The sequence below is a fragment of the Lottia gigantea genome (assembly GCF_000327385.1).
Source record: "Lottia gigantea unplaced genomic scaffold LOTGIsca_1, whole genome shotgun sequence".
Lineage (NCBI taxonomy): Eukaryota > Metazoa > Mollusca > Gastropoda > Lottiidae > Lottia > Lottia gigantea.
This window is the reverse complement of record NW_008706746.1, coordinates 8,244,374-8,316,462: the sequence shown is the minus strand read 5'-3', so window position 1 is coordinate 8,316,462 and position 72,089 is coordinate 8,244,374. Positions and strand designations below refer to the sequence as shown.

The 72,089-nt window shown below is 34.3% G+C and overlaps 2 protein-coding genes across 2 annotated transcripts in view; one reads left to right on the top strand and one right to left on the bottom strand.

Annotated features, from left to right (window-relative positions):
• LOTGIDRAFT_102397 (hypothetical protein) overlaps positions 1-176 on the bottom strand; it is a gene marked incomplete at both ends in the record, with an annotated part of 2,799 nt that extends 2,623 nt beyond the window's left edge. The window contains one exon of the mRNA XM_009045919.1: positions 1-176. This exon is cut by the window's left edge and continues 11 nt beyond it. Within this exon, the coding sequence (XP_009044167.1) occupies positions 1-176 (176 nt within the window).
• A 26,294-nt stretch (positions 177-26,470) lies between these two features.
• Positions 26,471-62,276, top strand: LOTGIDRAFT_103088 (hypothetical protein; the record flags this gene model as incomplete). Its single annotated transcript, XM_009045918.1, has 3 exons — positions 26,471-26,974; positions 31,599-31,800; positions 61,885-62,276. 3 exons carry the CDS (start codon positions 26,471-26,473, stop codon positions 62,274-62,276), a joined length of 1,098 nt encoding a protein of 365 aa, XP_009044166.1.
• Positions 62,277-72,089: the final 9,813 nt, after the last annotated feature.

Below are 72,089 nucleotides of genomic sequence, written 5' to 3'. Positions count from 1 at the left end.
AAGAGTTCATCTTTCATGGCCTGAATCCATCCACTCTTACCATTATCGCTGAAGCCATGGATCAGAAACAAGGTTTTGGCACCTTTGACAAATCCACTGTCGTCTATCGTTGAAAGATCTTCAGGGTCAAGTATCTCCTCTGCAGAACTGTCCTTGACGTACAACAAAAACTCCGTCGCTGGTTTAGACCAACTGCTAAAAAATCCTACGGATAAAGTGAAACGGATTGAAATTTCCAATTATAGGCCTAAATTGTTCACTTCAATTCATCAACTCAAAACATTGGAGGAGCCATTTAGTCAGCCCCGAAAGCATTATTTTCGGGCAAAAACTAGGTTCGAAATTCTGGCAAACTCAAGATATTTCGCCTCCCCCTCCCCTCAGACGTAAAACTTGCTCTGCCACCGAGTCGAATATTTTTTTGAGTTCTTTGAGTTGATATTTAACATATTGATTGAGCAAAAGTTTCCATCAATGCAAATGAAGGGACAGATTCTATTATTTCATTTCAAAGGCAACCCCCAAGTCACTTAGCATTTAGCACAAGATCATTTCTGCCTTGTTTGTTGGTAAGTTGTACATTAGCAAATTCGCAAATCTTTATGTCCACATATGTTTAACTTGAACTTTTTTCCAATATTCCATGATTTAGGATAATAAATAGGTACAAAATATATACAATGTACACAATTACCTTCCGATTTCTGAATACAGACCAATAAGACTACACCTATAAGACATTTCGCGGATACCATCTTCTCTTTATTACAAGACAACAGCACAGCTTACTAACTTCACCCGTGATACCGAGTATTAGCGAAATCTGACTTTTATAGTCTCTTATCATCCGGGGAAGTAGGGTGTATTCGATTGATGTTCTTGAATAAAGATACCATTGGGAGATTGGTAGAGGGGTTATATTGGCGAAAAACTGTTTCCAAACTGTCTTTATATTTCAGGAGGATAAAATTTTGTACTTATATAAACTACCAGTTTGTTTCACTGTTTCATAGTTATTTTTTTGCACATAAATGACATAAGCTTCAAACGCATCCAAAAGAGAAATAAGACGAGATGCACGTGCCATTGGTTAAATATGTTATGAGCTTTAGGTCATAAACGAATTGTTTAGGAAGTTGTATATTTTCGCTTTTACCATCCAAATCGGGGAAGATTATTGAATAAGAAAATGAACTGAAAACTTGCGACACTGATGCAAAAAAAAAACCGTTGGATTATCTTACTGAACAGTGCAATGTGGAATTAATACCAATACAAAATCGTGTTATTTCCCTTTGACTAATATTTCTTTAATATAATAATGCCTTTCGGCACAATCTCCAAATCCAGCAATATCTACAGTCTGACCACTATAATTTCATTATCCAATTTTTATAAGAGTTAAATTAAACAATGACTTTAATAAAACAGTACAGTATTGAAAGTCTTTAATTTGTTTTTGGTTACTGCCACTAATGAAAAACTCAACACAGAAAGTTTGAAAATGTGGATACATTTTTCGTGCAATTGTTGAGAGAGAAGTGACTTTCAATTAACTAAAGTTTTTCCAAAGTCATACATTTCGATGAACCTCATACTTTGGCAAAAGATTTTCAACTCAGAAATTGTAGTGTCCAAAGTGCCCGGGCGTAGCCGGTTAGACCAATGTCAATGTCTCTGACAGAATGATACAAAAATATAAGATATCGCCTAATGAGGCGACACACATGAGATGAATTATATATTATATAAGACAGGTGTTGCACTGACCTAGTCTATTTTTTATGTGTCATTGTCATGTCACATAAACATAATATCTAATTGACAGATCCATCATTATCAATAACCTGATTATTAATATATGAGTTTTATCCTTTTTACCTGTCACCACCTACTGGTAATTATTTTACATACACTCATGTAATAAACTTAAAAAAACAAAGATCATATTATATTATAGTAAACAAGAATTATAAGGGACGATGATGATTAATGATGATGGTGATGGTTGTGATGATGATGATGATGTTGGTGACTTATGATGATGATGATTATGAATATAATTACTTAAAAGACTCGTACCTAGTCTCTCGTTGCTAATCTGAGCTTGAAGGGCGACAATCGGCATTTGCGATCCTGGATATACATATAAATTGTCTTCAGAAGAGCTCAAACTTTACGAACATCTTACAATTCCTTCATTTAATTGTAATCGAGATGCGTCACAGTGGAAATGGAAATTCTGGAATTTAAGAATCGGATATCTGTTTCGTAGATTTTGCAGACATTATGAATTTATCTGTTATTAGGTCAATCTGAAACTTGATTTGGGATGATCACAAATTAGTTGGTGGATGTAATGTACGGAGGGTTGAGGACACATCTGGTTCCGTTTTGAGAGGTGTCTCATGCACAAGTGGATAAAATGTGTTTCATGTATAAGTGGTTGCCAGCTTGGTTATGAACCAGTTGTTGAGAACCAATTCCACATTTTAAAATTTTGCCGAACTCAGTATAGGCTTTATCTATTGCACAACTATTCCTAGCCCTAAAAACAAAGATTCCGAGAAAATGTATTGACTAGTCTTATTCGGATTGCGGTACAATAGGCCAAAAATCTGCAATAATTTTCTCACTTCCTGTAAAACTAAATGAACCCGAGCAAAATATTGCTACGAGGATTCGACAGCATGACATTAACCCGTATAGATCATTAACGTAAAGTTTCATTTCAATTCATTTTATATTCGCAATATACAGAATACCCAAATATAGCGCAGAATTTTATTTTGTTATTGCATCTATTTATGGCGATGTCCAATAACGTGCAGACGTACACATTTGTTACATTTCATTTCCATTGTGGGTCATTTACCGTTATTTTCTGATTTGTCTGCCAGTCTATTTAGATAACAAGAACTTCTCAATTGAAGGCTATTGAAGGTAATTTAGTAGATATTTAAGAGTATACGATAACATAGTAAGTAAATATATAGTCACTTGTCACGCAATGAATACATATTGGTGGTTATAGTCCGAAACTATTCTCTTATATTTGATTTATTTAAATTTATTGCAATTGTCTTTGCACTGACTGCCATCTAGTCTTCAAAAGCTATTTTCGCCAAGTAGCTTACAATGTCGCTAATAGCTATTCTTAACAGTCTTTGAAAATCGTCTGAAATTACCATGTATTGATATCTATTTCAACTGGAAGTTGTATTTGTAATTTGTAACATCTTACCACGTCTCTGATAGCTATTTTGCATAAAATATCTTATGAGCCGTCTGTTTAGAGAATCATCTGAAAGTGATTTTGCCAGAAGCAATATCTACAAATTGATAGACTTTAGGAAATAGAGAAGTATATCTTATAACTCATATTGTATACTCATGAATGGAGTGTTAACGGAAATTAAAAAAATACAGTAAGTTATATTATGACAACCTCGGGAACCTTCCAAGACATACTTTTTTTTATTTCATATTTAATTTCCTCACTTTGCTATTGATCTAGGCTACATGTATGATATCGATTACCATTTACTAGCTACATCCAGATTAAAAAACCTTCACCTTTATGAAAACTACAGGTAATACTGCCAGGTTAGTAAGCGTTTGCTTCGCAGGCGTATCAACCCACAGGAATAAATCTAACTTTTTTAATTTTAAGTTGAATTGACCATCACATATCGTATTTCCTATTAGGATCAGAGTATTCCAACAACATAAGTTATAGTAATTAATAGCATCGGAATCAGACGTTGGTAGACAGACAAATGTGCAACACATGCATTATACTCTTAAAGATAGAAAAAGTATAACACAGGAAAGACAAATGTATATTTATAACATTGAAAGACACCATATGTATATGATATTGAAAGACACATGTACAACACATGTATCAGGCATTGATAGACAAATGTACAACACATGTATCAGACATTGATAGACAAATGTACAACACATGTATCAGACATTTATGGACAAATGTACAACACATGTATCAGACATTTATAGACAAATGTACAACACATGTATCAGACATTGATAGACAAATGTACAACACATGTATCAGACATTGATAGACATATGTACGACACATGTATCAGACATTGATAGACAAATGTACAACACATGTATTAGACATTGATAAACAAATGTACGACACATGTATCAGACATTGATAGACAAATGTACTACACATGTATCAGACATTGATAGACAAATGTACGACACATGTATCAGACATTGATAGACAAATGTACAACACATGAATCAGACATTGATAGACAAATGTACACCACATGTATCAGACATTGATAGACAAATGTACACCACATGTATCAGATATTTATAGACAAATGTACAACATCAAATCATTTCTAGTTTAGCAGGTATATCAATTAAAAAATTCCATCTCTCTGAGACAATTCACCTCGGATCACATTCAAAAGAAATAATAATATTATAAAATGAGCAATACAGAATTAATGCTAAATAAATAAATAATTCGTTCTTAATGTGAAATATTGTATTATATAATATGATTAATAAACGTGTAATTATTATGAATAAAACATTCGTTTACCATTTAACTTCCGCTATATATATCATTATGAGTAGAAAACACGACAGTGGGAAAAAGTTATACACACGACTTACAGATTTCCTCATTAAAGCCTACAGAAGTTTCAATATTTAAAATAGGTTATGTTCTGTCAACATGAAATATAAGTCGAAAATCAAAATATCAAAACTTGCTCTTGGAATTACAAAAGTTTCACAGTGGCAGTCATCATATCTTTTTCAATAACAATCATGGCTAATCCTCGGAGAAAGGCCGAAATTGAGAAAGCCAACGGATTTCAGATGGTGTGAGATGAACTTTGAGCATTTTTGTTGTCTTTGGCTTAATTTTCACTTCAAACACTTCAAGGCAATTCCTTTCGGATGGGACAATAGACCAAGGAACCGATGACCCGTGCACTACTGGACTTGTTATACACGTTATAGATCCCTTGGCAGACACCTTGTGAAAATATATAATAATGGTGACATTGTCCTGGCAAAATTGAAAAAACGTAGGCGGTAAAACTCAATTCATTTACATGGTCCATCTTCAGGTGATTGAAATAGATAGATAGATATTTATTGTATTGTTCGCCCTTTTTGGGCAGCATACATCATGAATACAAGATAATACATAATAATAAGTGATACAAATATGACATACTGACATCAATTAATAGTTATACAAAAAAATATAGTGTATTCATAAACAAGTTTGAAAAAAAAATAAGAAACCCAATAAGACAAAGGTTAACAATATAGTGATATAGAAATATCAGACAGTCACCTTTTTTATTTCAATCTGTAGATAGTGTAGATTTGATTCAATTTCCACTGACCCTTAAGCTAGGGTGTTTGTTCGACTTTCGACTATCTACTATTGATTGTATCACATAAGGTAAGACTTAAGTTCAATGTCCGGGGCAGGGGTTTCAACCTTTTTCTTTCTATCACCCCTTTCAGGATTCTTGATCGATGGCATCCTCCTAAAATCCTTACTATTTTGTGATTTTCTCTTTGGTTTTCCCTGCAACTTTTGTATGTCAAAAATCCGGACTGAATTGATCAGCTTAAATTATAATTGTAAAAAAATGTGCCAGTCTAAACAGGGCCACATTACAGGTTCAAGGCTTAGCTACTGATGAAAAAAGAACTATGTCTAGGCTAGGGACTCGATAATGAACTAAAGAAGGGTTGAGATACCAATGTTAGCCAGAGCCTTTCTTAGAATGTGGGTTTATATTCAAACGTATATGGAGGAAAGTTGTATTTTACAAATCTTTTATAACATAACTATTGGAATTCTAGCAAAGAACTTTTTGAAGTGGAAATTAAGCTTAATGCTAAAAATATTGACAGTTCAACTGAAATCCGTTGGCATCAAGGGCTTTGAGGTCTCTCCTCAGTTACGCCTCTGGTTATAAACAGTTATTATTGAAAGTAATAATGCTGGGTTATTAACAAAAACAATGTCTCAATAAAATGTTTAGTACCAATACATGTGAGCATATCAGTGACTGTTACGGTCGGAACTTCTGAAACCACTACCTGTACATTTTGTTTAATATAAGACAACAGCTTTTCATACTACCAATAGATACAGAGCTTAGATATTGGTCTCAGTTGTAAAATGAATTGTAAAAGTGGGCTTATAGTACTTGATTTAAGAACGAAAGAAAAATTTTAAATTGGGAGGGAGGGGGTCTGGGATAGCATTGATACAGATTGGACTTTGGGAAAGAAAATATTTAGATGACTATATCCGTTTAATAAATCGTTCTCGGTATTTACAAAGTTGTCCGATCTCGAGAACCTGCCTTTTATAATTAAAAGTAAAGAAGACGTATTCAAATATTAATTGCCTGCAGCAAATTTCACAGTTTGTCCAGTGATAGACACCTATACATTTGTGATAAATCTATTATACTTCATTATAGTCGGCCAATGATCATCAATAACAACAATCAAAAGGTTTCACGTTCAGGTGCGAACTCCACCCCCATTAAACAATCATTGTTATCCAGCCGAGTTCAAGGATACTGTGTCAAATGGACATTGTTTTTTAATTCCATTTATATTGATTCTGTACTTATGTAAATTATAAAAAACTACATTTAGCACTGTTTTATTAGTGAAAATATTTTATTATTAGGTAGATATTCATAAAAATGTTTCACGAAAACAATTGAAAAGGAAGCTATAATTCGGTGAAAAGGGTTTTGTGTGTCATACTGTGAGTTCAGTCTAGAATATCTAGAGAGTCGCCAAATAAGAATAAGTTATAGTATCGCATAACGGTATGAGTGTTCGAGGGTGATGTTCATATATGTAAGTTAAAATTTTTATTTATCAGAATCGGAATTTTTACGTTATTTTTCACGAAGTATGTAATTCACAACAGTAGGCGTTTTTTGCAAAATCATCACATGCATTATAACAACAACCTCAACAAAGTTTGTGACCACAATAAGGGTTTTTGAGCTAATGTAATACATAATAACATGTACCACAATCGTAGTTGTGAGCTAATGTAATACATAATTACATGTACCACAATAGTAGTTGTGAGCTAATGTAATACATAATTACATGTACCACAATAGTAGTTGTGAGCCAATGTAATACATAATTACATGTACCATAATATTAATTGTGAGCTAATGTAATGCATAATTACATCTACCAGCAGGGCTAATGAGCGAGCTAATGTACGTATAACATGTATTAAATTTATGACACTTACCAAAATTGTGTTTTGAGCTAATTACATTTATTGCTTAGCCATAATAGGAGTTGTGAGCTACCTCTTACCTCAAAAGGGTTTGTGAGCTATAGTATTGCATTTAGAACATTTACTGCAATTGAGTTGTGAATTAAAGAATTACAATTATTACACTTACCTCAATTGAGTTGTGAGCTAATGTATTGCATTTATTACACTTATCGCAATTGAGCTGTGAACTACGATATTACAATTATTATACTTACCGCAATTGAGTTTTGAGCTAAAGTATAACAATATTATACTTAGCGAAATTGAGTTGTGAGGTAAAGTATAACAATATTATACTTAGCGAAATTGAGTTTTGAGCTAAAGTATAACAATATTATACTTAGCGAAATTGAGTTGTGAGGTAAAGTTACACTTACCGCATTTGAGTTGTGAGTTAAAGTATTGTATTTATTACATTAGGAGTTGTGATCTCAATAGGGGTTGTGAGGTGATGTATTATAATTACCTCAACGGGGGTTGCTTTTTAATTTATTATACTTTAAGTACATTTACCATTGTGGAATGAAACAATTGAATTGCTAATTTCAACTTTGGTGAAGTTGTTTTCGTCCATGTCAAAATGACAATGTTAATCTTGGTATAAATCTAACAAACTATCAAAGTTCAGTGTTTATATCAATCTAGAGGGGGTGTAACAATGTACATTGAATTTTATAGTGTTGACTGTCAACCTCCAGGCATATTGCTATGTCACCTCTGCATCGCATTCTTGCACTGAAAAATATTTTTGGCTCAGGAACTCATAACCTTCAATCCTAGATGAACTGAATATATTTTACACGGATGTCAACTTATTTTATCGGGGATTAAATTAGGACTTTAATAAGGTGTGAAATGTATCCAGATCATGTACGCAAACCATTATTCCAGTAAATCTGCCCCTATCCGTTTTCGGACGTGGTATACAGATGTATACGGTGTCACGGTAGAGTACGACTGGCGGGAAAAGATACCTGCTAATGCTAATTTGAATGACTGCTGACATTCCTACAGATAAAAAAGGTTTGTAACAATTTTCATCTAATATGGAGTGTGTGTCGTTTCGAGTGTTTCAATTTTATTCGAAAAACAATATTTATATCTGGTTTCCAGACATTAGGGTCCTTGAGACGTTTCAGTCTCACTTTTATATTATTTCTCGTTTACCTGTTTACAACATAATTATGACTTTGTGGCATGCTTTTCGTAAAAGAAGAAAGATGTAAAATGTTTAAAAAATGTTATGGCTGTAGGGTTTTGTCGCCTTCATATTATCATCGGGTCGAGACGCATAATTATTTTCATGGTCAAAATAAGTTAAATAGTGGCTTTTGAAGATAATCATTTACCTATCTAATCTAGCATGGTAATTCTATTTATCAAGATCGAAGATATACTTTATTGACTTCTGACGAAGTGATTGAATTTCATGTACAATTCAACATAATTTCCATTCTTATTTTCTCCGAAATCGAGTTCTCAGGGGTTGCGTATTCCCCCCCCCCCCCCCCATGTTACCCTATCACGTCCGAGCAACGCGCAGGGTCAGATCGGCCTAGAAGATCATCAAACAGAAGCGATTTAAATGAGGAAGTATGCCATAAAACATATGGATATACTGGCCTCGTTTGAGCCTTCAAATGTGTCCATAATTATTCACGTTTGAATGTACGACTCGTCATTTAAGATACTCTGTGATATCTAGAAAATACATATATAGAAATAGAACGCTAAAGTCCTAGTTTGAGGTATTTTGAAAGAATTTGAAAGATTTTCCGCGCAACCCCTGTAAATGGCGCTACCACCCTTTTAAGATGTCCTAGGATGTTGACTTCTAACACCGTTTCTATGATATACGACTTTCTAAATCGTTCTAAGATCTTGCGAGAATAAGTGGTATTTATTAACAACTTGATGTGTGATATTTCACATCCTCAAGCTGACAGCGTTGTCAAGAGAAATAAACAATAAAGGAAACAGGATGCTACAAACTTCCCGTGCCTACTTCTACATGGATTCAAAGAGTATCATAAAGATAAACTTTATGGTGCTCAATTTAATGATACTATCATGTTAATACCATTTTTTGATGACTTATCAGTACAGCAGTACCTAAATTTGAAGTGCAAGAGTTTCTAATACATGAGAAACAGAACTGTAAATACACTTGACTGTATAAATAAACAGCAACTGGTTAATATCGCTGTCACTCGACCTGAATGCTAAACAGTAATTGCTATTTTGATATGCAATACAGAAGATAAAACTGATTTCAAATTTGATAATTATTATGGTAATGCATTCTGATTGACAACCCAAAAACACAAACCCTGTCCAGAACGAATTGGCAAGATTAAATCTGTATGGTTAATCATAAAAGTCAGCATGGATGCGGAGCTCCAATAATTTATAATTATTTAGACGTTTGAGGAGTGAAGCAACTGGCTGAACAGTAATATCTAAGAGATGCACATAATGAATGAAGCTTCATCAATCGACCATCCTACACAAACGAGGCTTAATTCAGACTCAAACACTACCATTTCAGTCCGACAACGACGTTTCGAAGACGTATCAGTGTTCTTATTCATAGAATAACCATCAGATAATACCCTACAATGGTCTGACAATGGGTGAAAGCACAATTTATACCATGCACAGATGTTACAAAGTAGTATATATCAACAAATTCCGTCAATGCAATGGACATAATCGCAGACAACTCGGTACACGGATGTCTTGTAGAATGCGGAACAAATGGAAAGTCAACTGAACGTCAATATAGGTTGAAGTTTAAATAAAAATTGTACAAGCAAGGCAATTCCGTTGATCAAAATCTCGTCCAATGTTATTATAGTTATTGTTTTATTCAGCAAAGCAACTACTTGCTATAGCCTAAAGTATGGCGTAATCGAGTCTTAAAGTTGTATAGTAGTGCACTCCGCCAAACTTTCCTTGCAAGCTCAGCGTTTATGGTACGATGACAGTCTTCTGTGGTCATAGCATTTATCGCACATACAAGCTCATAAACATGCGGCTGAACATGATTTTAATTACTGTTTTGATGCAATGGTTTCACTGTTGAAAACACGCTCTAAGTTACTCTAACATGATAGGCCATTACAGCTCTAGAGGTGTAACATCGTCTCTCTTAAATAATCCGTGACCACAAGCCGACATGCCTTTGTAACAACTTGCTGACAATACGATATTAAGAACAAAATCATTTCAGTAATCCATTTCAGAATACATAGCTCTGTTACTTAATTTCTTTTGTTAAGGTAAACACATAATGTTTCAGTGGATTAAAATTAAATTAGTCACTGTCTCTCTTAAATTGATCGAATGTCTCTTTGATATGCATACTATTTACATGCACTTTTTAAAAATAATATTTTGAGTAGTTATTTAGTGGTATATTTGAACTAATTTGACGTTTTTGATAGATGTTATGCCACTGATAATAAAAATGCAAATGTTACAAAACGTTTTCATTGCCCTTATCTATTTCTCGCATTCAAGTCAAATTTTTAAACTCGCTTTCAAGTCAAATATTTAAACTTTACTGAATAATGAAAATATTTCCAAAATCAGAGAATAGGCCTACATTCTTGTAAAGATATTCTGTTCTCGGAAACTACATGACTATCATTTGTGGCAAATATGTCTAAATGAGGGTTTCATTACTGAGCCTTCCGAGAAGGGATTGGTCACTTCCGCAACACAACTAGCCACGTCCGCAAGTAAATTGGTATTTCAACAATGAAACTGACCACTTACAAAGAGAAAAACTGTCAGCTTCCGGCATAAACCTAACCATTGATCTATAACAATTCCCTTTTCTAGAATTAAACTGACTACTTACGATATTAAAGGGGCTGTATCTGGGAAACATCTGACTTCTATTTGAGACATTGCCATTCTTCGTTCAATGTCCAAAATAGAAGTAAAAGGCTAGAAAACCTCTTTAAAATCATTTAAACTGTCGATGTTTCCACAATATAGCTTGAGCTTATTGTAATGATTTTTTCTCAATTCAGTTTACCGATATGTGTGATTAAATGTAGAAAAATCTGCGTTTGTTTTTTTACATCTTTGCATACGTTTCACTTCTACTCCTGCGTGTTCGCCAGTATGAAAAGGAACCTGTCACAGTCTGCAATCATATGACAAAGTAAATCTAAACTAGGGCATAATGCAATGAAACAGTCTTGTCTATATTGTACTGAAACTGCACGGCCTCTCTCGTGGTGAAACTAACTTTTATTTCGCAATGATACTTGCTATTTCTTGCGACATCCGATATAACACTTCGCACTATGAAATTGGGTAGCTTCGCCATGAAACTGGCGTTATCGGATATGAAATTGGTCAATGACGCAATGAAGCCTGTCACTTCCGGTGTGAAGCTGCCAATGAGGTAAATCATATGATAGTTTCAGTCCAATTTATTTGAATCATATTACACTGGGCATGAAATCTAATATATAGATACTGTATCGTTAGAACGATGTGACATCTGAAAACTGTGACAACTTGATTTCCTGACAAAAAAGATTGAATTCTATTCATGATTTAAGTATTTGTTCTGTCAAACATCAGGAATTTCAAATGGAAATCAAATAAGATTCAATGGCAGAAAAAAAGTTTTTTTTTTTAGTTCTGAAATTTTCTTTATCATTTCATCATCGTTAACAATATAATAAATGTGTAGTCAATTTTCTCCTTAATACTTTTAAATACATGCTGATAATCATTAATTGTTGGTAAGAACAAACGTACCAATTCGAAAACTCAATATGTCATTAATGTCAACAACCGAAAAGATATAACCAGATCAACTCATGCCTGACAAAAAAATGCCATTACGACCATAGAATTAAAAATAAAATATAATTATAATAATGATGCATTGAATAAAATTGCAAATTCAGGATATGTTCTTTTAATGTTTTGGTACAGTGTACAATATTCTACTATAAAATATCAATCTGTAGTGAAATAGATAGTTACAGATAGTAAGTCTGATAACAGAATAATCATCTCTCTTATCTGGTATCTGCCTGGATAATTCCCAGTAATTACTATTACAACGATTACATTATCATTTCTTCATATTTCGCTTCAATAAAAATGGATGCAATGAAGTTTCGCATTCTGATTTTCTCCCATTGATTCAATGCAGTTTACGACAAAAAGAATGGAGCGAATATTTATCTGATCTATAACTGTCTGAGGATCGTTCATGTGCAAAACCTATAGCACACAGAGCTGTATTGGTTCATCGGGCGAATAAAGCATTTTTAAAGGCAGCCTCTTCTCGACACCTACTCGAATTACTCACAAAGAACGATATATTGAAAGATACGATCTCATACTTTGCCGGGATTTCATCAATGTTAGCCAACAAGCATCACAGGGAAACTCCGGTTCTTAATTTTATTTTTAGAAAAATTTCTTCGAGCAAAAACTGTTGCTATCAAAATGTATAATATGTACGAAATATATTAAGTTCTTCGAACCGGACTACTACTTTAAAATTTCGACCAAGAAATAACTGCGAATTCGAAAAACAAGCCATCAATATAATATTTTCCATTCCTTCGTTTCTTGTACAATATTACGTTCCCATTCTAAGAACCATGGATGTTATAGAAGCAATATTAACCTTTACATGTGATAATGTATTTAAGGCAATACGCTTATTAAAGGTTATGGGTAGTAAACACACATGACTGTGGAAGTTGATAACAAATGACATACCACAATGCTTGCTTTTTTATCATATCACAATTTTCCTTCATGACTAATTACTTGATCACAATGGCATACAAAGGCACCCTCAGATGAAATGTCCTAATTGCGATTCATATCTTACAAAGATAGAAAGAAGATCGTGTGGCTCCTGCAAACAGCTTGTCAATCTTGGAAATACTATTAACTCTTCCACCTTCAGCTATAAGCCGTTTAATCCAGAGACTTAAGCTCCACTCCATACGTACTTTTTTGCGGGTTTCGCGGGCCAGGGGATGTTCCGAACCAGCTGCTGCCACTATACTACTTCGTCCACATAGCTTCTTTGGTTTGCTTAGATGTACTTAATACATTTGTCCCGGTGTTAACACACTTTTATGTTAAAAACATGATTGGACTAGATATTACTGATGCTACTTAATGCATTTTTATATTAATTACTTCTATTTATAAATGTCAACTGTCTAGGACTTTACTATGAGGTAAAGGTGCAACCTTTTAATGGACATTCTTAAGTCATTAGGCCGTGGATGATGTCAGGTTCTCAATACAATTCTTGGTTATTCTCAACTTTTTACAGTATATATTCTGGTAAATATCGAAAAGTCGTGTTTTAAACAGTGTCTCCTCCAAAAACATGTCTTATAGTATGTCTCGAAAAGTATTATTTATAGACTTTCCAAACTGGCTGTAGACAAACCTAGATGTAAAGTGGGTTACTAGATAATCAAACACTATTTGCTACAGTTGTAGCTCAAATAAGTCTTTGCAAGATAAGCAATTGCCTTTACAGATCAACCAACCAACTTTTAAGAAGAAATTTCATTTAAACTGATCACCAAACATAGAATATATGGTCGTTAGTGATAAAAATGGCACCATGCAATAAACTTTTGCCACTTTCCCAGTATACATGGGGTTTCATGTTTAGGGCTTGAATCGTTTGATACTGAACAATATATCGGGGCTATAGGCTAGGAAGAGTCAGCATGTCTCGGACTATTTCTAGCTAAATGAACAAATAATACGATGTTAAGGCATTTTCTGAAGTTTGTTTACATTGAATAGAAATTGATTGAAATGTGGTAGTGATATCCCCCTGGCACCTAACGATCGCCTTTCATAGAAATCTTCGTTACAAGTGATAGAACATTGTCTCCGTGTAATAGCAAGTTAATTGGTCAGCTTTTAGATCGATCAGGTTTCAAGTGCCTAAGTCTTCAATTGATTCAGACATGGAATGATGTTTTACGCTCTGCCCTTCTGCTCTTAAGGAATAAATAAATACAAGAAAAGCATGCAGTGTTTAATGAGGTAAATTGCCATCCGTCTACTCTGTTTTAATCTCAAACTGTCTAGTGTGAGGAAGCATCAAATTGCACCGCCTTTAACAAACTGGACCTCGGTCGAATCGGAACGACTAGACACTTTTTCTAGATCAACATCTAAGACATGCGTCTTTGAGAGGGATGAAAAGTCCAAGGTTATCATCTCTGTCTGTTGAGACGCTACATGTTCAATGAAAAGCTCATTTGTATGATCTTAATGGTCATTTAATGGACTTCCTAATATACTAGAAATGTTTGATACCATTTAATGCTCATTTAACATCATGCCGACAATAATTCTAACATCCGAATCATCGATTTGCTATGCAAATATTGAATACGTATAAAGAATAATTCACGAAAGCCTTTTAACTGTGATAAACATACAGTAATGGTATATGACGTTCATATTCTTTCCGAACATGAGACAAAACGGTTCAGGGTTATATGTAGGACTTCAAAATAGCTGCCTAAAGTAAAACACAACTTGTTGTGTTATTTAGTTCAATTCATGTTTTGGCGGATTTCATAGCAACAACAAAGTCCATATTGGTCACGAGCATGTTTCCTTAAGGAAAATTAGCAATACAAGATAGCGTGCCAGGCAAGTAATATACCCCCACTGGCAGCTTTGATTTTGAATAAAAATATTTAGCAGTACAGTAACAATTACCAGTATGAAATATTCAACCTCCAGTCATACACTTCTTTTGAACTCTGTAGGGCGATACTGAATAATATTGAGTATGAGTTATTGCCCTTGTTCTTGAAAACGTGTTCAATCTTTAGCTCGTGAAAACTCTAGAAGACAAATATTCAATTTTCAGTGCGGTACTGAATAATAAAAAAAAGTTTTGTCAAAATCCGATAACCAACACTCACACCAAGTTTCGTCAAAATCCGTCAAGAATTGTGCCTTCTAGAGTGTCTATAAGCTAAAATTGAACGCGTTTTCAAGAACAAGGGCAATAACTCATACTAATTATTTTTCGATCTTTCTGATTTTAAATAGGGTTCATCCTTGGATGATAACAAACACTCACACCAATGTTCATCAAAATCCATCGTGAATTGCACCTTCTAGAGTGATTAAGAGCGTTTCAAGAACAAGGGCAATAACTCATACTAAATATTTTTTCGATTTTTCTGATTTTCAATAGGTTCATCCTTGGGTGATTACAAACAACCATACCAAGTTTCGTCGAAATCAGTGAAGAATTGAGCTTTGTAGAGTGTTCACGAGCAATTCCGTCCGTCCGCACGGACCGACGGACATGAGTAGCAGCATTTTATTAGTCAATCCAAAGAATGATTTTATTGCAATAACTATAAAACATGCAACATTTGTTCGCCTTGGAATAATTTCTGAATTCATTGAACTGATTAAACGGTTATTAGATAAGACGAAGTTAGCTAGACCCAGACTTACATTTTTTAGCCTTTGCTCTTTGCTCTCAGTAGGAGGCAAAGACATATGCGTAACTATAAGATGTGAAAGAGACACATTATGGACAGCACGGGTTCTCTGATTCTAAGATCTGAAGACTTACATAAATGTTACAGGCTGAAAATGTGTATAATTAGTGACACAGGCATGGCGCAAGCTGGCACAGCACAGATATGGCGCAGATTGAAACAGTGTATACGTAGCACAGACTGAAACAGCACAGAAGAGGCACAGGCTGAAACAGCACAGATATGGCGCAGACTGAAACAGAACAATGGCACAAGCAAAACAGCACAGAAGTGGTCTACATTGTGTGTACAGTGCACTTTTTGTATGTTAGTTTCAGTCTGAACAAATAGAGAAATACTCCAGTTGCTCCGTCACACAAGAAAGGCGTTCTTAAGCTGCGTTTCCTTTAGTATGGATCCGGTGCGGCTCTGGTCCGGCTCAGATCCGGGTGTAGACACTGCACACGGTAGGTTGTGTTTCCTTATATTCTGTTATTCGTGCGGAGGGGGTCTCTTTTCGACATGGCACCTTTTATTGTCAAGGTTCTTACAAGAAGTAAAAGCGAACTTTGGAATTCCCCTAACTATTTTTAGCTTTTTGCCGTGCGGGCTGCCTAAACTGTGTTTCCATATGTGCGTTTCAGGACACGGTTCTGCATACGGTTCCGTACCAATCGCTACATGGTCCGGTTCGAAAAACCGGAACCGTATGGGCACCCGTATATATGGAAACAGTCTTACTTATTTTAATGAAAGTGATTTTTGCCGTATTCGCATCCGGAACGGATCCGTACTAAAGGAAAAGCAGCTTTACTGTGCTGCTTTTGAAAAATTGGCTCAGAGCGTGGTATAAACCTAATGCAATTGTAACCACTTTTCGCCGAGTGTTGAAAGCGCTTCAGGATCGAGAAGGTTGTCAGACAAGCGTTGTAACATTTTTAGTACACGCGTTGCAAAAACGATGTAAAACGTTAGAACACAATATGGTCGCTTAACTCGCAGTTGGAGGTCGACTGTTTTTAAGTAATTATGTAATTTTTTTGGAACTTTTTCTTTTGTTTTCATCACAATTGACTGCGAGTAGTACATTTTATGTGCTAGGTTTACACTATGTTCCTGGCCCGTTTTCTGGAAACGAATCGCGCCGTGGGATTTTGACCGTTTTTGTCTCCATATCCAAGTTTTATAGGTCAAATTTTACGTGACAGACCGCAATTGTCGTGGATGCTAGTAAATTTGCCGCGGCAGCCAGGATGCAAAGAAACGTATAGGTCGATACAAAACATGGAAGTGGTCCGTAGTGGGACGGGAATCTTATACAATTCCTGGCATCCGAAGTTTCTTTCCAGTTTTGTCACGTTGTGTTCCGTTTAGTCACGGTTCTCACAGTAAGCTGGTGTAAACGAAAGCCGTTTTGTTACATTTCAATAAAGGTGCGTCTCGATGTGTGAGAATTACGGTACGTTGAGTTCTTCTACGGTCTGACACGGTGCACGCATTTTCACTATTGTAGCGTTACCCAGTTTTTACCACGGCCTTTAAGTTTCCCCTGTGCTCAATGGCTGCCGTTATTGTAAATCTAGCATACGATCGAAATGGTCGCAGTCCGGTGTGAGGGGGTTATTACATATCAAGGACATATTTTACTAATGACGGAATTCATTGACACGACTGATATGTGTCACCCAGTAAATGGGTAATTGTCGAGTGATTAATAATGCATTACACATTATACTGAGTTAATGATATACTATGATTAAATAGCCATTGTTATTCAAGCTATAAAGTGTAACAGCTGTAAATATTACTCAATTTTTATTAATATGGAAATCTTGGGTCTAAACTCAGAATATGTCAAGAATATTCATTCGCTTTTTGCAAATATTCCGTTTTCCTATTTAGAGAATTGCATCGGTATTGTGCAAAGAAGGTATTTTGCTGTTAGGATGGAACACCAAAATTTTGGTGTGTTGAAAGAGGATTGAAATGATAAAAAGAGGAAGCGAATTAGATCCAGTGGCGGACGTAAACCAGACTCCGCCACTGATTAGATCTAGTGACCTTGCACACTGCACGGAGGTACATTAAGCTCAGTAGGCTGTGGTATGTCGAAAAGTCTCGTTAGAATTCTTATTTTAAGCTGAAGTCTTATTTTGTTTTGTTTACAATTGCTTCTCATTATTCCAACATTCTCACCTGGGCTGAAATTTTCAGTATTTATAATTTAGTTATTCCCCTTTCATGCTCTTTGATTGAGATAAGATCAAATCGGTCTCTACATAAAATATATATATGTAGCAATGAGCTCCAAATTGTGTATGGTAATATCTCTATCAATATAATCTCAAATAAGACTAAAATCTCCGCAGAGTTCTGAACAAATGGTCATGAATTCCCCGTATGCAGGCAATAGAAATTAATGTACCAATACCATCGTTTCACACCTTACTGAACACCGTTAGATGCGTGGATGTATAACCCTCATGAGAACACTGTTTTTAAACAGTCAGATTTTAGAACATTTTTAAATAACATGTCAATAAACAAATGTAAATGTAAAATATAAATAAATTGGTAATTATTATGTACGATAAAGCTAATTGTTTGAAAGCATTTTTCTATAAAATATTTCCATTTATTCATTTAATACTAAAACTATTATAGACTTCATATTGTTTTAAATCTAAATAAGCGTGTACTTGAAATTTATGCATTACGTAGACACTTTTTCTATTATATACGGGGTCAGAAGGAGGTTGTTACCAAAAGTACGAATCAATCACAAAGACATAAATTATAAGATAAGCACATTTGCGAAAATGGCTTGTATGGGTGGGGATGGTGTGTACCTTTTTCGGAATAATGGCGTTGAAATATATTTCACCAAGTTACCAAATAACAAGTAGTTAACGATATAATGGTGGTAGTCCTAATAAGATCTGAAAGAAGACATTAGTGCAAAAAAGCAACACGAGTCAGACCAGAACAGAAGTTTATTCTAATGAAAACTACTTACCAAGCAGTTAACATGCAAGTAAACAATTCTTGGTGATATAAACATTAAGAACATCAGGTACATAACTGCACGTGTGTTTCATGTTTGGTGTTGTGGTTCACTGCTTATGTACTTGGCGTTGGAACCAAAGGTCAAGAGGTTATTAAAATATTCCACAAATTAAAAATAGCGATGGCACTCGTTATCGGATCGAATTCGAAGTTACGTAATTTTATCTTTTGAGAACGGATGATGACAAAATACATCTAGCAAAATAGATAACATTGTGCTCGACGCATATTTCTGTCGAAAGAAAACTGTGTATAAGAGTCTCTTTAGATGAAATCTAAGAAGATGCACTGAGATGGACCTCATTTGACATGAGCTCATGCTATTGTTGCAATTACTTCATGCATGGCGACCTACTTTGGCTTAAGAATATGATATATGGATTGTGATTCGGATGGATGTACATCAGTTTTCTACTTGCAACGCCGTCGTTGTTAGTAGGGTTTGACAGTCGCGGCATTATAGTTTTCTTGCATTGCCGAATTTTGAAACTGAAGTACCTTTTCGCCAAGCATACATGTTACATTCTCACTTCAAAAGTCAAGGAATATTTTAATGCAACTGTCAGTGCGTTCCAAAGTAGAGTCATTCTGTGTCCGTTCTCAACGCCTCCTACAGATTTATCACAAGTCATAAGTAATTATGTTCTTTACCTCGAAGCTATAATCTGATTTTATTGGTTTACGTAAGTAAATAGCTATCGGATGTCATGCTACAATTAGACTGCAACAAACAGATTGTGGGAAAAGACTGCCAATCCAACGTATTTCTAAGTATAAAACCTTAGGGTTGGCCTATGACATCTACCTTATTCTGGCTTGTAGACATTATGATTCTTAAAATGGTTTAACAAAGCTAATTATAAGGCGTGTACCCCCGTTGACCACTCGAGACGAAATAGCTGAGAACATTTTGTTATTATCTCTTATAAATTGATTACCGTGGACCGCCAGGTTAATATAGAAAGACATGTAAAGTAACATGGAGCTAAAATGAGAAGTTGAATCAATAAGGTAGCTAAAGAAAGACGTCGTCGACTGGCCTGGACTTACAAGAATTCATTCACTATGTAATGGTTTGTTACTAGTAGCGTAATATAAATACTGGCACAGTTAGTTCCATTCTGTTACAGCTGTTCTTCTAGTTGAGTAGTTATAACTTTTACTCTTATACAGTCACACAGACTTCTAGTAAATCATTGCAAGTTGGGATACTTTAACTAATTAAATAAAATATGCTTAGCGTTTAAAGCAATTGGACTGCTTTGATTCCGAACAACTAACTTTTTTCACCATTTTACAAATTTTTACCGAGTTTGAAAAAGTTTTTGTTACTTTTGGACAAAATTTTTAAGCATCTTTTTCTTTTAAATTTCCATTTATCGGAAATTGAAATTTTAATAAAAGTTTAAATATTGGAACGGAAGAACATAGATTTGGAAATTAGAATGATTGTTTTAAAAGGCGATTAATTGTGTGAAAAAACTTCTGGATTACGTGTATGGGAATATCGTCACAGCGTGATATAGAAACTATATAACTAGTACAGGTAGGATTATCAGAGAAGTGTGAACATAAAATTGGAATAATAGTTAAAACTTACTTCAGAATTAAATTATTAGACACAGTGTTTAAGTTGAAGTAAACTTTATTTAGAATGATACATAGCCGAATCCACGGGGAAATTATCAGAACCATCCATTTTCAGACGGATTTGGCGTTAATAGTTTTGTATTAGGAGTTAAAAATTTGTTATCTGTCGGAGTTAAGTCTGGAACAGGTTGTTGGATTGATTTACTTCATTGTTCAGTATCCTCCGACGATATTGACAAAGTTGTCAGGTATTTTTTTTTAATTGTGAAAAATTCGCTTGTTAACGATTTCATATTATTAATTAAAGTATGTTTCGGATAATGAACTTCGTCAGCAATTAGTTGCAGTTATTGTAAATTCAATCGATATAATATACCCAATTTCCGATTTTGATTTTAACTATAGTGTTTCGTTCATCGCATGTGTGTTTCGGGAAATTAACACTCGTCAATACTGCTACTATAACTGTGATAAGCTTTCGGGATTTATTTGAAACACTAGGAAATAACTACAACCTATATGTACAAAATACATTTTCGTTGAATACCTCGTCACGACAGATATTTACGGAGTTATATCTTTAAAACTGCTGACGACATAATATTAATTGCCGAATCGGAGTAATTTGATTGGTTGATTGCATTTTGATACAGGTGGATCTGTATTTACTTATGCCCGTGGAAGTATTTAATGTAAATATATTATATTTGGAGTAATTAGTATAACTACAGGTAATACAATCATTTCTTATATTAAATTATATAATTGACGTATTTCTGGACTAGAATTTCGTTTATCAGATTGTAATTAGTTAAATTAATTCACCAAAGTCATTCTACTGACAAAAGCAAAATCTTTAAACTATCATTGAAGTAGATCGAAGGGCTGAATGGCAAAAATATCTTGTCGTCCGAATGGGACAGTAATTAAGATCCGATGGGCTAAAAGGTACACGCAATATATCTCTTGTCCATCACATCATGGCGTTGCTCGTTGCCTGAAGATAAACCTTTTTTGTCATGCTACTAGATTATTGCAAGCAGGGTAAAGATTCAAAAAGCGCTTATCAATGTTAATCATTTTGGTCACTTGTTTGAACATCAAAAAACGTGAAAAAATACATGGCAACAGAGTGTACCAAACGTCAAAAATAAAATTTAGTTTTCATTCAGGAGACGTTTTTCAAACACACGGAGCATGCAATTAATCAAAAAAGATTCACGAAGAAGCTATGTTTCCGATACACATACACACCAACATTATTTGAATCCAATAAGGACTTTTTTTTATTTAAATAAAAATCGATAAGTTAAGAAAAACTAAAAGTTTACGGGTCGATGCAGGCAGCAGAGCAATGTGCAAGTTATCTAAAAACGTTGCTGAGACAACATCTTCTTATTAATCAATAGTCAGTGTAATTAGCCATCTCAGAAACATCTTAACTCTAAGATAATCATAAAATGGGATATCTAATTGGTTTATTTTGAGTCAAACTAGCTAGATTTAGCCCGAAACATCCGACTAGTTCTTAATCGTGATAAACGGAGATGATTGATTATGGTTAGGGCCCGTACACCCAAGGTGGGATTTCATTCAGATCCAATTTCAGATAGCTATTTTTTTTTTAGAATTGTTACCATGATAACTGCCATAACGTTTGGTATCTATCCAAATCTGGACTGGACTGGCCACGTATTCCCAAAACGATCTTAAGACTGGGATTTCCTGGGCCTAGGATCTTTACTTCGAACGCTGTTTCAAGGGTACACTAGCGCTAAGATCGTTTCAAGAATACAAAGCCTGGAGGGACAGATTTGTCCGGCTAAGCTAGAATGTGCCTGGTAAGATGACATTTTCTTATCGAGAGCCTTAGATAATACTCATAGAGATACGAGAAAAGTGACTAATGAATTCCCTTACATCAAAGAGTTCTGGTAACGTTTTTGACCTAATTACACCATTGTATGTCAATTTTTTCCTTCTAACTGATTTGAGTATATTCCGTTAATTACCACAACCTGACAGGTACTAAAAGATTGACGACTGATAAATAGGTTTAATAATTAACATTTTTGAAACATCTTTGAAACTTGATTCTTGCCTAAATTATAACTCCATCCATCATTTTCCCACTAGGTCAGAACACAATATGATTGAAAGCTCTATGGTGGGTGTGGTAGTGAAGAAGGGAATTCTATTTGTTTGAATACCCATGTCTGATTAAACTCTGTGACTGGGGTTTTAACACAACAATTTGGCACCGAGTCCACACTGCTGTATTTTTGTGCCGATTTTATCTTTTAAAATAAAATGTGTCATATCCTTGATATAGTCGTACAATTAAGAGATTTTATGTGACAACAGAACTAAGCTTAATGAGGATTGTATCGGATTAGGATGCTACTATTTATTCTTTGTATTTATGTCTGTAGAGATATTATTTAATCTTAGGTATATTAAACAACACAAATATATTGGTATTCTGTGGCACTGTTAAGTGGTTTGCTATTTTTTGATCGCGATAAAAAAAAATGGATTGAAGCCCGCCCCCAAAAGAGTCTGACAGGTGACACGTACTGCATCTAAACCCCACACCGCATTACCCAATTGAATATATTATTTGTTCTACCCCCGACCGCCCCCTCCCCACAGTCACCAAACTTAGATACATACCTTCTTGAAAACCAAACCTCATTTTTAAAAAAATGCCATGATAAGATTTTCTTTTTTTAACCATGTGTTCAATTCCCAATTTAAAACGTTTGTATGATTATATATTTTTGTAAAACACAAAATTCACAATGTCAAGATATTATGAAATTTGTATAATACCTTGACAACCATACGTGCTTTCCTTGTATCGCGAAGTTTGTGTTTTTATTGGTTTGTACGCTAACGAATATAGCCAATCAGAAACTTTGGCAGAAAGAGGTAGCGCATGTAACTACTATTTCTCCTCTGTTGTGTGAATTTATGTTGTGATTTTGCATAGAACTGATGTCAAGGTATAGGACGGATTGTGAAGATGGTTAAAAACAGAATTTCTAGAGAACCGAAAGCTTCTTTTAGCTATGGTTCATGTGTTTTTTTTTCAATTCTTATTTCAGTTAAAAACATTGCCTTTGTTTTATGACGTGTCATACATCATTGAAAATTAATACAATATTATTATCTTTCATCTAAAATTGTCAATATTTCATTTACAACACAATAATGATCAATATAAACCATTTAATGGCGCGAATATGAATTTATGTTATATTTTTATATCAAGTGATAATATGGCAGAAGTCATTATTTATACTTTATTTACTTTTAAAGTAGACACTTGTCCGTTTGTTAATTGCGTCATTAACTGTTAAGACTATATTGTGTTAAACACTCAGGTAAAGTTGACTGACCGTCTATTGAACAGGATAATATTAATTTTGCTTTGTCCGCTGAAGTAGGGAAGCTGGTTATGGTCGAGAGTCGATCAATGGATTACTATCAGTTTAGTCTCACTTAAACCAGATCTAGGAGTTCCGTTCCTTCGCTTGAGTGTTACTAAGCTTGCTACCCAAAATACGAGGAACCTTTTACTTTTAATCGCATTCAGTCGACTGTTGTCGACAGTGACCACATTGTCACCTTTCTTATGTATCGTGGAAGTTTGGAAATGAAGCGATTAAATTTGATTGTACGCTCGCGAATATTGCAATCAGAGGCCTCGAAAGAAATTTAATGATAACAAAGCCTAAGTGTTAAGTTTTTCTGTCGAGGGTTCTGCTTAACTGTATTCGCCTGCGTACAGTCCAATCAAATGGTATTTTGTGATACAATAATAATGGCTAGTGCATATAAGATGTTCGCAATAGCTTGACATTGTGAAAATGCACAGCGGCGTCAAATCATATTCAATGCACAAAGTTATCAATCATGTCTTATTTTGAATAATGATCAGCACATGTCGTTTTGATTCATTCATCTTCTGACTTTATATTTAGTAAAATAAAAATAAATAAGATATTTCCCCATTGCATTCTCATCCATTATACTTTTACAAAAAGAATGAAAAAATTCTTAGACTGATTTTTCAAATATTTTTGTGTTTTTTAAGATCTTTCTCTGTAACAGTGTAATTTGCTATTTATATTTTTCTAAAAATTACAGACTGAGTAGGCAGCTATATCAAAAATATCAACCATACAACATTCTTCGAAGAAATTTGAAAAATAAGAAGAAATCTAACATATTTCTCACCAGAAAGACTAAAAGTCAATGAAAACGTAATATTTGGAAAAAACAATTGAAAAAAAGACAAACTAAAAATGTTTGCGAGTGATTATCAAAAATTCTCAAATGAATCACCATTTGGCTCACTGTCTCCTTGTCCTACTTAAGTTAAAAGTTACCGTACGGGCATCTGTGCTCATATAAACATTAAAGATGGGTTTCCTTATATCCATTCATGAAAATGAAAATGCTAATACTTATATGAATAGAAAGTAAAGGTGTTCTATATAATGACTTGGGAAAATAAAAGTTTGAATTTTTTATTTTTATCCAGACTGTACATATACATGGATATTTATGATTGGTTAAAACTCTTAACTATTTGCAATAAGAACATTATGATATGATTAATAATACATGATAATTCATTAGAAACACCCAATTAATCAAAGTTTGCTCTGTTTGACACTTAAATCTTTAACACTAAAAACAATGTGAACTCTCCAGGGAACTGGAGACTCCTAGAGTCTCAAACAATAAGAGTAAATATTCATCAGTTAGACAGTTCATGACACCAGGTAAGTCCTCTCATGAACAAAGACACATTGTCGCCAAGTTTAAAAATTTTGGTCATTCTAAGAGAAAGTATATCGTTAAACAAACTGATGCATTAATCGGAATGGTGTGGGAATGATTGATCACTAACTATTGCATTTCACTGACCGACCTCATTGAAATTACACCCTAGTGCGCTGGTTAATAAGGCAATCTTACTAATAAATCCTATTAAAGCATCGAATTTCCCAACTGTCAGTAACTGTAGATGGTAATAAGCCAATGGATTCCAATGTGTAATTGCCATTTCCAAATTTACAGCTCATAGAATATCTAATATAGAAATCTAAAACCCCTCTGAAATACCAAATTGCTCATCTACTTATATCACTGTTTGGAAAACCTCCCCCAAGAGATAATTACTGTAAGTGATACCTTTAGCAATGGCTCATTTCAAGGAGAATGTACATGTCGCAGCCAGCGAGAGCTTGGGGTTATAAACTGTTTTGCCCTCTTTATTATTATCGTAAAACCTGTTAAGACATTAAAATGGTGCTCATCTGAATCATCAACAATATGATTATCAGTTTTCAGTCGATTCCTTGATCTCTACTACACTATCGTGTTTCACTTCAGCAGACAATTACCGTATAATTGACCAAGATATTATTTGTTTATGTCGTATAATATTTAAGTTTTCACACTATGTCAATCGTCACGCTGGCACACGGACACGATGGTCATGATTATTTATTTTTAGGTATATAATGTCGGCATCGAGTAGCAGGTTTTCACAATGGTGTTAAGTTGATTAATATAAGCAAAGCGGAAGCCAAAATTTGCTAATATAACTGATGTATAAATGGGACTCAAAAAACGTCTCCAATATCAGCTTTTGCTGGAAGCGGACGCCAACTTGTCTAGTACCATCAAGGTTCTTTTAGTCAATGTATGTATACTAGGGGCACATAACATAATTATGTTTTACTGACTGTATTAAGCTACAGTACCAATCAATTCATTTAATCACTAGTTCTATTTGTTTTATTTTCAGGATTTTATAGAATACCATTTTTCAATTGTTCAAGATTATAATGACGGAAACTGGTTAAAACTCTACTCCGCTGAATATGACTGAGGTTCATCATTAAAATCAACCATGAATTATTTTGAAGTCATTGGCAATGATTCTTCAATCAACCGATCTGGGAATTGGGGAATCATTATACCCGAACCTCAACCACCAACATTCGATGATATCGCAATGACCAAATGCATCGTATTTGGAACTATGTTTGTGATTGCGTTTATTGGAAACGTTGCGACCCTGATACAAATGTATAGAATGCGACATCGGAAATCAACGATTAATACCCTTATAGTAAACCTAGCTATCGGAGATTTGTTTATTGTTTGTTTCTGTTTTCCTGTGGAAGGAATCTGGGCTGCTACTGTTCAGTGGTATGGAGGAACGGCAATGTGTAAAATTATTAAATTCATCCAAGTGTTTTCGTTATATCTTTCAACTTATGTCACTGTAGCAATAGGATTGGACAGGTGCGTGGCTATATTAGACCCTATGAGAAGAAAGAGCGCCCCTACGAGGGTGCGGACTATGATTATGCTTGCCTGGTTTTTCAGTGCCTTGTTCAGCATTCCTCAGGTAAGCAATCGCATTTTTTAAAAAATAATGCATTGATAGTTTTGACAGTTTTTTTTTATGTCACCTCCACACTTTCCATTTCTTTAATCCAAAAATAGCAGCAGAACACAAAGCTCCATTTTATTTTCACAACATTACAGCAACATTATTCGTGTAAGGGACAGTGCCAGGCACGAAATTTGTTTGGGTAAGATCAATAGACCTTATTCACACGTTTTTTGAGACACTGAGAGCGAGGTTCATAACGCAAATTGTCACGTATTTTTAAGATGGCAACGTCATGAATAGCCTATTTGATGTCATTAAACACTCGTTCAACAGCGAGAAAGAGGGCCTAAAACTGCCCTTTCTCCAAAATGTGCGACGGTAAAAATTATCTGAAAGTATCATTAAAAAACTTTAATGATGTAAAATATGACTAGTTTTGAGTTAGTGTAATTGGGAGAAGGAGGCGATATGCTGTCAAGGTGGAGAAAGTAAGCAGTGACACAACCTGTTTGCGTTATGAGCCTCGATCTGGATTCAATATGGCCGACGCGAGAATAAGGTCTATTGAAGTCATATGAACAAAATAATGCAAATTGAATCATTTTAATAATAATAACTTTTCCCTTCCCTTATTTTCATTTATTAAAATGAAAACGCTAATACGTATATGAATAGAATGTAGAGGTGTTCTAATATCTTGGGAAATACCAGTTTGTCTCACATGTCCTTAATGAAATCATAATTAGCTAAATTAGGAGAGAATTACCAGCTGCTACTTTTGTTTAATTTATGAATTAATTATGAATTAATTATGTACAAGTGAGACAAACTGGTAATTTTCCAAGTCATTAGAACACCTCTACTTTATATTCATATAAGGGTTTGTATTTTCATTTTCATAAATATAAATAAGGGAACCCATCTTTAAAATGTCACCCATCTCACAAAATTGTCAGACAGACATTGGAAGGTCCTGGATGAATGTTATATAAGTTTTGTCCTGTCCATAGTAAAACTGGGGGCGACGCATAAGTTGAACTTTCAGAGATAACATTTACCACACAAAAAGTTGACATTCTGTTGTCTGGAAGGTCATGACCGATGGTGATATGCGTGAAAAATAGATATTGATAATTCATGAAGCCAGTGGCAAATCTAATGATTCGTAAAGAATCGCGCGGAGTGAACGTAGGTGGTCCGAAAGTTTAAACATTGCCAGAAGCGGTGCTTTGAAGGACAGTGTTTTCTTTTTATTGTTAAAAACGGTCTTAATGAAAACATAAAATGAAATTTGAGTTCTTCCTTTGTTTCCCTGCTTGGAATGAAAACATGCAACGCTTTGCATGGACCAATGGCATTAATATTTTCTTTTTGATCTTTTACTAAGAACAGCGTTCCATGTTAAATTTTCTGGCAATATCTCGATTAATCAAATAGAACTCTATTTCGTGTTGAAATAAGACATATTTTCAAACATTCTGTTAATGAAACTAATTTTTAAATAACATTATTTTCTACGTTAAAAGAGGCCGTGGATATCCAAATTCTGTTCATGTGAAGAATAATAACGCGTAATATTCACGATTCTATATCCATTCGGGTGGTCGGTTGTGAAGGTTAATGACCCGGAAAATAGTGCCTAATCGTTCGTGTGGATGAATAACCGAGGTCACCTGCGCTCTAGGCTGTGAAAAATGGTTTGACAACTAAAAATACGAAATATAAATGTCGAATAATTTTGTCGAAGGAGCTCCACATTCAATCTTATCAAAATCAGATTACAATTTCGTATGCATGTACATGTATTTATTTTTTTATTTCTTCGTCTCTCGTGATTTCTACCGCAGTCCCGTTCAAATGACGTTGTTTAACCAATGAAAGCTTGTCATGCAGGACCCACTTTCTTATAATGACGAAAGTACGAATGTAGGAAAGCAAAGCCCAAAGAGAATGTGATATTACTTTCGAATACGTTACCAACAAATCGTCATTGTTAAATTACAATGGAGACGAAAACTTTGACGGCCGTAATATAACATCTTCAAGCTCTGAATTATCTGATCGTTATCGTGGAATGGCGTCGAATAATGGTGATCGTCAAGGGTTCGGTAATGCTACGAATCCAGTAAAACTTAATTTTATAGCTGCATTTATTGAATCAAATTATGCACAAACAGATCAAATCAAACTTTTAAGTTTCCATTAGACAAAAACTTTCAAAGTTATCATTAAATGGCGAGCTGTTACAGAACGTTATCCAGCACACGTATTATGAAGTGAATTTATTTAATTAAATCCAGTGTAATAAAGATTTTACAACATCGATGCTATGAATAAAATATTATTGATGGCTTCAAGTAGAGTCTTATGCCGTAAAAATGTCAAAATTGACGTGAATTGAAATCAGTGTAGCTTAATGAACATATCACCCATGTAATAGTTTGATACGATTATGATATTTATTACACTGATCAACTATTGATATTAATAATCCTTTAGCAACATTTAGAGGTAGAGATCACATTAAATTACAGAACACAAATTTATGGTATACTACTAGAGTAGTAAAAATTTGATTAGTATTAAAAGAATTAAAGAGAAAAATGTATTAAAGGAATTGTAGGTTTAAGGTATCGGGGACACTGATAGCATCAATTTACACCAATCCAAGTTTTTAATCAGACGGCAGTGGTTCCTGTGAACAGTTCTTTATAATGCCTTTAAATAGGTTGGTGCAAGCGATAATACGGTGTATAATAGATAGGGCATATCCAAAGCAAAATTACAAAATGTAATGTGTACGAGCAGGCCCGTTGTTACCAGACTTGATAGTTCGGTGGGCAAGTAATATACCCGGAGGGGCAATGTTGTATGGTGTTTAGTTGCTGTAATGGAGTTGAAATTGCCTCATCCCGTAGCTACGGGCCTGTATACGAGCACTTGGTACTATGTGAACGAAAGAAAGACAGCTTGTGTCATAGATGAATAGAGAGTTTTAGTCTTGGCAAAATACCTGTGCAGTGTTGTTGTTCATCTTTTGCTTATTGATAAGAAGAACACTACATACATCCTATTTATCAGCTGGTATTAGATTTTTAGCTGAATTAGCCAGTGATTTTTTGGCAAAATTTTGAATATTTTTATCATTTTCTTCATTATGAATATTTCTAATATATATTTCGTGCAGTATTGACGTAATGACAATAATAACCATTCCTAGCAATGAATCTTAAGTATATACATTATGTAATATTATTGAAATGATATGACTATTTTCTGATCTGGCTTGTTCAGGTGAATATTATATAAATTTTATATATTATATAGTTCGTGCAATAATGACGTATAATGCCAATAACAAGGTCTTACCGCAATGGATCTTATCTTAATGTTAATAATTATTTAATAGTTTTGACAATCAAGGTGATATAAATATCCTAGTTCAATTCAGAACATCATCCCGAGCAGTCCATTAAATATTTAGAGAGAAAAAATAGGTTAATGAAACGTAAAGTACGATTTTGATTGCCAAATCCGGTGGAATTCTCATGTTAATGTGTCCGCAGATTAAGAGAAAGGGGTGGGGAGGAGATACTGTCTGTTCATCGAGATGAGTTTTTCAAGTCTTGGTAATAATGAATGAAAACCTTCATAGGCTTATGTAAAGACATGGAAATTGTTATCTTATGATAATAACAATCGTGCCGTCCTTAGTTATTTATCCATCATCAGGTAAAATGTAAGGTGATGTCAGTGATAATCACGAACCGTCAATTATTTCTTATTTGACCGCTTTCATAACAGCGAATTTTCAAGTTACCTGCGGTTGTAAGAAACAAGAAGTCAATTATAGTGACGAATGACCACTGTAGAATAATCATCCCAATGGAATCATGGTGTCTCTAATTATTAGCCCATGATGTATGGCTTTATTTGTAATATATGGTTGTAACAGTGGCGGAACATTTCTTCTTTATACATGTTCTGAAACTACAATAATAAATATTTTCACTGTTATAATAGTGCTTAATACATTAATTGACCTTCAGAGTTTAACGCTGACCTAATTTCAGCATGCGTCCCTACTGAAGTTGGACAAGCAGAACTTATTCTAATGTCAACATTTCGAGACGAGTTTGGAACCTATAACAAATATGGTAAAACTGTTCTGCAAATAATGTGAAAATTGACATTGAAAGTCTTTCTACCTTGATTTTTAACACAGTTGTTATCAATGTAGAGAAGTTAAAATGTCACTTTTCGATTAGTAATTTGGGATTATCAAACAATTTCCTTTTTCGTTATCGCATCAATCCTGCTTTCGTGATATGTGTCTATCACCTCTTTAACAATCCCGTCTTCACAACAATCGAACGTATAATTCCATCGTGACAAAACTCTGCATTTGAATTCAAAGGAAAGGTAATGTGTATGTTAAACGTGACACATAAGGTGTATAATATTTCGACGTAAAACTATTTAATTTAATTACAGTAAAACCTGTACTAACGGTCAACTTTATTCAGCACCCTGCAATGAACAGCCAACAAAAATCACCTCAATGCACAATTTTCAACCAAATTTACCTCTTTTCAACGACACCCGCTTGACGATGTAAATCATTTTCTGATTTCAGGCTATAATCTTCAACGTGAGGAGAGGTCCATTTAAAGAAGATTTCTACCAGTGTGTGACGATGGGTTCCTATCCCAACGCATGGCAGGAAGAAGTCTATTCCATAGCATCATTTTTGTTAATGTTCGTTATTCCATTGGTTATCATCGGCACTGCTTATGGATTGATATTCAGCACAATAGCTAGAAAATCTAAAGAATTCAGTGGTAAGTAGGTTTCAAGTTTTTGTTTTGATATGAGAACTCAGTTTGAATAAGTGTTTCCCTTTTCAAAAACATTATACAAATTTCCCGCATTTCGTTTGATGATACAGAGACACGAGAAAACCAATACGATATTGCTACTCGCAGAATTTTCGAATTAGCTATTAAGAAATTTCAAGTAACCATATAGACGCATATTTATCAATTAATGTTAATATTTATATATAGAAATAAACACTCTAGGTTTTAGCATTTTAGCATCTGCGAAAATAGGGTTATGATAAGTTCAATTCAGATAAGGTCTTATATAAGTCTTATTACCCGAATAAGTGATGGCTTTCTCATTCATTACTCCTCATCTGTTATTGATCAGGAAGTAGAAGCATTATGCGGAAGTTAAGTTGTAAAGTATAATATTTGTTGTTTCGGAAAGAAATTGTGTGACATATTAAAGAGTAAAACCTAATCAATGGATACACGAAAAAAAAGATATTAGCTAACTTAGCTCTGTGGTCTCTCTGGACGGGATGCTAATTTGATAAGCCATACAAAAAAATAAATATACGAAAAAGCTATGTGACCTATCCGAAGGGGGCGTCAATTTGACAGGCCCAGTTTGCAGAGGCATCAATTGATCAAAGCAAAATCATACCAAATATATATTCATAATAATACATTGTATTAACTCTGTGGAATGTCCGAAAGGGATGCCCAGTTACAAGGTGGCATCAAGTATTCCATGATGGACCACCCAGTACAGTGTTTATTTTGGTGGAGCTTAATTAAAGTATATTAAACACATATTGTATCGTGATTTACTAAAAGTGAGTAGGTAATGAATTATTTACCTATTTCAAGACATAGATGCGTCAGTTGCCTATTAAAAGTAAATTATTCATTCCCATGTTAATCTGATTTGTTCAGAATGGTGTTATATTTATCTTGTGTTCATCAAATATATATTATTTGGATTAAGTTTAATGCATCTAATTATCGGTTGATAATGCCGTTGTACAAACCCAATGGTCACTTCGTACAATTGGAAATAGGAAGACTAGTTGCAGCTGAGATCAACTAGATTTCGACCGCTAAAGTCAATGATGAGATCCAATTTTCAACAAAAGTATACATGGGCAACTAATGGCAACTGTGATTTGCCAGTCCTCTAAGATCTGTTGAGTTACATGATTGATAAAATTCTATCATGTAGTGCTGTCCGTCACTGTCTGGGTCTGTTAGTTGCATGTTTGACCTGATCCCCATATTACCAATTATATAATATTTATGCAACAAATAATTGTTACGAGCTTTCCACGAAACTTATTCACTATGTAATCGTATTTTCAAAGAGTATTAATACCAAGGCCATGTGCCTCGTAATAGTCATTATAACCCATGGTACCGAACCATTCAATCCGACCACGTAAAGCTCTTATTATACAATCTGGAAGCTATGGTTCACAACTTATGCAGGGGCCCTACCAAGTGTCCCCTATTTAAGAACATGATGTCTTATTCTAGTATGTCGAACAGTCAATGCACATCAAACAGGCTGATGGATAAGACTGTTAAGAAATGTATCTTCCACCATTAAGCTTCAGGCTTCAGAGTCCAATCCACTGTGGAAGGTTTTGCTAGAGAAGAAGAGCATATCCCTTTCAGAACACTCATACAGCTGATTCTGTCAATTCTGCACCAATGTTGTCGAGTTCACTTTCAGTTTTAGCACTTCATGACCAAATAAACTATATACCTGATCAAAGAGACTAAGAGACAACCCTAGTGTAAATAAGACAGGAAACCAATATTTAAAGATCATTTCAAACACTTAGCCGTCTCTTTACCTCAATTATAAGATACCTTTTGTGTGGTAATCTCCAATGCGGTAGACAGAACTCTGGAATTCAGCCTAAAGACTCTAAAGCAATATCTTATCATTACAATGTGGAAAAGATATATGAAAGACGATGAAATACTGGTTCTCTTTGAAGCCTGTAATTGGACAGACATAAATCTGAAAATAGAACAAAATGGGACATCTTTGACAGGATTATCTATATATTGTTATGATTCGTATAGGTCTTTAAATCTTGTACCAGACACTTTAAATGTTTTAAAATTTATTTTAATGTTTCGTTTCCTGATTGTGTGAAATTCCCACACGTTTTACCAATTGCGTTCACATCGTAATAGAAACGAACATTAGAGTGTCTAGCAAAATGATTAGTCCACAAAACATACATTAATTTACATCAAAAACTCGTCTTCTCAACCTTTTCATACATTTATATAGATGATTATATATCTGGACAACGTTATCAGCAAAAACAGATTCTGGTTTAAGAATCAGCAGTTTTTAAAGATGGGTAAATTTCTTTCTGACCTCGATTTTATTGGTGCCATTATCGATTTCAGTTCATTCAGGTCTAATTCATAACTGTTGGCTTTAAAATCCAGATATAAGTAGTCGATAATTATTAATATATATATATTATATATATTATTAATATAATATGTATGAATAATACAATACATTGTCAAATGGCCCTTTCACATAAGGTAGTATAACAATCATATGTGAGTAAGTATTTCATTCTGAAAAGTGGTATCAGGTGTCTATAAGTGTAAGCATACACAGCCTGGTATATGTCATTTCTGCTCAACATACAGAACAACCACGTCAAAGAAAAAATTGAACCTGTTTTCACCCCCCTGAGGGTGTGGGACTAGGGTGTTAGGGGTGTGGTGTAGGAGAAGAATTTATTTTGAAGTGAGAGAGCACCTAACATCACCATATACTGGAAATGTGAATGAAACAAATTTTTGAGGGTGTGAAATGTCCAGGTGACTGCTCCAGGGGTGTGATGGCTCAGAAAAGGTTGGAAACCACTGCTTTAGAAGACAATGTGCTTTTGAGTGGTGGCATACGGTAACCGCTCTTTTAAGACTCTTGACTAAATGTTTTTATAAACTGAAGGAGGTGTTTATTTACGTTTTATCTCAATAGAAGCGACATTCACTCTATTCAAATCGAGGTTACAGATTTATTCATTTACGGAAATAGCCTTTATCATTGACAAGATAGAGTAATGAACGCATGTCCTCCCCCAGCTTCTTTCATTTTAAATTTATAAAGAACCAGACAAATATGGTAATTACTGACGGCCGTGTTTATTAGATAGCCATGGAATTAATTCCAACTCTCTGCTGTTGTTATTTTTATCCCGAAATCAATCAGTAAATGCATTGATCATTTTATTTTTGACGATTTATCGACTGTAGAAATAACAAGAGTTTGGAACTATTAAGGGCAAAATGTTAATAAGAGAAAACTTTCATATATGTTCTTATAGAAACATTCCCATAAAACTCTGAAATCACTAATAGGTCATAGTAACAGTGGGAAAATGTGTCATCTTCTCTTACCAGTAGAAAATATAGTCTTACGTTATCATTTATTTTATCATTTACGTATATTCACGAGCATAACGACATCTTAGTTTAAATGAAAAATAATGGCAAAGAGAACAAAAGAGACATAATTGTTTACAATATCGATGGCATTGTTTACAAACCAGGAGAGTCGTGTTCTGTTTTCATTGGCACCATCAACAGTATATAGACGAGAGTAACTATATGCAGTAAAAAGAGGGCGTACTTTTAGAACCAGAAAGCCATTTCTATGTTACATGGCAATGCTATATACATAAACTCGACACGATAAGAGTAGATTTAAAAGAGACTACTTCGCCATTTTCGTGGGTTGACTTGGGTCTTTGATATATGTGAATAGTCTTCACAAGTACTTGGAATGTAAGCAAATCGCGTAATTCCTTCATAAATATCTCAAACGAGAAATTTATCTTTCTATTTCTATATATTATGTATTTTCTCCATTAAACGAGTTTATCTTAAAACGCAGATTCTGGACACACATGGATGTGAAGCTATGAACACTGTTACTGATTAGCTGAGCTAAAATACCGTTTCTAAGACTGAGGTACCATTGGTCAGACAGATGACGAACCAACCCCTTTAAGAGCCAGGATACAATTCTTATCAATATATATTGTCAACTTCTGACAGAACCACTCAAGTACTGTATAATTACTGGTTGAACCAAATTCACGGGCCCCTACCCCTGCAGGCGAGCAAATTTGTAAATACTAATTCCCATAACCCATCTATCCACACAAGTAGATAAAAGTCATGTATCGTAAACATTAGAAGTTTGGGATTAATAAACGATAAAACTAAATAAAATGAATGGAGTTTTACGTCCCACTTTTCTGTACCATGTGGGCTAATGAAGACGGGCAACGCCATGCAGGATACAATGAGGGAAATTTTGTCAGGGCAGTGGCTCTGCTCTTTTTCGATTTCCAACTGTAGCACACTTGGCCTTGGTTTATTATCCCAATCGGACGACTAGACGCTTTATCCATGTCAGTCCCTCTTACCTGCATCACTGACAGGGGGAAACCGGGTTGAAAAATCCGAAGGTATTATCTTGGTCCATGCAGATATGGGACCCTGGATCTCGGGGTAAAAATCCACGATAAAGACGCAATACCAATAACATTAGTACGAAAGTCGGAATATCCCGACCCGTCTCTCGTATCGTAAACAGTTCAACTATGAGATACCATACAGTTGATTAATTTGTAATATATTGTATATATTATGCAAATTTTCCCATAACATTTATTATGTTGGTACATTGTTTCGTGGTAGGTGTCACAGAGGAAATATCAGTGGTCTACTCTCTCGAAGCACCTAGAACTATTCTGGCTTTAAAAATTGATCTTTTCTTTTATTCACTTGAACAAAACCTGATATATATTCTCGAAATTCGAACTATAAAATGCCACACAGTTGATTAAGTTGTAATGTATTGTATAAATTATACAAATCATCCATAACAATTATCATAAAATTGGTACATTGGTGGCAGGTGTCACAACAAAATATCGGCGGTTTTCTCTCTGGAAACACCATGGGCCATTCTGACTGTGTAAGTGAAAGCGTTACTTTTATTCACTTGAACAAAGGTTTTTTATATCGTATTAGCGACTAATCATGTTCGCCCGATTGCCCATGACAAATGCTTAAGTTATCATGGTGACCATACATAAGTCATATTTGCGCATAATCCCCATACTTGTGACTGATGAATGCCAGGAACCATCTTGTAAAGAATTTCATCAGTTATATGCACCTTGTAAAACAATCTGTTTTTTTTATTCTTTAATGAATCAATCATATTGTGAATTGTACAATAAATAATCAGCTTTTATCTGTACTCGCTAACCATAACACGTGGTAAAACAATACAGAACTTTAATGCCCTCCATTCGGTTAAAATCATTGTTTAAAAAGTACTGAATGTGAAAATTGGCTTCAACAGCTTTTCAAGATGTTTTGTGTTACTTTTTGAGTGACTTTCTAATTGAGTTATGAAGGAATTGACACTGATGGATACGTTGGTGAGAGATGACAATGTTTTACCGTTAAAACCAATTGAAAAACCAAGGGTGTCTAATATAAACCTTAATACCAATTGAACTCTGTTATTTCAGCAGGATTATCATTGATTAGGTTCTCGTTCTAGTTACAGATTGTCTTTCACTGAGTCCCTGTTTGTGAAGAGTCCAATAATTACTCTCAATGTCACCATTGTAATACAGTACAAATAGATATAGTACTACATGTTTGTCACTGTATCGATGTATGAAATTAAATGGAGTTTTAAAAATGGAGGTGTACAAGAAAATTGGTATTAGAAATCCAGAGGTACTGTCTTGACTAACCTGAAATGTAATCGCGATTTTTTAGAATATTCGCAATTTACAATTTTTCTTTGCTTCATTAAGAAATGACTATAGGTCTGAAACGCTTTCAACGAAACAAAACAACTTTCATGCTATGCGGTTTGGTGCCGTTTATATGGTATAATTATTTACTACATGCAAATGTGAGTAATATAATCCAAGTTGCTGATGTGTTTTTGTTTGTTTTATACACAATATAGATGCAATCAGACGCAGATTTCACCAACCAGAACAATCCACCCAAATCTGTATATTATATATACATTAAGATGTATTTCTTATCCGGTTTTCCTCCTTCGTGCCTATTTTTTGTATCATTGACCCACTTTCCAGTGTATTGTTATGATAATTTAAACTACAATGCCTATGATCTAGACTGTTGATTACCATGAAATTAAACAATAGTGTTTTCTGCTAGAATCACTGTGTTTATTGTTTAAAGTTAAGGACAAAGGCATGTTTTATTCATCATTTAGAATATATTGTTCTCGTAACGACTAATTACAAAACGTGATAAGATAATCAAAAGCTGTAATTACCACTACCGATAAAAGTATTTGTCACACAGATAAAAATGGACATATACCATAATTTTACTTGCTGTAGAGACTATTGAATTTGAGCGTCACTAAAATGAACACTGTGGTGGGTGTCGCTAAGCGAGGCAGTACGTACATACCCTTTCGGAACACTTAATGACAATTGCTACTGGCTTTGTCAACACGTCATCCCTATCAAAATTTCACATAACTACTATTGTTATTTGGTGTAATTATTTTATATGACAACCCCCCTCGCTGTCCCCGCTGTAGTTAACACTAACTCTTCAAGGGACAGGTCTGTCAATTTTTGACTAATCAGACCTTGGTCCCACAAACGGGTCTTTTAGCTAGCCAATCAGTTATAGTGTTCACCGCTCACCGTTGAATTTAAGCCTTTAAGTTCATGAGTGTTCAGAGATATCCGCATTTGAAAGTAAAAAAGACGAGTATCTTTTCTTACAACACTGCCATATATAGAAAAGACATCTACATGCATGGATAGGAAAACAATTCCACGTTTGAGATATTTTTAAATGAATTATGCGGATTGTGTACATTTCTCGTGCTATTTCTGAAGACTATTTACATATTATATTCAAGACTCAAATTGCCCCTCCTTTAAACGGGAATAATTTTACACTATAAACCCCATGAAATACTGCTGCGCCTATATCATACCTATTAATTATGTAAATGTCCTTAAACATATTGATGAAGTCAATAACATTTTAGAAACATCTATTCCCTGCTGATTAGTAATTTGAAGCTATTAGTATCAGCATGGATGGAATGTTTCCTATTTTCAGGTGTTAATTGTTTTCTTGAACTATAGTTTCACTTGGGTCGGGTATACAGCGAGAAACATACTGCATGCATGTTAAACTAACGACCGTTATATCTTCAGCACGCTTGTCGGTAAATCGATTTTGACTCTCAAATGTCTTCTTTTACAATGTAAGAATTGCCTGTTGGCATCTTGGACAATTCTCTGACCCTCCATGATTCATAGAAATACCACTGATGTTAAAATACCAAACAATATACCTAGACAAAGTTTTAACTGAAAAAATGTTGAATACTTGAGTGGTCTTAAATCTTTTGGTCAAAACAATCACAAAACAAACCAGTTTGCCTATATCAAAAAAAACAAGTACTCATGATCTGAACTGCAAAACGAAGCCGTCAATCAAAAAAAACATATTGGCAATACATTGGTTGCGGTTTTTCAGATGAGAAAGTGTATATAATGCGTGGTTATTGTGGTTAACAGTAGAAAATAAAAGAAGCGAATACACGAGGTACAGGACTGGGAAAATTTTCACAAGAATTCACATGCACTAAAGCTGGATAAAACTATTGATTTACATGTGATTAAATTATATGTGATTAAAAGGTGCTTGCATGCGACGATATTTATTTTTGATAAAAATAATTAACATGGCTTAACGTGTTGACTGCTGTACAAACAATGTAACAGGTTTATTGTCTTGATTGTCACTAATTGTAAGAAATCATTAAAGTCAATATGTAAAAGATGAAGAATAAAAGATAATAATCGGTAATCGGTATTCTATAATTGTTTTATGCCAAAAACAATGGAATCAATTTGTCTATGCGTGAGTGAAAGTGAAAGAACGTAAAGATTGATTTGTTGTGAAGTATTTTAACTTAAGCACTGATATTTGATAAAGATTAAACTTGAGCTCTGATAGTTTCTAAAGATTAAACTTGCTTGAGCTCTGGTTGTTGGTAAAGATTTAACTTGAGCTCTGGTTGTTGGTAAAGATTTAACTTGAGCTCTGGTAGTTGGTAAAGATTAAACTTAAGCTCTGATAGTTTCTAAAGATTAAACTTGCTTGAGCTCTGGTTGTTGGTAAAGATTTAACTTGAGCTCTGGTAAATTTTAAAGATTAAACTTGAGATCTGATTGTTGGTAAAGATTAAACTTGAGCCCTGGTATTTGGTAAAAATTAATCTTGAACTCTGGTAGTTTGTAAAGATTAAACTTGAGCTCTGGTTGTTGGTAAAGATTAAACTTGAGCTTTGGTTGTTGGTAAAGATTAAACTTTAGCTCTGGTTGTTGGTAAAGATTAAACTTGCTTGAGCTCTGGTTGTTGGTAAATATTAAACTTGAGCTCTTGTAATTTTTAAAGATTAAACTTGAGCTCTGGTTATTGGTAAAGATTAAACTTGAGCTCTGGTAGTTAGTAAAGATGAAACTTGAGCTCTGGTAGTTGGTAAATATTTGACTTGAGCTCTGGTACTTGGTAAAGACTTGACTTGAGCTCTGGTAGTTAGTAAATATTAAACTTGAGCTCTGGTAGTTGGTAAATATTTGACTTGAGCTGTGGTACTTGGTAAAGATTTGACTTGAGCTCTGGTAGTGGGAAAAGATTAAAGTTGAGCTCTGGTAGTCGGTAAATATTAAGTTTGAGATCTGTCAGTCGGTTTAAAGTTACATTTGAGCTCTTTCAGCTGGTAAAAAGGGCTTTGTCGGGTGACATAGAGATAACATTGAGTTCTTTCAACCAGTTCAGGATTAAATTTGAGCTCTATCATAAGTGTGCCCTAAGAATTTTATTTCACGACGAAATATTTTTAAATTGCAATTTCTGGAGCACCGACATTTCAAATAATATATCTCGTAAGTTAATATGATCAGTTCTCAATGATGTTGTTTTTATTGGAAGTTTTTCTGAAAACATGTCGAATTCAATGATTTACTTTCACTATAATTTGACAGGTACCTGTATAAATGTCAATTTGCATATATACAATGTCAATCATGCAAACACGTAATAATCTATCTTGTTTAATAGACACCAGGTTAACTTGACATGTCCATATCAATCAGTAACTTAAATTGCTTGAGGTATTGAATGAAGTCCGAAACTTTTTACTTTACAAAGTCAGCCTTCTTACTTTGTGTTTGTTTTAGTTATCGTATCTTGGTAATTCTATATCTGTCCTCAAATACTCAGGCAATTCAGCCAGAATCTTGACTTAACCCCGTTTTCTTATCTGATACTGAGGATGCTGTTCTCTGATAGTTTACAATACTGAATGTAATGTTTGAATTGACAAAGGATAGTTTCATATGAGAATTTAGAGCATCAAAAACAGTCTATTTTATTCCAGAGTGTTTGCTCGTACTCATATGATATTCACGCATTTGAGCGTGTGCTCTTTTTTTACAAAATAAACCTTATGTAGAAGCGTGTTGATTGGCCAGCTTGAATATCATTTGTCATTTGTGACATATATATTTTTTTTTCATTTTTTTATTATTTCTATTGATCAGTATAAATGTCGTTAATTAAAGCCATTATAAGAATATTTTTATACAGAAAACACAGAGATGGTTTTTGATGTATAAAAATATCAATGGAAGAAGATAAGAACAATTTAATTAACGGAATAAATGCTATCTGTTCTATCAAAAAATTCGATTTTCCGTTTACATCAGCGAAAACAACAGTAAAAAGTCTTTCATTCATCAGTTGGTACAAAGGAATACTCTACTAGAGAGACATTTTGCATGATAGTAAGGTCGAAGGGCTACATCTTTATATGTAATGATATGAATGGATATGAGATGCATGTTAGTAGCAAATTTTAAGTGTTATATTGTGAACCACTATAATGTATCAAGAACATTTAAAAATCATGACCGTTAAAAACGTTTATGCAAAAAGTACGCAAGTTTACCATGGCTTACGATAGTTACATACACGAAATGGATTCATTAATTATACTGAACCTAAATCCTATCATTCCAAATCCGTGTACATCTTTATAATAGGAACATTTCGTATTGAATAAAAATATCTTTTGCAATTATGTTAATTGAAACTCATAGAAAGGATAATAACTTAAGCAACGATTTCATTTTATAATTGATTCCTTTATTCATATAGGAATAATATATTACGGACACGCGAAAGGGTTTCAAAATAGCTCAGTTCTATTGTCAAGCGAAAACAAATTCTTTCAATTATGCATTAAAAAAAATAAACTACACAGAATTAAACATGCATACAATATGCTCTATTCTCATATTATAATATAGAATACCCGATGAAGAGATCTATTGAGTTGACTGATTAAACCACCAATTAAAAGATAAACGATAAGTTCTTAATTATCGATATTCCTTGTATACAGTATAATTTGATTACTTAATTGTAAAGGTAAGATCACTTGGTAAGGATAAGATAACTTGGTGGGAGTAGGACAACTGAGTATTGGTAAAGCGATTACATAACTTGGTATTAGTAAGATAACTGGGTATGGATAAGATTACTGGGTAAGGATAAGGTAACTGGGTAAGGATAAGATAACTGGGTAAGGGTAAGGTAACTGGGTATGGGTAAGATTACTGGGTACGGATAAGATAACTGGGTAAGGATAAGATAACTGGGTATGGATAAGATTACTGGGTAAGGGTAAGATTACTGGGTAAGGGTAAGATCACGCGGTAAGAGTAAGACAACTAGGTGGGAGTAGGACAACTGGGTATTGGTAAAGCGATTACATAACTTGGTATTAGTAAGATAACTTGGTATAGCTAAGAATACTAGGTATGGCTAAGATAACTTGTTATGGGTAAAATAACTGGGTATAGGTAAAATAACTGAATATGAGTAATATAACTGAGTAAGGGTAAGATAACTATGTAAGGGTAAGATAACTGTGTAAGGGTAAGATGACTGAGTATGGGTAAGATAACTGGGTAAGGGTAAGATAACTGGGTAAGGGTAAGATCACGTGGTAAGAGTATGATAACTGGATAAAGGTAAGACAACTGGGAAGGGATAACATAACTGGATATTGGAAAGATAAATGGATATGGGTAAGATAACTGGCTGGTAGGATAACATTCTAAAAATGATCCTTCAATGGCATAATAGAAGCACCAGTTACAGATAAATAAGACAATTATTATGGATGGATACTTCTAGAATATTTATTACTTTTAACGTTTCAATGTGGTTCTCACTTACGTCATCGAGAATGAAAGTGAATTCTTAAAATAAAGATAACTGGGTAAAATGATAGGTTATTGATTTGTGCCCTGTCAGATTCGTTTGAAAACCCCATTATATGACATGCTTTATTATCAATGTATAATCAATATTGGAAATAACTCTATTTTAATTTTAATGAACATTGTTCACAAATAACATACTTTATTAAAAGGTCTAGCTTGGGGCTTTGATTTTTGAAATTATTAAGTAACAAAAGATTATAGAAGATTAAAATTGCATCTTCAAAACTAACTGGGACTTAAACTTAAAGATAATGGTATGCTTCAGAATATTTGAATGGATGAATGGGAACAATTGACTTTTGTTTTCCACTGTCCTTGTAATTTGTCATGGAAAGCTGAATTTCATTTGAAAGAGATATAGTTGTAACATAGATAGAATGAATAGGACATTACTATGTTGTATGAAATAAAGCTATAAAGGGGTTCGGGCTTTCTAGTATATATTTTAAAGTCAGCTAAACATCAGTAAAATATTGTTGATGGCTTTTATCAAAAGGACACATATTTTTGGACCCATGTGATTTCTGCTATTGAAAATTGCCAGGTGAAAATAATTGGCAACAATAGCTAAATAATGGTAAAATGTATAAACAATAACCATTTAATCTTGCGATGAGATAACAACATGTAGTTAAGTTTTGGTCATGTTTCGTACAAACAGGTTGTTGTTGATGTTAAACCTGTACAGGCCAAGTTTCGTGATGGCCTGGACCAGTCGACATAGATTTATAGACTTACTTGATGAAATGTTTTTGATGACTATAAATAAAAAGGGATCTTGTATTAAAACAATATATAAAAATAGTATCAGATAACTTTATAAACTGTAATACAGTTTCTATAAATTGTAACATTTATTTGATATTAGACAGAAATTAGTAATGAATTTACAAGTATTAGCTTAGGTAACAAACTGAACTGTTACAGTAACACTACAACGTGGTAGAACCATTAGTTGTTTGGCTGGCTACCAACTGAAATAAACCAGGGCAGCAATTTGATAGTGAGGGTGGTAATATACACACGCTATTGAAATCAGTTAATTGAGAACAACCATCAAAACTATCATTAATCAAAATTCTATTTTTGGTTTATATGATGGACTGGGTCGATACACATCTCCACAACAAATTGATTCATCAACTTTAATCACAATATTTTACAGCCTTTTGATAATGTAATTATCTCTTTTATCATAAAACAGTTTGATTTTAAAACATTCAAACGATGGACAGGTGGCGATAATAATGTGTACTTTATATTTTACTATTGGACATCTTGGGACACTATGCTTTATGTCACTCTTAATTTTCAATGGGATAATGTAGTCGTACATTTCAAAGCCGAGTCGCAATAAATTATCACGTGCATAAAGCTATTGCGTTAGAATTGTAATAAAAACAATGTGTGATGTCAAAAGCCGGTCTTATATCGGCTCCAAGCCCTTTTCCGCTAGATTAACGACAAAGCCATTGGTTAATTGTGTATGCCGCCAGCAACCAGTTATCTGATTATTGTATTACCCCGATTCCACTGGTAATTAGGCCAATAACTTAACTGATATTCAAAACAGGTGTTTTATTAACTATTCTTTTAGTGTTGGGGTGTTATGAGAATAAAATTCACAGAAAAATCACGGGCCTAGGTCACGAAGCTACAAATATATTATATTTTTAAGTGCTGTTAAATTAGTTCAGTTAGTTTATTTAAAGTAAAGAAATAACTTGTGATTATTGAAATGATGGTACCTACTCAAGTGATGAGAAATCAATGGCCTAGATTCACGAAAGGGAAATAACTCAGACTATGAATATTTGAACTATTTAACCATTTCACACTTATCGACTTCACTGGCTGATATATTACGCAGATATACCCTTGTATTTGAGTTATCGGTCACTACGGTCAGCCAACTGATATACATACAGCACACGTGGATAAACTATTTTACCTGTATTGAGTGACATTTGCCTTTCGAAAAACGCAGTGGTTCGGCTATAAGCTTGTCAACATAGAGGTACGAACTGACCTCTGTCTGTCAACGATGGATGGAAACGAGTATGGTCATCCGTACAGTCATATTGCTAATGAACTAACAATCCAAGAGATGGTCGTAATTGCCTACACCGTATTTTCATCTGTCTAAGAAGGTGCAGGGATATAGGACGCTCCCTGTTCATTCATTTTCCACAAAAGACGTTATAAGGTGCTATTGTGCAATACTAACAATTTTAACATAAATATGTACCATTGTAATGACATAAGGCTGAATTTTTAATTTGTTATTCACTACAAGTACTTATATCGTATATTTTAACGTGTACAGGTGAATTTAATAAACATTTGTCTTATCTGATTCGTTACCTCAGATACATCACGATAACAACCAAGAGATTCTGGTATTCTTTCTACTTAAATAACCTTTCAGCGTGACTGCATTGAACTTATATCACTAAATAGAAGCTTCAATTTTGAAATGAGCTATTTCCAAGCGACCTGGAATTGATCTAGGTTTTCGGTTGAACGGACTGGATTTGTACGGATCATTTAAATTGGTATACGTATATAAGGGAATTGGAGCATTTGATGTTTGGTAAAACTTCTCGTATAACTTCTTTGAAGAAAAGAGTACAAACTAATGAATGTACGAACAGTTTTCCAATGTCCTGGTAGATAAAATTGTATTGTTCTGCAAGGTCTAACATTCCATTCCATTCCATTTCAATTCTTTAGCCTGTACCTGATAGAAATTAAGATAAATTGGAGAATTTAAATTACAAATCACATTTTGCTTTCATTTTAAATCAAACATTCGCTCAAAAAGTATGTTTTCTGAATTTAAAGTTCAATAATTAAACAAATTCCCTTGGAAATTCTCAATGATGTTGATATAAAACTCAATGCAGAAGGCATTTCGGGAAATTTCACAAGGACATCCGTACTGAATCGCATACATTTAAATACAGTACTTAGTTTCTATTCTTATATGGATTCTAGGCTCCATTAAAAATATGTCTTTTTTTATAAATCAGCCTTTTTATCAAACGTAGTTATTACTGGAATATTATATCACTCTTTGTGAACCGATATTAGAATACCGAGTCTGGCGATATATTGATACATGGTCCTAATGACCCCAATCTTTTCTTGCCACTTCCGGAATAGTAATTACTACCTTTACGTAAGAAGAGTTATTAATAAAATCATATCAATGGTATTCAGTTATATAATTGTGTGGTTCAAAACGAAATACTAAAAGGATTAAACGTGATAGTGTGATATCAAACAGCACCAGTTGAAAAGTATACGGTTTCTTACGGCGTCACGACACAATTTGACTGCGTATGCATTGAATGTATGCTGTTGACAGGGATAATTTATTCCACAGTAAGTCTGTTGGTTGAAATGACTGTCTCTCTTCTTTATCTGTAAGCTCCAATTTTACAGTTTGCGCCTATTGAGGTGCACAAAACCACATACTAAGGGTGCTGTCGCTAGCGGATTTTCTCCCGAAAAAAAAAGGCGAGGAATAAGGCGAAAAAGCGAGAGTAAAAAAGTCGAGAAAGCGAAGAAAATGGCTTTCCTCGCTTTCTCGCCTTTTTCCTCGCTTTCTCGTCTAAGCCTTTTCCTCGCTTTCTCGTGGGCGAGAAGTCGAGTTTTCTCGTGAGCGAGAAATCGAGCGTAGATATGGCCGCAGTCGCATTGACCTATATATAAAATATGTGCTAATAGAAACACCCAGGGTGCTACTGCTCTTACAGTTACCAGATGACAGAGAAAACCATTAGTTACTTATAAACTATTCACTCTTTGACTTTCAAGGCCAGTCTTACTAAGGGAGACTATAATTTCCGACGGACTGTGGCATTCCACGATATATTCAAGGTGTTTCCGTTATAGTTTTATATGACTAATTCAAAGAGACAAAATATTGCACGAAAGTATTCTAAAAGAAGTCATAGAATTTGTAACACCTATCCCAAAAACGCAATTAATAGAACGTCGATTGACATAGTTAATTAAGGGTTCGGATGTCGTGACAGATGCGAAAGCTATGTTAAGAATAGGTTCATGTATTCTTTTCTGTAAGACCCCGAGTATTCTTTTGCATAACACCTTTAAAATGGACAACTTTCACAAAAATGGCTACTGGCTCTGTGTGCTATTGGTTGTACATGTTAAATATTCCTGACAGTTGGAAAAAAAAAGATTAGGCTGATGCAGCTCTTTGGCAAAATGTAAATAAATTTCTCGGCCTATGATTGCAAATCTTTATTATGCTGATATACGTATTGACCGACAAACAGAGAACATTCTCGACGTTCCTCTCAATTAGACAATTATTCATTTGGCAATCAATAAATCAAGTTTGACAGCGTTCAATGTCTGCTTCAAGATAACCAAGTCCTTTCAAGTGCAGTCAAATACAGTGTGTATTCGATTATTGTGCTAGTATACTCGACTGGTTGAAAGAGTTTATTCCATTAATGTACCAACATACTCGATTCAAGATATGGTTTATTCGATTACTGTCCTGTTATAAAAAAATACTCTTGATAAGGATAATTTGATAAATAGTGATTGGCTTTTGTACTTGACCTACAAGCTAGTTCTTCGATATCTGTATTAAAACTTTGTTGGTTGGTAGGTGGCAAGAAAACGGTCGCTTCCAGCGGATGCTGATATCGCAAACTTGATAGTTGGTAGTCTTGGTAGTTGGATGAATCTGTGCTGTTGGTTTTGTTGTTGATAATTCGTAAGATCTAGTCGAAATTCGGCCCTGGGTGGTGTGGTGTATTAAAGCGTCGTTTGTCCACCTAAATATCAGGGTTTAATCCATGAACTGTTTGTTTTAAATGGCCCAGAACTGACAGTATTATTTATCAGAATTCGACTAGATAAGAGTTAGGGGAAATGAAAGGAGGTTTCCTTCCAAGGTTATAAAACCTTTTCTTTAGGTAGGTTTATTCTACATCCGTATCCTGTTCCTCATATTTGATCACGTGATAATCTGGTCGTAGTCCTATTACATTGTCCACCTTTCATTAAACACAGTAATATGATACAGAGTATCAACGGAACTTTCAACGAGGGGCGTTTGTTTAACATCCGTATATCAGAATAGGAATTGGGTTACCAGGAAGTAATTTGTGATTCCCTATACAAGATAAAAATTCATGAGCAGTTATCAGATGCTGATTTAATGAGGGGGCCTGCCTTGCGTCAAATTAATTGTGATACCTTATGGGAAATATTATCCGTATGGCCTCTCCGTAGAAGATGTCGAATTGACATTGAGCGACATAATTACCTCTAAAAAAGGATGATCATTCCTTCCGGGTTTCAATACATATTGAGATTATTATGGGGAGTGTAGCATTTTATCGCGGGGCGCCTTTCTGTGTTTCTTCAATTAACAACTGGACTAAAATATTGTGCTTTCCATCATATTATTTCGTCGATGAGTTGATTTGGCAAATATTCTAGACTCGTTGTCTTTTGTCAACGAGTTAACTAACTGAATTTTGTCGACGAGTAATGAAAGCCCTAATAACATGGAACCAGCGAATGAAAGAAAAGGTTTTATTTATCTTTTACAATAAAATAGAAAATTACAGACAAATAAATATTATGGCTTTGTCGTAAAAAAAAAACATACAGCCAAATATATTTTCTACAAATTCTCAAAGGATTTGACTTAATACTAGACAGGAAATTAGAAGGACAAATAGTCCATAAACAATCGGCGTCAAAGAAAAAAACACAACGGGTTATAAATATATTATTTATTATCACTGTTAATTCATTTGTTTGTATTAAACTCCCCAAACATAGAAACAAAGTACCATAAACAATCAAATTATCATACCACTACAATAGACGTTTGTGTCTTTATAGCTGCTTGGTTGCTATCTCATATTACTCCTAGTCTAATTTACATAACCATTCTAGAAAACAGCACTCAAGATAAAGGTAATTACACGACTATATTGTCGAGTAATTGTTCTTCCAGATTCCCTTCCAGGAATTATTATCTCTCTAAAACCAGGATAACCCAATGAGCTAAATTGGTCTGGTTTTGCTAAGACATAAATAATAATAGAAAATTCCTTTTATTTCGTTATTTATTGCGATCTGGGTGGTTAGTTTTATTTTAATTGCAGACCATCATTATATCGACATTCTCTCCAATGATTAATTTTCCTTGATTAAGACAAATAAATTGTGTTTGCTGTTTTGTTGTTTGTTGGTTGGAGGATTGTCCCCATTCTACCGAACACTTGAACTGAACTGAGAAACATCCAGCTTTTAACAGGCTAATTAAAATAAAGGCCTGGATGTTCTGTTTTTGTTTTTTCCGTGGTTGGCTCTTCATCCATGATTGATATACATAAACCTTATAAAACTTTGATTTCATCCAGTCGAAATTCTCCAGAACACGATTTGAAGAAAAATTCCGCCAGATCGTGGTAAGAAAGTATAGTAACTTACAATGGGTATGGGTATGGTTTGATGGTATTTGGTTTGATGGTATTAGAGGGCTGCCATTAACAATTGTCTTATATTCCAGACTATAAACCATTACATAACGTTGTCCGCCTGTTTAAGCCTGATCTGGAGCAACAAAATAAGACTACTCCAGCAGCTTATAACTGTTATTTTAAAATAAGGGACAATTCATACTATATGCTATCAAATGCCCTATTGTTGCGAATATATTTTAGTAAGTATTAAGTGATTGCTAGGGCGTATGTAGAGCACTGCAGAAGCTTAGAGACATAAGACGCTGTTTCTCTTTAGTAGTTAAAAACTATCACACCATATGTTCACCTTTTTATTTGTTTTGTCCAGATAGGAAAATTCCTGATCCTTACCGAGTATTGACCTGAATAGGGCTTAGAAGTATCCAAGTTGGACAGTGTCCGACATTTTATGACTCTCTACTTGACCACTTTAAAATATAATCTTTATATCAGATGTCCCTTACACAATAATCCCGATCATACTAGGCTTTATCTAGAGGAGAAACTATGTCACCTGTAATTATAGAAATAAGCTGGATTAGAGTTTATAAATTAATATATGACCAAGGGAGATAATCTGATTCTCTTTATATACTGGTGTCTGAGTATATTATTACTGATTTAATCGATGACAAAATTGACTTTTTCACAGGCTTTCGATACATTTGGATAAACATGTAGATAAACTGTACAAAAAGACAAAATCAAGGTTAGCTAAATAATACAGACAGGAGAATTGCGATTTTTGTATCTAAGTATTTCTGGTGCGAAAATAATAAAGATTTTAGTGAGTACTCCTTATTTAGTTTTTATATCTACTATAACAATAACACAGTAATTGACTACAAAGAGTATGTCTACTATAGATTAACACTCCGCATGCGATAACACTTTGGAACGAAGTAAGATTTGTATAATAATTCAAACACCAAATAATTTACCATGGTTCGTAGGTAATACACATGTAAAAGTACATGTATTATTAGCTGCAAATGGAATCTACTGTCAATTAGTACCATCGAGTTATATATTGTTCTAATTGTTACTAAGAAAGTCTCTGCAGTTACTACATGTCACACTAAGGAATTCGTTGGACCGTTTTTCATGCACTTGATTGTCCGACCTACCTCTATCTGACCTCTCTGAGGGACCAACATCGTTCAAGTCTAGTACATTCGACTTCCTTCCTAATTATGTCCAAATTTAAGTACATGCACACCTTAGGTCTCATTGAAAGTTTCCAGTAGTCAGTGGTAAGTTGTGTTAGAGCGTTGGCTAAAATGTGGCGACATCCTGTCATTATTCAGTACAATCTTTGATTACAAGGTTTAATTTTAACTTCTTTTAGAAGAGTTCCAAAGATATCCGTGCCGACAACGCTTTCCATTTACACTACAACTGCAGAACTGTTCTCAGACCACGGAACGCTTTATAGCGGCCTGGTTTAAAAGGGGTTTATGTTTCACTACGGATATCTTGGGATATCGTTTCAATGCAAAACCGATTTGGGACACATATAAAAAGAGGTTGAAAACTATCTTGTTGGTCTGAAAATGAGTCTATTGAGGAAGACGGGAATGTGTATTCCATTAATGACATCGGTGTCTAGTGCGCTCTGATAAGTAGAATATCGAAGAAGCAAATATGGGCCTTGCCACATCGGACATCTTTTAGTTTGCATCCCGAAGAGAAAAAGTCTTAATACGAATATGTCTTAAGCGCGTCAGGACTTGCCCACCTTTACCAAACACCAACTACCTGTTTACTACTGATTTGTCGACTCAACTCTGCTTTCCACACAAGTAATGTGTATAAATTATATCATTGCTTAATGAATTCTTAAATAGTAAAGTGACAGTATGTTCCGATTGTTTAAAATATCTATATGATAGTCTAAAATGATTACTTAATCTTTTGTAAGTAATGTAAAAACCAAAATTCAATTCACCAATTTGATAAAAAATAAAATATTATTGGCCATTTTTCGTTTTTATACGAAGCAGATACACACAAAAAAATCGAGTAAACCAAATATTTCAGATTTCATTTATTGATATCTTTACATTTGAATACATTGAATTGGAAACAAATTGCAAAAACTTCTTACTGCTAGAGTTGGGTTTATGTTCCAAAAGCAATATAGCTGAGCAAATAAACCAAATTCTTCCAAAATCTGTGTGATAAGTATTGTCAATGTTCTCGTAAATTGCTTTAGAAACACTGTCCGTGAAATATTCTAACACATAAAGCTAGAAATACGGTAGAAGAAATATGATTTATTCATTTTATCGTAATCAGATTTTGCGGCCCTTTATATAATTATAACTATAACTATTTGAATGGGATATATTCCAGTCGCTTATACAACTCGAGACCAATATTGTCCAAATAGATTTGATATTAGTAATCAATATTGTACTTTGGTCAGAACTGGTCCACTCGTTAGATAGGTAATAATTAAGGCCAAGGAGAAAAGTTACTATTTCGCTGACGGAAAAATATATGATTGTCTTCCGCATTGCATTCAGGTAGCAAAAATAAATGCCTGATTTGATGATTGGGCAAATACATATTATTTGTGATGAAAAACAACCCAAAATTTAAAAAATATATGGATAACCTTGATGATACACCGTCGGGTGCTTTGTTGGCAACTTCAGCTGACATTTGCTCTTTAAAATTATAAAAATATTGAAATAAACACACGTATATCAATTTAATATTATAAAAACACCCTTGGTATTTCAAAAACATAATTAATATTCAACCGAGGAATACATCAAACAAACCCACGGTTCAACTGCTATCGTTTCAGTCGTTACGTTCTGTTAAAATGAACAAAATAACACACTGGTTTCTGTTTTATTTCAGTAAAAGACGGAGTTTGTTACCATTATAAAACGAAATCTCCACAAGGTTCAGTGAAAAAATACATGTGTATTACAGCCAGCGATGATAAATCATCTAATTCAGGTAATTTTATTCTTCATCCATCAGCTTTCAGATATAAACCGTCTGCAATGAGTTCGAGTTCATTAGTGCATTAGCTTAGCCCCTGTGTAACACGTCTTTAAATGGTGTTATTTAATTGATCTTTAAAATCCTTAGATCAAGGACGTTACGATGTGGGTTTATTTCTTGAATGCATCTTGTACATTGCACAATCACGTTATATATTTCGGGTTAAAGAGTGTATGCTGTATTATTGAACTTTTTGATAAATGCCAGTGTTTGCAAATACGTTAGGTCACGAACGTAAAAGTTTATGCTTCTATTTCTTAATATACACTGAAACACGCAGGTTTCAGCTCTCATTACCCCCAATGACTGCTCTTCCATATAGATTATTCATGAATCCATTATATCATTCAATTTAAGTAACATGAAACTGACGGAGATATAAAAGTAATACATTAAGAACTCATAGAGATTAATTCAAAACTTCTTTTACCTTTATGACGCCTTTAACACCGAAACTCATAAATTTGAAATACCGGAATAGACATATCTCTGTTATATTCATAAATCTAGACACATACCACCTTGGTGTACAGAACAACAGAACAAACTGACGGTTTCTTTGGCTCCTCCCCCGGACAGTTTAAGGATGATTACAATTGGTTGGATACCAAAAAAAGGCACGCAGCGACAACCCTGTTGTAACATTGTGATCTGTTCTGGTCATCCTCTGGATCCCTAAATGAGTGTCTAACTACCTGACCACAGGTTTATACGAAACAACATTTAGCAAACTAAGTAAAATTAAATCCATCATAATAGTTTATTTATCACAGCGTGAGAATATGGGTACATTTAAATCTGCCTCTCCTCTACAACGAAACATCTGCCTCTATACCAGCCTCTGACAGTCAATAACTGTTAAAATATCTACCAGAGGCTGGAATAGAGGCAGATGTTTCGGACTACCTCTCCTCGACATAAATTTCGTTCAGTTTTCTTTTTCTGTTCCAATCTTCTGCATCTACTCAATCAGATCAAGTCAATGACTGAATATTCAGAACGAAAGATCGATACGAGGTTGAATGATTTCTGCACAGCATTTGATTGATTTACTGTTTTCTATCCGGAACGTTATTGTTGGCAATTGTATATTCAGATTCTAAAATGATTGAAATGAACACAATACAAACGAAACGAAATATCATGGGCTGTATTTCAAACATTGAAAAAATATTTTATAATACTGAACTGAAATAACAGAACAGCCAACATTGTGATAATGACTTGAGAATAATTTAGGTATAAAATTTCTCTTTTGCTTAAAAAGAAATTGGCAAATTACTAGGAGTTAGGAATTTTACATTCTCGATCAAATTAGGAGAAAAAATATGCATTGTAGCAGAAAGGAGTATTTTAGAATAATTATTCAGAACTCCGGAACCGCTCATTTTATCTTTTACCTAATAGCAGGACTATTTTTGAAATGAAGAGAACAAAAACCTATAATAGATCATGTAATATGGTAGTTTGCCGCCTACTCTCTTCTTCAGATTGAGCTTATGAAGACAGTATACCTACCATGAAAGACATTTCGCTGGACTAGCGACGTTTATGGATTATTTTTAAATTTCTATCCGTGAAAACGAAGTGAAGTTGAATGAGTTTTGTCTCTAAATTTAATTGCTTCTGACTGCGATAATGTAACATAACAAGGGCATGCAGTTTGTACAGTCTGAATTTTACGGACGACTAGACGACTAGAGAATTAATTTGAAAATGTAATGTGTATGTTAAAGTTTCTTTAACATGAAAATTGAAGTGGAATGGTGATACAAGTGTTTCTTTAAATTATTTAGACACAAAAATTATATTAAAAAAAATAAAACCTCTGCAAGGCAAGTTATAGAATTATTCCACCCACAATCGTGTCGCTCTCAGCAGGAATTCTTACAAGTGCATTTTTAACTGAACACGTCCTTCTAACGTTAACAATATATCACAAGTCTCTGATAAAACCTCAACCTTTTTTTGATTCATTGATGTATCTGAAGCAGTTTTCTGTGAATGTCAAACCATTGCGTGACTCTGTCGACACGAGGTTCCCTTCATTCTGATTACACTGTATGTTGCATTAGTATCTTCTTTAGATTAATAATCACAACACGTCCTTGTAATAATGAAACCCAGTAGCTTAGATTTTAGTACAGCGAGGTCAATAATTACAGTATCCACCATTGAAATGTATCATGTAAATGTCTTTCCATGCTCAAATTATTATTTGATTATAGTTTAGAATTTCAATTAAATTAAATAACCCTTTTTTTTCGGAAATTCGTTTATACGTCTGATATCCGATTTCAGTAATTTAAATAAATATTGTACAATTACTTGAGGAAAAATATAAATTCTAAAATTTGTGTCTTAAATAAGGATAGGTACTTTTATCTTTACATTATAAGAAAAATATTAGGTATCTATAAGGGTCTAAATGAGGGAAAGAGACTTACTGGTTTAAAAAATATAGTCATTATTATTATTATTATTATTATTATTAAAGTGAATAATAGATTAGGAATTTCTGGTTGTAACATTGCGGTTAAGTAGTGTTAGGAAATCACACAGACTAGGGTTAGTTGTTAAGAGAAGGTGGTGTTAAGTGGGAGTGAATAGAAACTACGTTAAAAGGCTATAAAATGCTAGTAATCATTACTGCACATATCAAACCTCTATAAAATGATACTCAATCACGCATTTAAAGTGGAATTTAAAGAGATGAATCTGTCAGTTAAAAATTCTTGAAACGACAGGATTTTATCGGACATTTCCGACTGAGATTGAACTCAGTCAAGAGTAAGAGTCAAGATGATTGTTTGAAATTAGATTACGTAATTGAAAATAAGTATAAATGCACTGTGTAGCAGATCAATAAAATAAAGAATGAACAATATATGTCTGATGGTATGTTCGTCAGAAGAAGCTAGCCTGAAACATCTCTTTTATTTCATCCTCTGATAAATATTTTGACAGTTGTCGTACTATACTTCTGTCGACAACTTTCAAAATAGCTATCAGAGCCTGGATGACGTCAAATGTTTCGCACTACATAAAGAAGCTAGATTCAATTGTTTTAGATAGCCATATTTCAAACTAGTTGAGATTCTAGTTCTAAGATACAAATAGACAAAGTGTGGTGGGTAGTGTGGTGTCTGGTGCGGATGTGGTCATTAGTGCGGTGTTTTTGCGGGTGTGGTGAGTGATATGGTATCTATTGCGGGTGTGGTAAATAGTGCGATGTCCGGTGGGGGTGAGGTGAGTAGTGTGGTGTCTGGTGCGGTAGGTAGTGCGATGTCTGATGCATGTGTGGGGAGTAGTCTGGTGTGGTAGGTAGTGCGGTGGGTAAGGTGGTGTCTGGTGCGGTTGTGGTGAGTAGTGCGGCGTCTGGTGCAGATGCGGTGGGTAGTGCGATGTCTGGTGCGGGTGTGGTGAGTAGTCTGGTGTCTGGTGCGGGTGTGGGTAGTGTGGTATCTGGTGCGGTGAGTAATGCGGTATCTGGTGTGGATGTGGTGAGTAATGCGGTGACTGGTGCGGGTGCGGTGGGTAGTGCGGTATCTGGTGCGAGCTCGGCTTCCATCAATGGATTATCGATGCATCACAACAGAGAAGGACCAGAGAACATTAATGGTTTATTTGCATCTTAATATTTGTTTAAGAATTCTAAAAATATATTAACAAAATAGAACAAGGTACAAACAGACGTTGTTTTGTGTACAGTGTAGTGTAAGGGGTGGGATTATCCATACAGTAGATAATAGAGAGCAGATACGTCTGTTCCAGATCCGCACAATATGCGGACGCAATTGAATTCTACTGCATCGAATCGTGAGCAACACCTGACATCACACCTCATTTATTCCCACCTCTGAAAGACATTTAGGAGTTGTGTTACAATATAATCTGGTATTACCAACTTCTTAAATAAATACACACATAACGTTTCAACACAATTTGATGTCATCAGATGAAAGAAAGATTATCTAACCCAGTTTTACTGCTGTCAATGCCACGGGATTTTTACATAAAAACAGAAAACATTCTCTGTAGTTGTCTAATGCGTGGCATTGTCACTTCAAAGGCAACTGATATTCAACTCTACCGGCCTAAAAACCTAGCAACATTAAGATTAAATCTTATCTCTTTTTTTTTTAATTTTGTTCTCAATAATGCTGTTTTGAATTGATCTAAAAAATTAAAACTGAATCGAAATTGAAGCATAAGGTCGCAAAATATAAACTTTGATAGAAACTAAAAAATATATTGAAAATAAGGTTGATATAAAACGTACATTTAAACGAAAATATCACGCAAGAGAAAAAAAAGTAGATCCTTTTCTTTTATCATCCCTTAATATTTAAAGGATGGAAACCTGACATTTCAGTGAGTAAAATACTTTAGATATTTTATTGGATTGAAAGAGCATTATGAAACTTACACTAAAAAATGAAAATATTCAAAGGAACATTTGAAACCCCAGCAAAGTGAAAAAAATAAAAAATAATTTTCACCTGAATTAACTTATACTTGTACGATTCTTATTAAATAAACGTACGATGAGATAACTATAGGTCTTTTCGACCGCTTCAAGGAAACACTGAATTAATGTGTCCAAGGTATAAGTACATTAACATATCGCGTCCTTGTCCCTGCTATTAGCAATGTTAAGGCCAAAAAATTCCACAGTAATGTTACAGCTATAGAAACAATCTTGAGGCCAGCACTATTTAACATATGTTACAGGCAGATTCTCATAGTATCAAAGGTATTGGTTGCGCCAAAGCCTTTGGCATGAATGCATGCTTGTATACAAATTTTCGTGATCAGGTGGGAAGGCTTCTGATGCCTTGCGATCATCGCTAAAGAGAGGCGAACATTCTGTATATACCATTGCGAAATATTGAGATTGTCCACTGTTTTCTTTTACCAATAGTTTGCAAACCATCGCAAAGCCCAATGGGACTGAAGCTTTGGAGACAAGGCAACATTTTAAGAAGAATTTTATGACTTAAGTCATAAAGGACTGTCAATGTTCAGTTTTTGAAATGATACTGTAAGACATTAAAGCAATATTGATTGGCGTGAGTGAATTTTACTTGTAAAAACAAACTTCAATCTTCTTGAAGATTATTAGAAAATTATTCAATACCCGAGTCTCCACCTTTTGATTGACTGTTAAGAGATCAGAAAATTGGTTTGATGGCTCCACGAAACATCATGTCAAAATCAATTATGAGAAAACATAGGGAAATGCCATTTATCTTTGAATTATTTGCGCAAATCAGTAGGGACTATAATAACCCACAATTCTAAATGGAACTTTGACAATCTGAATTCAATTTGAAATGATATAAATGGATCAGATATCAGAAGAACTATCATTAAGATGTTGAAAAGTGAATTTGTTTGAGTAAAAATCGTCCGTAACATACTTGGTTTCCCGTCAAATCTAAAAACTTAGACAATGTACCTCCTCTTTAATCAGAATGACTGTTAAGATGCACCAATTTGTGGCTTTAAGTTTAAGTTTAAGATCTTAACAACCTTTCAGAAAATGAAATTAAGCTGAGAACTGTCCAAAAAGATATGACCCAAGGTTCATCAAGTCAATTGATCAAAACTTTACCAGTGGTTTCTGCATGGGGACCAAGAGACTCGCCAAGAACAATTTTATCTTGGTCACCATAAATATAATCAACAGTAGTTACGTCTGTGATTAGGTTAGGTAAATGAAGTTTGGTATTTTTCAGGATATCATATAGTGGAACATAATTTTTGTTTATTGTACAATGTCCCCCCTACGAAAATTAGAACCGGTATTGGTACGTTCCACTAAACGAATTTAGGTAACAGTCTAAATCAGTATTATCTAAATTAAAGGGATTGTAAAGTGGTTTTCCATTTTTTGTGAGTAAACATTGACGTTTGATTGAAAATTAGACTGGTACAAATTGATGCTATCAGTGTCCCCGATACCCATATAAAATTTAGAAAACGTCTTTACAATTCCTTAAGATGTCAAAAATCACGTTTCTGCATAATTGAGAGTATTTTTTTTTTTTTTACTAAACTTTTTTTGGAAAAGATGTTGCGTAAAAGTCCTTTGATTGAAAAGAAACCACGATAAAACTGTATTAGTACTGTTGATAAAAAGGGAAACTGATTGACAGTCATTAAGTAGAGTTTGATAAAAGCCTCAAGAAGATGAATAAAACCAATTTTTCTTGGATTGTCAGATTCTGGTGATTTAAAATAAGATTTATGTGATATAATCTCAAACTAAGTTAATTCAGCGTAGGAGAAAGGCTTAAATTGCTATTTAGATAGATACATCTGAAGCTGACAAAAAGCTGAATAGATTAGGACATTTCATATAAAAAAGGTGCTTTTTTACCGGAATATGTTGAATTCTTAAGGGATTGTGTTAAGTAGGACAGATTAATACAGAACAAACATTAAGTGCAAATAGATCAGTACTGTGTCCAGTGTGCTTGAATATCTTTACAGAAGGAAATAGAAAAAGCGAATGCGAGACCTACTGGTCCACAAAAGATGTGGACACGATTGGCCTCTTCTATTTTCTATTGCACCCTGCGCCACACATCTTGAACTTAGTGTGTCAATTTCAAAATGTTGTAAAAAATGTTACTAAAATTATGCGCCATTATGCCACTTGGTAATTGGTTTTGTAAACTTGGCAATGGGTAAGTCAGTTATGTCGTATTTGTCTCAGTATAAGAGTATACTTGATGGTCACAATCCTTGATTTGGTTTCCAAAACACACTGAAAGAAAACATAATGGGCGTCCAAATCGATCATTGTCTCCACTACACGTTAAAAGTTTTTAAAAAACCTGTTAACATTCCCTTTAACGCTCATGATATTGTCGTTTATATTCTATTTTGATTTGAGAGCATTACTTCAGGTTTTTGTCTCCACTTTTTTTTAAGAGAAATCAAAGTTTTGCTTTATTGTGTTTTCACTCAAAAAAAAAATCCAAAAAAAAAATCACCTTTTTTCATAATTAGTATAAATCTCCGTCACCAAATGGTTGTTGGTTGGTAGATGACAAGTTAACTTCTTCCATCAGATGCTGATATCGCAGACTCGTTAGTTAGTAATATTGTTGGTGTAATAGAATGACTCTGCTCTGTCGGTTTGGTTGTCGAGAACATCACCAATTTATATTATTTATAAGACATATAGAAGTAGGAAGATTACAATAAAACATTAAGATATATGGATATATACTACTTCTGCATTTATTACATACTATGTTACCTGTATGTGTTCCGAAACGTAGTATGTAATAAATGCAGAAGTAGTATATCCATATATCTTAGTGTTTTATCACCAATTTATGCTCTTTCAATAGCTTATCTTATAATCTCCTCATCATAGCCCTTCAACCAAGACACAATACATAAGGTCATACGGCCTCAAGATCTCATTTTTATTATGAACACTAGACATATAGATATGCATTTCGTTCATAGTTTGGTATAACCACTCACCAAGCATAATATTATTGCAATCGCTTGGTTTATTTTGGAATATTGGAAATAAGATACAACGCGAGCCAGCTGATGACGTAGGAATGATAAATGTATTACCGAAACGAAGATTTTATCTAGGTCTATCGCTGATCTAATTTCCTTTCAATTTGATCGGAGAATAAAAAGTAAGCGAATCCCGGTCGGTTTAACAACTACTGATAGTCCAATTCTATTTATTTTCTAAGGTTTCAGTGGAGCATAAAGAACTTGACGTTAATGATACTAGAGCACCATTTGAGACAAATATTTGTACGAAATCCTTCCTCTTCAAGTAAAAGCTCGGCTATTGAACGTAGGCGACCTGATATTATCCAGATTTTTGTATAGACCACTTATCAGACTATTGAACTTATCAGGCAGTCACAGTTCCCCGTTAACTATTTTCCGGTCGAAAATTGACATTGTCCGCGACCATATAGGAAAAAGCAACAAGGCAGCACGGAAAATAAATAAGTTATTAGGTAAGATACTTTGCTCCGCTTCCAAATGACGTGTCCTGTTTGTTCGTCAACGTAGGAGGAAGTTTATTCGGATCGGTCACCTTTTTCATACGTTCTGTTATTGAATTAATAACTTAGTGCGTAACAAACTCAAGATTGTAAGATATGAATTAAAAGTCACAAGTAATATAATATATACTACTTTATGGCATACATCAACATGGCTTTAAGTCCCTTTATCAATAACAAACTCCACTAATGTCGATTGACCGGCAGAGAGATGTAAATCTCAATGCAAGACTTCGAGCATTCGAACACATAGAAAAGCCTTCCATGGCAAAATCATCAAAGAAAATCCCTGCAAATCAACATTTTAGAATTATTTTAAGAATCCGGTTAATATGTTGATAAACCCTGTTTGAAATCGATCAGATGACTGGACCCCTTTCAAGTAAACTAATATACGCCAACTGTCTGTGTTTTTAAAAAGCTAAGGTTGTAAAAGTATAAAGATAAAAAAGCAACTGATAACGCAGAAACAAGCTGTAATCGGATTAAAGCCATAACCATAGCGGTTATCAAGTACCGCCATCTATGACAAATAGGTTCCACGTTGTATTGATACACACAGATTATTATGTGCCTGAAGGCTAGATACCACACAGTAGCCATTCAAACTGGGCATATAATAGAATTAAAGCTGAAATAAGGATGCATGAAACAGACATAAAGTATGACCGAAGGATTTTATATATCTAATATAGCATGGAATGCTTTGATCAGGAACTGATGTTAATTGTTTAATCAGACGACCGGATGTCCGTAAAAAATATTTCCACCATCAATGTTATTAGAATTAAAGATTGTACGTGGTTCAAAACGCAGTAGTTGATTTTTCTTTCATCTGCATTTGGGGCTGGGGAGGAGGGGACCGGGTCTTGGCTTCATACTTATGTAAATTACACAATCTTTCTAGAAATCGTGGGGTTTATTACGATGCATGTGTGTCAATTTATTTGTATAAACCTAAACATCTGTCCATCTTGAATAGCCCCTGAGTCCGAAACGGATTCCTTCATGTAATCTACAAGTAATAAGTCTGTCATGTGTTTCATTTTGTAATTTCAGTCAAAAAAAATCCGACAGTTCGAACGACGAGTTATAACGATATACAGAGAGGTCCTGTTCGGAGTAATTTATTACGAAAAGCTAAACGGAAATCATTACGGATGTCCATAGTGATCGTGGTGGTGTTCGTTATGTGCTGGACACCTTATTACGTTATCTTCATCTGTTTAACATTCTTAGATTGGGAAGAGATCAATCCAAGAATCTACCGACTGGTGCTATGGCTGTTTTTCCTGGGAATGAGTAACGCTGTTATGAATCCACTGATATACGGTGCTTTCCAGATCTGCAAGGTGCATACTCCAAGGTCAGTCCATCTTAGAGCATTTCGAAGTCACAAAATCCTTCTTCTTTTCTATTCAAAGTTTTATGATGGCTTTATGTTTGGCTAGGATTTTCTGTTTTAAACATTGTGCTTTTTAGATAGAGAAAGAACCTCAAATGTCCAGTATAGAAGTCGTAAAAAGGTGCCAAAGAATCCAGTAAATGATAAAGCAAAATATCTAAACTTTAACAATAGGATTTAGAAATTTTACCATTAATTGAATAGGTTGAAAAGTTATACTCTCTTTTCCAATTTCCAAATCTGAACATTGGTTTCTCACTCGTCATGGCTGAATCATGTCGAAAAGGTAACTTTACCTCTAGCTAGTCTGTTCCATATCTTAAATTTACCTTTTCTGAATCCTTTTTTCAAATCCTTTTTTCTAAATCCTTTTGAAATTTGATTGTTTGTTTTTTAGGGGTTCTTTCTTGGTTTTTAGCACCTTTGGGGTTCTTTTCTCTTTCTAGCACCGAAACCAAAGGAAAATTCTCTCTTTTCTTTATAATCCAAGCTTTGAATGCATAATGCATACGTATTTGTTATACCTTTTTACACTACATAACCATGCTCAACCTTTTTATACACGTATACTAACAACAACACAAAACCTAGGCTACACGTTACAGACTGAGATCACACCCAGACTACACGCTACAGACCGAGATTACTTTGAGGCTACAAGATACAGACTGAGATCACACTCCGGCTACACGCTACAGACTGAGATCACTTTGAGGCTACACGCTACAGACTGCGATCACATTGAAGCTACACGCTACAGACTGAGATCACATTGAAGCTACACGCTACAGACTGAGATCACTTTGAGGCTACAAGCTACAGACTGAGATCACTTTGAGGCTACACGATACAGACTGAGATCACTTTGAGGCTACACGATACAGACTGAGATCACTTTGAGGCTACACGCTACAGACTGAGATCACATTGAAGCTACACGCTACAGACTGAGATCACTTTGAGGCTACATACTAATCGTATAATGCACAGAGTTTTAGTTTCGACTGGCTCAATATTGGACCCGGAAAATCGTATATATATAGCAAACATAAAGTATGAGATCGATTAAGGCATTATGCGAAAGCATGGCATGCAAAGCATTTTACAGTGTGTTGAGCGTATAGATTTGATATAAGAAAAGTGAATTAGGTAAAGATGCTCCGCATGATTTATGGCATGGTGTGCTAAACCCTGGACCTTGATAACATCTACTATTGGAATGATTTGTTTCTTGGCAAAGAAATTACCACATACCCGAGGACACTTCTATACACAGGCAGTCTATTTTGTTTCATCTTCCAAACTATCACCAAGCAAGTGGACAGTACCACCCATCGTATCCTGAACACGACGGATGTTTTTCATTTGTGAACGATCTGGATTTGCATAAGTATTGTAGTCTAACTATTATAATGAGTGTATAAGGAATACGTTTGTTCGTAAACATAGCAGTGATTTTAGAATCAAATCAAGATGGAGTCCTTGGAGCATTGTTTCCGTTTCTCAAGTTTCTCCTTTGGACATGTATACATTTCCTACTAGGACTTGTATGTTCTATTGCTGAATTGATACCAGCGATCACGAACATTAGTATTGATCTCAGTAAAGGGTATTTATGTGTACCCAGGGACGTTACCCATTATTAAGTTAAGTATATTTATCGATAGGATAAGCGCATCACAACGCAAAGCTTCTTCAACGCTTCTGGTCCTATTACATATCCCTACCGTGTTTGGTTAATTGTTGCAATTTAACCTCGTTTAATGTCAAGAGCTAAACGAAAATATCCAGGTTAATGTTAACCAGCCAGACAACAAGCTACTACATAATGATATCTATTGTCTCTTTAGTGCATACATAAACACGCGCGTGCGCGTATGGTGGGACACTTTTACTTGGTAGTAGCTTGAGAGTTAACATTTGCTGAAACTGCTTCTGGCGAGGATATTCTTAACTTAAGTCAAGTTGGGATGCCGTTAGCATCACGTCATGCTTACCCGTTCACCCCAATCAATCTCCGAAGTGCTTTGTCAATTAGGTATTCCCGTCGGGAGAACCAAAATTGCAAATATAACATGTTGGGTCTACAATAATTAAGGATACCTACAGCAAATTTATTATGAGCACCGAAGTCAAAGGGGTGTCGCGTGTAACAATTCCATAAGGAACAATTGAATTGCAGCTTCCAGGTAAACAGACAATTTCCAGACCCCCTTGGGAAATGCTATGATGTAATTTTAATGGTCCTAGGGTTGATGACTCTTCTTGAGGTATGTTTTATAAAGATCCAGATCACGTGAACCGAGCACGATACAGCATGAACTGGAAGTTGATCATCTGTAATAGAAGGCTATTGCTACCGTTCCCTTGAAATAACCTTCTTTGTCTTTCCCTGTCTTCCTAAGCCCAATCTGAAGCAAAAAAGTAGGACTCTTTCCTTCTGATCTTTGTCGGTTCATGTCAGACACAATAGCAAATATTTTGGTTTTGCCCGCCTTAAATCGCCCAAGATTAAATTCAATTTTTAAAAATATGCCAATGCCATTGATGACAATCTACAGGATGTATTTGTAGGTTTATAGAGCACTTGTGCCTGGACATCAAAAGGTGAATTGTGTCAATTAACGATGTTCAGATAAGTTTATATCATTTTCTAATGGCACAATAATGGAGCAAAACGTTCAGTATCCCAATAGTAATTGGAAGAGAAAAAGGGCAGCGAAACAGTAAAAGATAATTGTTGTTGACACGAAGGATCGGGTATTTTTGTTTTATCTAATTTTTGTGTTTCCTGCTCTTTGAACAATGTGTCGCAATTGTCTAGATCTAAAGCAACATTAATTATATACACTTTACGAGTACAGACGGTAACAATCGTGTTTTCATTATCGCTAGCATGCAAAGTATGTACATAATATACATCTCGGCCCACTAACATAATAAATAATTCGGTAGTGAGATGTTATCCTCCAGTTTTTGACGAGGTTCCAGAGATATGAATCTCTGTGAGTAAAGTGGATTGGCAAGTTGTCTCTACTGACACATACATTAAAAGATGGATGTTATCAGTCAGATTAAAGTAAATCTTATATATGTTATGTTATTTTCTTTGACATTATTTCTGACTTCACCCTTTTAAAAGTTTGTTAAGTTGGTGAAAGTGATGACAGTTTGAGACCACCTGTAGAGGTATACAGCCAATTAAAATTAACTGCAAAGCGAAACCCGAAATCCTAATAACACTTTGGCAATGCATTGTTTTACAGCAACTGAACTATTCACTTGAGGAAGTATATCAATCATAAATTTGGAGATATTTCATATTGGAACGTGGTATCAGTTGTCTAGAAGAGTAAGCATACCCTTTCTAGCGTTAATTTTGCCATTGATAACACTGACAAATCTGCAATAGTGAAAAGTTACTTGTGTTAGCATTAAATTTTAATAGTATTTTAATATCTTAAAACCACACAGTAGATAAGTAGATAACATTGTCCAGGTAGATTCTTATACATTATATTTCCCTTTTAACGCTTCAGTGTGGTTTTAGCACCTCCATCAGGAATGTATAGGTACTTCTAGAATGTATGGGCTGTCATATAGTTTCAATAAGGTTCTCGCACCGTCATCAACGTTGTAAGGAACATATATTTGTGAAACTGTTAATGAATATCCAGACGTATATACCGAAGATTTTAATATTTGCCGAGAGCCACGCTACAAAATTACCATCCTTCAGTATTAATCCAGATCAGGCTCAGAAATGTAAGACGTAAAACTTCATCATATTATTATCTAAAGACTGTTTTCGAGAAGAAGAACTTTGCTTTAATTTCACAATTTGCTAAACCCCTAAATGAATATCAAGACTAAGGTTACTTATATTCAAATATGTTTAAAGAGATAAAATGGAGTAAGCTATAAATATTTCAACTTGTAACGCTATCATCTTTGAATATATTGTCTGAAACTTTAAATAAATTTTGTTTCCTCTCAATTTGAGAAATCTGTTAAATGTATGTCGACAATCTTGCAATTTCAGCAAGATTAATTATATGCCTTCACCAGGTACAAACTGACATTTACCAGAAATTCTTCCATTTAACTGCAGGATACATTCTGTTTGCAGTTTATTGAAAAGGTTTATGTGTGAAAACTAAAATCCCCACATGTCATACTGGCAAAATCGGGTAAATATAGATGACAGCTATGTTGGACAATCCCAAAAATTACTGAATATCAGAGGCAGTTATCTCTCTCCTCGGTGAACCGTCACATTGAACCATTTCATCTGTTTTTTGTGCCGGCCAGTGACGTTTCCCCTACACTTTCAAATTTCATATCAATATACAATATATAATATATTCAAGAATTGCCCGTTGACACCCCCACCCCATCATCATGTAAGTAAAAGGTTGCATGCACTGGATTAAACAACGACTGATATACAGAATTGTAAGAGTTGTAGGTTCTTAAAAGTGTACACCTTCATATCTTTATGTCGTTCAGAAAAAAGCCATTGAATTATGCCTTTTTTACAAATGTAATAGACAGGCTATTTAATACGGATGTTAAGATACAGCCCACAAGAAGCTTAGTCAGTGGCTAAAAAAACATCATTGATAATTGATTAACGACACGAATTATTTCTATTTTGGTGTAATACCGAATACGTTTAATTTACGAAATGGCAGACTTACAATAATCATAACACGGAACGAACAAAAATGACAATCATGACAATCATAAAAAATGATTTCAGAATTTAACACAATCTATTGGTCTTTCGAAACAACATGTCGGATGGCATTTTCAAATCGTGAGAGCATTAAGTAGACAAGTTTGAAAGTGGGTGGATGTTTCGTGTGGAAATTTTTTCAAGTCCTCGAGTCTGCTATTTAGTTTTACAAGATAACAAAGTATATACACAGATAAGAATTGGCAGCTCAGTCAAATCCCTAGAGACCGCATTAAATTTTGTTGCATTTAATGATACTCATCATTGCTTAACCGCTGAGTCCATAGGTTTTTCCATGAATGAATGATTAACTAATGATATAGCTATTCATATGACATGAGGGTGCATCATACAGCTGTTGATGAGGGGGGGGGGGGGGGGCTCTTCTGAAGGTATGGAATTGGTCCAGGTACATCTAAAAGCTGGATGATATACCACGTTACTTCTTGGTTCAATCCTTAAATCCTTTTGATCACTTGGAAAAAGAAATACAATGGTATTTTGTATCGTACTTATCTGTTCCAGTTTGGGCTAATGAAGACGGTTTATCAATTAGAGGAGTTGGTAAGGCGCGGTAAATATAAACTAGTGACGTATTTTGGTTAAAGAAGACGTGTACATGTAGTGGTGTACATGTAGTGGACATAGGGTAACACAGTTAACATAGTTTGGGGTTGTGAATCCTTATTTCGATTTATTTCTTGCTTCAATAAACTGCTCATTGAATTAAATTGTTGCACAATCGTTCTGTTCACTTTACATCCATTTAGATAAGGAAGTGCGGTGGGGCGTTGTAGCATTTTAAAACAAAAAACTGCTATCCATTGTGGAATATTGCCTGATGGAAACATTGATTGATCATAATAATATATTAATTAATTGTTTATCTATATATATTCACTTGACATTTACGGCATATTATTTTTCTTTCCGTTGCTGTGTCTTGGGGATATAATTACTTTTTGCTTGGAAACTAAAAATGGCAACGTTATAAATGTAATGTTTCAAAAATCAATTTGTCTACCCCATTAATTTCTCTGTGATATAAAACGATCAAACGAACTTCATACGTAAAGAGTTAGGTAGGCATTGTGATTGCATTGATGAACTTATGCATCCATCACACATGCGGGTGACATGTAGCGATCCCTGCCGGACTATCAGATTTATTTGCTGTAGATCAATTAGTGTTTATGAATTCAATAGTGGGAATTAATTTATTAATTTAGTTTTAGACGAAATAAGCCTTATAGCCTTGATTGTGTTAATAAATTTTATCCCACCTTCATTTCTCGATTATTGCGAAGTGAGAATTTAAACTGTTGTCTTTGAAATCTGTCGTATGTAGCTAAAGGGCTCAAGGGTTTATAAACCATCTTTATCTGTGTGTAAGGGAAATTACGAACAGTATACTCCTACAAATTTGCCTTTATTAAGGCAGCCTATCAAGATTTAACTGACTTCTGAGACTTTTCGTATCCCCATTATTTCAACATTAACCTATAACCTAGGGGAAGACTAGTGTCGAAAATTCTGATCAGGACCATACTCTAGACCAGAAGCTATCATATTGGTGAAGAGATCGCAAGACATAACTAGAAGGAGAACTATGATTTTACCATGATTTCTGCTACATCAAAGAAATGAGATTTGAGACATTTTGCCAAAGGGAAGTACGATCAGGTGTTTCGAATAAAGTAAGCATGGTTTGCTTCGCGAGCGACACCTGTCACAACTATATAGGTCAATATCATCAGATACAATCAGATCAATTTATGCCTGTCCAAATAAAACAGCCTTAGATGCAAGAAACAGATTTGTAATATTTGTTCAGAAGTTGACTATAATGACCACAAAATTTCCTAAATGAAGATTGAAGGATAATAGTTTTGTAGTTTTAATATTCGCAGTTCGTGTCATACCATCTAAGATATCAACTATAAATGTCTAGGACGCAAGGAGATTCAAGTGTTTTTCGCGTTATACAAAATTATGCTCACGATGAGAAGTGACTTATGTAAAAGGTTTTAAATAACTCTTGACAGCCTCTTTTGTTTTTGTCAATTCAGAAATTATAGTTAAAAACATCGACATTACTTGAAAATATGACACTTCACCCTTTACAATGCATGTAACTTTCACATGCAGAGGTACTGAAACCTCACAATAAGGACGCTCTAATTTCTGTAACTTTTGGACTAGAAAGCTTCTCCCACTTCACCCTATCCCTACTGCAAGTGATACCACAGCCTCTCCGTGTTATCAATAAAGTTCAAATTGGCAGACTTCTTCATGTCAGTTAAATCCGTCGTGGATTCTTTATGTATGGATGGAACCCGTGTGTTGATGTTATTACTTAATTTATTGCATGGTGATAATGATTGCGTGAACAAATGTGTACCAGCATACTATAAAACCCAAAATGTCATCCAATTTCATTTTTATGGACTCAATAAGGAAATTATCTTTTATCAACTGGATTCATAGTCGATATGAATGTTCGAAAGACTATTGACAACTGCAGATTGCGAACGCTCAGTTTAACTACAATTTGTTTGCTAGAAAGTAAAACATGAACAACATAATGGCAACTATTGGCAACCGTGATTTTAAGTCCATCAATTAATCAAACTCTACCATATGCCGAAAGTGGCTAGTCTCTGAAAATATAGGTGCTCGCAGATGCACGGTCGACAACCTCCAATAAAATGTTATATTCTAAACTATCTATACTAATGATGGTTACTAGTAATTTGTATATAAAACCTCCAGTCAGTATACTTGCTCGCACCTGTTCTGTTGAATGTTAGTTTATCAAATTATGTAGCCTAACGGACATTATGCTGAAATATTTGGCAGTGAGATAACATTAGCTGGAGTGAATTGAGATGAAACGTGTTCCTGATTGATTGTACTGATAATAAACTCTGAGTTATAGGGGAAGTATATGTCAAGTATATCTCAAAATAACGAAAATGTGTTTAAATTCTTTACCCTTTTTACACAGATTTATCAAGTTTTGTTAAATCACTCTTTGGTTTTAAAAAACATGTTCATATCGGACATAATTTTGTTTTAATAACTTCTCTTGCTTGTAATAATGTTTTTAAATTTGTGTTTTTCACTATTAAATTTAACTTGAACTCATGTAATAAAAATAACTCAAAGTATTCCATGTGAATCGACAATAACTCGTTTATAGCTTTGACAACTTTGATAGACATCGAAGATAGATAAGAGACACAATACTGGAAATTCGTGGAGTATCAGGATCTTATTCCTAAAGCAATCCACACATCCAATCCATTTCTACATCTGTGGCAAACTGATCATTATGATGTTCGATCATAAACATTTTCCACGATAGCACCACTTCTGGTAAATATGGTTCTGGTTCTATGGAACTCATTGTTTCGAGTGTAAATCAATCTAGTAAATTGAATATGGTCTAAAAGTGGAGGGTTCTGTTTTCGTGTCTCTTTCTTACTGTTATTTGGTAAAGTTTAACAAGTTGCTGAGAAATTTGTCTTAGTTATTCATGATTCAATTTATAAAGAGAGGTCAATTAAATATCGGAACACCATTTTATAATAATCTTGGGTTTTATTGTACACAAAGTTTCAACAATTTACATTCATCATCAGGTGTCATCAATCAATATAAGATCTACCTAAAACTAAACATCTCGTAAGGTGGTCAACGATGTGTTCCAGGAACAAAGCCAAATCTAATATTCAACCAGAAAATTCGATTCACTCAACTTGACTTATTACCAACTCGACCATCTGGGGAATATCAATTTATCACTTGACAGCCTCAAAAACTTATTTCTTCAATTTTTAAAATGTTTTGTCTTTTGCTTTCTCTACTTTTCAAAGTAATTTTTGTTTGATGAAAGAATTCCCATAGGAGTGGCTATTCCAACCTTACACACGCGTTATTTGAATTGAATCAAGGTAATATGTTGTTTTTGTGAATTTTTCATGAAACTGATCGATCTAGCAAGCTAAATACTTATGTCAACAATACGTTCCAATTCAAGTTGAGTGTTGAAATCGTAAAATTCAAATATCTGACATCATTGAACACCTTTCTGAAATGTTCTTACACAGGTTAACTCCATAAAACCTTTACAGTGTTCCAATGAAAATGAAAAACCAATAGATAGAACATAACACACTATACATAACATACTATACATAACATACTATACATAACACACTGTACATAACACACTAAACATAACATACTATAATAACACAATATACATAACACACTAAACATAACACACTATACATAACACACTATACATAACATACTATACATAACATACTATACATAACACACTGTACATAACACACTAAACATAACACACTATAATAACACAATATACATAACACACTAAACATAACACACTATACATAACACACTGTATATAACACACTAAACATAACACACTATAATAACACAATATACATAACACACTAAACATAACACACTATACATAACACACTGTATATAACACACTAAACATAACACACTATACATAACACACTGTATATAACACACTAAACATAACACACTATAATAACACAATATACATTACACACTAAACATAACACACTATACATAACACACTGTATATAACACACTAAACATAATACACTATACAAAACACACTTAACATAACACACTATAATAACACACTATACATAATACACTATACGTAACACACTAAACATAACACACTGTACATAACACACTGTACATAACACACTGTACATAACACACTGTACATAACACACTATACATAATACACTAAACATAACACACTATAATAACAAACTAAACATAACATACTATAAATAACACACTATACATAACACACTATAATAACACACTATACATAAGACACTAAACATAACACACTATACATAACACAATATACATAAGACACTAAACATAACACACTATAATAACACACTATACATAACACACTAAACATAACACACTAAACATAACACACTATAAGACACTATACATAAGACACTAAACATAAGACACTATACATAACACACTAAACATAACACACTATACGTAACACACTAAACATAACATACT